General features: G+C 42.8%; 1 long non-coding RNA gene across 3 annotated transcripts; it reads right to left on the bottom strand.

Moving 5' to 3' along the window:
* Positions 1-9,043: 9,043 nt before the first annotated feature.
* Positions 9,044-49,401, bottom strand: LOC139077079 (uncharacterized). 3 transcript variants are annotated; one of them, XR_011529290.1, is made up of 5 exons: positions 49,236-49,401; positions 36,922-37,004; positions 29,929-30,085; positions 28,887-29,033; positions 9,044-10,253 (listed from the first exon to the last, which is right to left on the bottom strand). It is a non-coding gene; the product is annotated as an uncharacterized lncRNA (long non-coding RNA). The 3 variants fall into 3 exon arrangements; XR_011529291.1 differs by lacking the exon at positions 36,922-37,004; XR_011529289.1 differs by lacking the exons at positions 36,922-37,004; positions 49,236-49,401 and adding an exon at positions 30,669-33,176.
* Between the last annotated feature and the right edge of the window lie 17,126 nt (positions 49,402-66,527).

The following is a 66,527-nucleotide window of genomic DNA, read 5'->3' as shown; positions in this document are numbered from 1 at the left end:
TGTGACAAGAAAGAATGTTTTAAAGATTTGTTTTATTTCAGTGACTTTTAAGATAAAAATAAATTTCTTCCTCCTGAAGGCATCTATTGCCCCGTGAACATGCACGTACAATGGCCATGGACGCCATCGAGGAAGGATTTAGAAGTGTGCCCGATGTGGTTAGCTTCAAACACCATTGTGTCTGCTAGTCCAGCTTTCCAAATCTCAATGTCCACTTTAGTTTTTTATTTCTTAGTTGTTTATCGAGGGGAGTTTCAAACATAGACAAAAATAGCTAGAGCGGCATAAGGAACCTCCGCATGCTCCTCCACCCGCCTCCGTGACAGCCACTAGCGGCTAGTCCTGCCGTGGCCACGGGCCCACCGCCTCGCCCCTTCTTTATTAATTTGAAGCAGGTCCCGGACATCATAACGTTTCAGCCATAAACGTTTCAGGATGTATCTCTAAAAGATAAGGACTCCTTTTCTTAAACATAACCACATTACAATTATCACATCCGGCAAAAGAAATATTTCCTCAATATTGTCAAATATTCTATAAGTGGTCAAACTTCTAGTTGTCTCATAAATGTCATAACTTTTATGGCTTATTTTTTAAAAGCAAGTTTTAATAAAGGTACTTTTGTAATTGTTGCTTTGTCTTTTATGTCGTTTTATATTGATAGATTTCTCCTCCATCTCTTTTTTCTTGAAGTTCATTTCATAAAGAAAATGAGGTTTTAAAACAAAAAACTATAGAAAATACAATTCAGTTTTTGTCTTTCAAAAAATTAGCATCTGAGATTAAAATAGGAAAAAAGAGAAATGAATGTATGTCAGTATATGTGTGTAAATGAGTATGGGTAAGTGTGCTTCAGCATCTTTTTTAAGAATATTTAACAATGCGTCCCTCGTTTACGCTTGCATGCACGCGTTTCTTTGCTCTTCCACGCACGCGTCCGTCCGCCCACCCAACAGCGCTCTCTGAGCGTTCTGCACGGCGGCGCTCCTGCAGCCAGCGCGCCTGCCACGCGAAGCAGGGCGCTGCTCCCTGCCCTCAACCTGCTGCTCACTTAAGTCAGAACAGCTAGATCGACGCTGTGGCCTCCCGACGGCTCTTCCTGCTTCCACATCGGCCACATTCCCACCTCCAGACCTCTGCATTTGTGGTTCCCTCCACCTGGAAGTTCTTTGGTACTCACTCGCCACCTCCTTCAGGTGCTTCTTCAAATGTCACTTTGTTGGTGAAAACTTCCCTGATCCCCTTCTTAAAATTATGACACACACACGCTCACATCCGGTTCTCCCCGTGGAACTCCCTAGCTAAATTTTCTTCACTTTTTCACACGCTCTATCTTCCTTGTTTATTCCTTTATTGTCTATCTCCCTTCTCCTCACTAGAGAGTATGCTCTATGAGGACAAAGAGTTTGTCACTGCTGTATTCCTAGTTCCTAAAACAGTATCTGGCACATAGCAGGTGCTTGGTAAACCCTAAATGGATAGATGAAAGAATCAGTGACTCCCTCCCCTAGAGAATTAGGGAGCCCTCTGGATGATACCAGGTTAGGCATAAGTCTTGCCCTTGAGACACCAAAAGACACAATGATGCTTTAAAGATATGTCTAATAGAGTTATGAACTGAACTAGGAATGGTGGTGTGCAGTAAGGTGCTTGGTAAATTGAGACAGCAGTCAGCTAAATCACGGTGTGCCCAGGATGCTCAGACATGTGGTACGGAGAGGATGCCTGAGAGGAAAGAGGCATGGTTATATGTCGTTCGCAGTTTTCTTTGGTTTAAAATAAACACGGTGCCTTCCTGGACTGAGGTAGTGCTAGGACGTGGGGACAGCATCACCTGCAGGACCGCGCAGATTGCCTGTGGGCATGCCCAGGGTGAACGAGGACATGAGGGCAGCCTGGATGGGGTAGTGAGTGAATCTCCCATTAAATGGTTATTTTTCACATATTTGTCCAACATCCACTTAATGAGTATGTGAAAAAGTATTTTCTATTAACAAAAATTGCAAATCTTTTTGTATAACTCAGTGTAGGTATTTATTTCATTTCCCGATATACCACTATATTTTGACATATTTAGAATTGGTTCACATCACAGTTTTTGTACCACTCATAACTAGACAGTGTTAGTCATCAAACTCACTAAAAATAAACTTCACTTACATGGGCATGTTCAAAATATATTTAAATTTTCTTTTCTTTTGGACTTCATGTTGGCAAAATATTCCCCACTTTTCTCGCTTTGACTTTTATATATTTTTTTCAAATGAGACAACTTCTTGAGAGATGTGTTAAAGGATCTAAAGTTGAGTGAATTAAATACATAATTTGTTCCTAGGGAAGCCACCACTGTGTGCTTTTTCCAGTCTCTGAGTCAGCTGACGCACCGTCTGAGTCGGGGCTGTCAGCTGGCAGGTTGCGGGATGCTGGATGCAGGTCTGTGATTCCAACATCCACAGCAGACGTTGGTTGCATGGAGGGAAAGTGTCCTATTTTGCTTTTGAAGAGAGCAGTTTTCCAGCTGGTGCTGGACCGATTGACATCTTGCCATTTTGTAAGGTGTCACGTATGGAAACCTGAGTTATGTCTAACCACCTCATGGAGAGAACTGGGCATCTTGAGCAGTCCGGTCCTTCCCACCGCCACTGCTGTGCACACTGCTGTGCAGTGTAGACTGGCAGTCCGGGAGAAGTCCAATACTGTCCTTGTCTGCAGTTTGTTAGGGTAGAAGAAAGAGCAAAAGGAGGTCTCTTTACCAGTTTTAAACTCTGCCTTGATCACCTTATGTCACCACGCTCCTACGTCCAAGTATTATAGCTCCTCAGTTAATACACACCCCAACCCCCACCCATCACCCACCCCCACCCCCCCCCACACACACACACACAGCCATATGGTCCCATGCCAGGTTTCCAGCTTTGCCTAGAAAATATGCCTAGAACCAAACCTTTTGTTCACATGCCCTCATCCTTGGGGTAAATTTTCTTTTACAACTTTCTGGATCTTCTGTTGACAGTTGATCTCTATCAGGGCAACTTCCTCACAGGAGAAACAGTGAACCTCAGAACAGACAGCATCAAAATCTTAATCCCTCTCCCCCAAGGAGATCTGTGACCCCCATGCAAACGTCCCCCTCCTCCTCCTCACCAATATGTGTTTTTCACAACCAAGAAGCATGGGAAAACAGGGCCCCTGTCAAGCCAACAACTGTCCAGTACACGATTCCTCAGAGAAGTATCATTTGCCTTCCATGCCCAGAACTAAGAGGGCCACTTAAAGGGAGTCCCCACCCAGAGATCTCTGCCCCAAGATGAAGGTAGCGAACAATGACCGAGTAACCAATCGAACTCTGAGCTGTGAGCACTATGGGTTTAACGCTGGGCATTTGTGCTGAGTGAGACTCTTTAATCACTGCGTGCTCTTCGGTAAAACTATTTCATCAAACTGTTAGAGGCTTTGTTTTTTACTTAAAGTGTCAACCAGCTATTAATAAAGACTTTTTGACGGGGTGGGAAGAGCTGGAGTTTAGGTCTGGCCATTGTCGCCATCTTAAATGGCGCAGAGAATCGATTAGACTAATGTGCATTTGGAGCAGGCAGATTTTTTTTATAAACTGTTTGCTAATTAAGTGGGTTTTAATTGGGGAGGGTGAGTGATGTCCAGTGTGATTGATCTTGTTAAAAGGACATATCTTTCATGCATGAAGCTGCAATATTTCAGCCATGAGATTAGCACTGTTACATTGCAAATCTCATTTAAATTGTTTGCCAAAGGCTTGAATTAAAAACAATTTATGATAATATAAAGTCATCATGGCCACAAAGTGATGACAGATAACTTTTACTGGGTTTCAGAATAATTGTTCATCCAACAAAATGGTTTCCAAGTCAAATTTGATATATCTGTTAAAGAAAATGCTTAGTGATATGCTAATTACCTTCAGTAGTTTATTACTTTTAAGAAGCGTTAAAATTAGTCATATCTAAAGAGGGAACTCCAGTTCCTTTGTTGCAATGAATAATGCAAAGGTTCATTTAAATTCATGCAGACCTATTTATAAAAGAACACCTGGGTAGCTTTATTTTGAGCTTAGAACAAAACATAAAATTGTTGAGAACATGACATTTAAATGTACTCATTTACATTCTTAGGCAGAGCAGCAGTGGTAAAATAGCCTTGCTGAGGTTCCAGAAATCTAGATCCGTGATGCTCTAACAGCCAGTAGCCTTAAATGAGGGGGAAAGAGAACAAGGATAAGGTCATCCAGATCCTGGTACCCATCCTGTTCCCAGATGGAAGGCAAAGGGGCCAGGTGCTAATCTCCCTGTTAGTGATGCAGAGAGAGCTGCAGGTGGCAGGGACTCTGCTTTTTCTCTGCTCTTACTCTGTCGCCTTCCTTTCACCCACTCCTGGCTTAAATGTGTCCCTTCCCGCACTCCTTGCCTTACCACACACACTCGTGTGCACACACACACACACACACACCCAAACTTACCCTTGTTGAAATCTCCTCCCAAAGTTCTCTTCCCATGTTTCTGGGGACAGTTGTTTTCATGGGCCACACCAGCCTCAGAACACCCTGTCTCCTGAGCTGAATCAAGGGCAGGGAGCCTGGAGCACCAACTCGTAGTGGGAGCGAGCTGGATCACCAAGGGAATGAATCTGACATTTCCACACCCAACGCCTTAACCTGCTCCTGGGGAACAACAGGGTCCTCAGATGAAAAGTGGATATCAAAATAAAAATCCTCACCAGAACACTCCAACCTCTGTTAACTAACTTTTCTATGTGGACACAACAATTTCTATATTTGGAGCAGATTGCCAACTTGAGACTAGCTCCCTTACAACCTCTGGTGTCAGCTTTCAGAGTCAATTAAAACTCAGAAACTGAATCCTGCTATTTACCGATAGTAAGTCTTCGTACCCACATCCATGTACATCTCTGCCATTGTTACAGAGTGTGGATGCCAAACACGACCAGGTGTGCGTGATGGAAAAACTATAGAAGTGAAAAGAAATCCAAATGAGGGAACATTGTGGTTCTTTCAGGCACATCAATCCTTCCCTGCTTACATACTACTTTTATTAATAGAAAATCACTCTCTCCTCTCCTTAACTAAATAAAATTTGAACAAATATTGAATGAATATTAGATTCAAGGAAGACCAAATCACTAATCAGGGTGGAGGCCCAAGGTGTAAATTAGAAACTAGGCTGGAAGTAAGGATGTGACATCTGAGTATTTGAAAAAACCACCCACTTTTGCTCACTCCAACCTACTTTCTTGGTCTTCCAGCTGGCGGCCACTCACACATCATCTGAGGCTGCAGCAACCTTGCCTCCCCCTCAGCACTCTCTCCACAACACTTGGACCAGTAACCTCAAGTCTAAGCCCTGGAGAGAGCTGCTGAAGGAGCTCGTGCTGGCTTGACCGCCATCTTAGGCCTGGCACTGATGCCCTCATTCAAGGCTGGGTGTCGGCCCTCTTCCCTCGTCCCCAGACCCCAGCAGGTGGTCCACCTTTTCTCTACTCCTACAATCTCTCCCACCACTAGTCTTCCTGCTTCCTGGAAATGTTCATCTCCTCTCCTCACTCAGGATGCCTCTTCCCCATTGTGTGCCCTGAGCAGATTCACTGCTGGGTTTCACTTTGAACCTCTCTCCATTATGTGTCCTTGGAGGGCTGCCATGGAGGCCCCCCACGGAAGGAAAAGTAATGAGTTGGCAGCAGGCATTAACAGAAACTCTTTTCTTGCTTTCTGGAACACAGGCAGCCCAGACAGGGGACAGCACTTCACACGGCCCTCCACGTGTGCGCCCTGACAGAGGGGCCCTGACTGTCTCTGTCCTTGTCCCATGTGGACACTGCCCTGCCCGGAATATCAGATTCTGCTCACAAGAGACCAAGAGGTTGAAATTCACATGCAAAGGGTCGTGTCGCCCAGGGAGTAATAATTTTTAACGTGGTGACAACAGCCACATTTCTGCCTCTAAAATTCCCAAAAGTAAAACCCTCTTCTTAGAGCTCACTGCCCTCATCGAGGCCTCACAAAACTGAGCCTAGATACTGGTGATACACAGTACTTGGATTTATCTCAAGACATCCTAAAAGATTTCAAGATTATATTATAGTGAAGGTTGGATAATTTTTAATTAATAAAACCTTTATGGAATAATTTTTAACTAACGCTCATGAGAATCAGACACTACTTGTAATGACAAATCATCTTTTAAAATGCAAAGTGTGCAGACATACTGGGGAATAACCACATCAATTACTCCCTACAGCCGTTAAAATGTTTCCTAGAGATGCTTCATGCAGTCTGCACCACCTGGGATGCCCTTCTGCATTCTCCCTGATAATCTCAGCCCAGCATTCCCTTCAAGACCCAGCGTAAGTCCCAGCTTTCACGGCCCTTCTCTCTCCAGCCCTGCCAGCGCACACTTGCATGGAGGTTGCTTCATAATTGTTTAGTTCTTCTTGGGTTAACGCTGTCTCTTCTCTCCTTTGTTTTCTCACAGAGGTTAGTAAAACAGTTTAAGTACAAAAGACTAAATACCCACAGAATACAAAATAACATACATATAAAAACTGATAGGTTAACGGGTAAATGATCAAGAAGATCAATTCATCCATTAATCAGTCAATGCACAAATGCATAAATTTGGAAACCTGATCCAGAAGGTCATACACTGAAGCTAAAGTCTACCAGGTAGTGTTTTCCTCACCTGGAAGAACAGACTCGGATTTGGAGGAACGAGATAGGGGTCCACACTGTGCTGCGCCATTTAACCAACAGTAGACAAGTTCTTTTATATGTCTTGGAAATAATTTTCTCATCTTTTTTTAAGCACAATACTAAATCAAATGAGAGAATGAGTGAGCAAAGGCCTCGTAAATGATGTAAATGTTAGTAATCACCAGTATTATTTAAATGAAGAAGGAGGAAATTGGGCACAGGAAAATCTGTGCAGTAAGCTGGGAGTGGAGATTCTGCAATATGCACTTAGAAATATAGTATTTGAAACAAAGAAAGGTATTGTTTTTCCTTAATATGCAGCATGTTTGCATTCTCCAGCTTATTAATTTGTAATTGATAGCAAAGCTATAAGTGGCTCTGGGGCTCGTGGCAGATCTCACGCTATCGCCTTGCTGCGGAGCAGCATAATCAAGTGGGAGTGGAGAAGACTTTTTCTTTCTGTCTGCAAGATGCTGCTTTTTTCTGAGTATCTTTTAGCTGCTGCCTATTTTCTAATCATTGGCATAAATATAAAAAATGGTGAACAATGTTTATTGTTTGCACAGAAGTGAGTCTGAACCGGGGGCTTTTACTGCCAGTCGTTCCCAGTGCAATCTCAGGGAGGGAATAGGCAGTCAGACATGATTTATCTGACCCATTATTGAGAAAGAAACGAGAAAAATCTAAACACCATTTGGCTCACTCATGTGCACATTGCAATTGCAAAACAGTGAATTATCTGAATTTTGTCATGATTTTTTAGGCTACAAACATATTTAGTATCTGAAAATTTGTTTTTATTTTGCCTTTAATTTCTCATTGTTTAATCGTAGGAAGAATAAAGAAGCAAAATAAATGTAATGGCATTTCATAAAGGAAAGATATCTAAAAAGCAAGCTGATGGCTGTGCTAGAAAATTAATCCTCTAGGCTTTCTTGGGGTGAGGTGCATTGTGCCAAGTGTCATGACCAAACTCCAGCTAGGGTGGTTACTTCCGTCTACCCTGCCCACAGGAAGTCCTGGGCTGGCCCCTGGACTCCACCACGTCACTAGAACCATTGGGTAGGTGGTCTGCTAAGCCTCTGCCCCATGACTGCATTTCAAGTGAAGATGAAGCAGGCTTGTGGATTGAGTGAGTTTTAAGACCCTTAACAAACTCCAAATCACAAAATGTACTTTTAATTATTTTATGGCCAACAATTATGTTGTTCATTTGAAGAAACAATGCAGTGTTACACTACATAAAAAATTAGCCACAAATGAATTCCTTTCCTAGATAGTTTAGTAGCTAATCAGCTTCTGTGCCTGTCTCGTGGATTCACAGTCTGGTGAGCAAGATGGACGTATCCAAAAAATAGCCCAAATGAATGTCTAAATGATACCCTGAGAGGAGGGATGCAAAGGGAAAGAGCAGGGTTCAGTGAGAGCACATGGCCCAGGAAGTTGACGGGGGCGGGAGGGTCAGAAGAAGCTTCAGTTGAGACCGGAGGGTGAGAGGGCGTGTGGCCAAGGCGGGGGTCAGGAAGGGGACAGGGAACAGCAGGGGTGAAGTCTCTCCAGTGAGAGAGAACACAGTGCAATGAAGGACGCAGAGGAAGGCTCTGGGCCCCCAGGAGCAGGGGTGAGGGCAGGTGGAGGGAGGCAGGAGGAGAGCACCCCAAGCCTTGTAGGGCTGCCAGTGTTCCTGGAAGGCTTCACCCCTGAGTTTCAGTGGGAAAGATACATTACAAATAAAATTAATCTTGTAGAATTCAGATAAGGCTCCATTCCACTTTCACCATATTTCTTAGTTTATTTTTTAACACGAATAATGAAAGACTGGGCACTACGTTAGGTACTTTAATATATCATCTTGTTTTCTTCTCACAGCAACCAGTGAGGCAGGTATTTATCCAATTTGGGTGTTGAAGGAACAGACTCCGTAACCCGCCTGAGGTTTACAAGTAACATGTGGAAAGGGGGCAATTCACACCTTGGGGGGCCTCACTCCACAGCCTTTTTGTTGATCTGTCTGCCCACGTTTGTTCCCTGCCCCTGAATACTGAAGTCGCCTCTGGAAGCATTTGGTCATTGTTCCAAGGAAACATTCAAGAGGATCCCTTCAGGTCACTGACGGGCTGTTAATGCTGCAGTTTTAATCTTAGGGTTTTCAGTAAGCGTAGTTGAGGCCCTTAAAATATACCCCTGATTCTGGAGTTTTCTAGCTAAGCAGAGAAGAAAGGAGGCAACTTTCAGTGTTTAGCATCTTCTGTCACTCGAGAACTGGCCAGAGATATACGTACGTCAAATCACCACGATGCACACTTTAAATATATTACCATTTTATTTGTCAATTATACCTCAATAAAGCTAAACGAAGAAGAAGAAGAAGAATTGGCCAGAGAAAATAGATTGGAACAAAAATAGATTTGTAACAAAACACTGCAATTAGCAATAGTACTAAAGGTAGATTTGGGAAGTCCAGCCGCAGCTTCGTGCGCAGAGCCAGCCCCAAGCCTCTCTACAGCTCAGATGACGTGGTCATCTTCGTTCTTTGCAGACCACAGCCAATTGCAAGGCCCGTATGGTGAAAGAAAACTAGACAACAATCTAAAATATATTTTTTTGAAATAATGCCCATTATGTTTATTTCATTTAAAGATGATTTCCTTTTAATAGTTCACGTGTTCCAGAGGTCTCTGGATTATTATAGTTATTATATACAGTCAAGGGTCAGTTTCTGTCCAGGGCAAAGTGATCTGCTTCTACTTCTGAACTTTCTCTTAGATGAAAGAGCCACCCTTAGTCATGCCTGCAAATGAACTAAGCAAGCAGTGTGTTTGTGGTGTTGATGCCGAAGCAAAGTGGGTGAAAGTGGGGCGGGGATTTGTTAAAGTGTATTGACTGCTGTGACAGATAAAATCTGAAATCTCATTGTTTTGACCCAGTAGAAGTTAATTTCTTGCTCTCAACATCTCAACAGTGGCAGGGAGGGGGCTGTGTTCCGTGCATCCTTCAGAGATGCAGGCCGACGGAGGCTCTGCCCTCTTCAACCTGCGCTCCCCAAGGCTGTCCTGGGCGTAACCCCCAACCAGCAGGTGGGGAAAGAGAAAGTGGAGGATCGTGTGGGAGGTGTCTATGGGCCAGGCCTGCAGCCACATTCCGATGACCGATTAGTCACACAGCCCCACCTCATTGCAAGGGAGGACGGGAGATGTGGTCTAGCTGTGTGCCATGGAGGAAGGCAAATCGTTTGGGACACAAGCAGTCAGTCTCAGTCACAGGAAGGATTTAGGAGAATTTTTTGTTTTTAAAATTTATATTCATTCTGATAATTCAGGATATGAAGAAACATAATCCACACCTTGACATTAAAGCCAGTTTTACATCCTTACGAAGTCCTCTCTGCTCATCCAGCCCGCATCTCTGATGATCATTATGCAATTCTCCGTTCACAAGAAGCTTAACACATCCTCTTGGATGCAGACAGAAGCAAACATGATGATCTCCATTGTTCTGCTTCCAGTTTCCTCCACTATAAAACAAGCATTATATTTAATTTAACATTTATCGAGCATTTTTTATGTACCCTGATTCAGAGCTAAAGCAGCCACCATATTGTAAGAAAGACAATGACAACAGTATTATGATAGAAGCAAACAAAACTGCAGAATATAGTGTACACACCCACAGTAGGACTCAGCACGCATTATGACATCCAGTAATTCTTGGTAATTTCCCCACTTCCATCTCTCGGATCCTCGGCTCGTTCACCAGCCCATCACTCTTCCAAAGGCACATGTAGCTGTGCAGGAGGGTCCGTTGTTACCTTTAGAAAGACCTCTCAGGCCCCTATTCCTCCCCTGGAAGCAGGGCCAGCTGACCCCCTGCGGGGGCCCCAGCCTCGCCGCAGTTCTAGCCCAAGCTGGCTCCGGCGTGAGGCTCCCTCCCGGGTCTCTGCTGCTCTGGCTCTGCTAGCACGGGTCCTCTGGTCCCCGGTCAACAGGCCCCTGTCTCACACCTGCTTCTTCCTGCTCAGTTCCTGTCTGCATTATCAGCACTAGGACTCCCCTAAGTTAGCTGTGGCCCCCTTGGGGACCCCAGGGTAATAGAGAGAAGACATAGACTAGTCTGGATCGTAGAATCCTAGGAAAATGCAGTGACCTCATCACGCCCACTGTCATTAGAGAAGGAATGAATTGCAATATCTAGAAGAAAGGTCAGCAAACCTTTTCTATAAAGGGCCGCTTAGTCAACATTTTAGGCTTTGCACATCACTTAGTCTCTGTCTGGTAGTACTTGTTTTTTTGTTTTTCTCCAATAATTTAAAAACATAAAAGCCATTCTTAGCTCACAGGCCACACAAAACCAGGTGCGAGGATGAATGTGGCCTGCAGGCCGTGGCTTGCTGACCCCAGGTCTCGAGCGGCATTGTCCAGTTTGGTGGTCTTCAGCCACGTGTGACTATTTAAACTTAAGATCAAGTGGTTTTAAATTGTGTAACATCCTACTAGTCGTAATAGTCTGACGGTCATATTTCAAGGGCTCAAAACCCACACATAGCTGTTGGCTACCATGTTGGACAACAAACACAGAGAACACTTCCATCATCTCAGAAAATTCAGTTGGACAGCACTGGTCCAGAGCCTGGCTCAAACCAATAAGCTTTTTATCGTGTTTTGTTTAGACCCTTTCCACAGCTACTTCATTTCCTCCCAGTTAAATCCTCCACGTCACCATAAGAATCTACATGTTTCCCTCATAAGCAGTGGGGGCTGTTATCAAGAGAAATGAAGTAACAAGCTGGCAAACCTGACTTTCACCACAAGTTATTGTTTTTTAATGATCTGGGCTTTTAGTGGAAATTAGCCAATCAGCCCTTGAAACCTCCCTTCTAGGTCAGAGCCTGAACTTCATGCCACCCACACTCTTCCCAACTTCTAGCATCCATCTGTAAGGCCAACGCCACGATGCCCTGGGTTCCGCCAGCAAATAGAGGAAAAGTGAGGAACCCCAGCTCTGACTATCTACCTGCAGCCAATCACAAAAGAGAATGGAAACGGAAGACAGGACATTAGAGAAGACACTATCCCTACCAGAAGCAGCACGGAGAGGGCAAAGAGGGGAGGGAGGCAGTTCAAGGGCAACTGGAGCCGGCTCCTGCCAGCTCCTGAGAGCCAGTTGTCAAATTTTCGGGAATTCTGTGAGCCTTTTGTTAAACACAGCCATTGTTTAAAATAAATAATATAAACTGACAATGAAGTAAATTATATTAAAAACAAAGGTAATAAATGCATAACTCCACTCTTCCTAATTATTTTACTACATTTTACTATCATCTATGCACTTGAGGTTATTTATGCCTATTGCACGTTTGACGGAAATACCCCATGAAATTTGTGGCCGCACAGCTCTTCCCGAGCCCATGTCCCATGGCGTCGTGTTGCTAGTTTGAAACTGGCCTTGGTGGGAGTATTCATACCACAGACAAAGGCAAATACTGCAATCAGCGTTGTTTGGGTTTTTTTTCCTAACCCAGAGAGTCAGTTATTAAACATTTACCAGGACACCATGCTCCTGTGCAAGCCGATAAAAAAGGAAGGAGAAGAACTGAGGGATGTTAGAGTTGTCAGGCACCATCGAGGAAGGACCGGGGAGAGGAATTCAGACCAAGGGGGTATGAAATTTCCACTAACTACAGACCTCTGCTCCTGAAGCTGAGTGCCAGTTAGAATTCCCCCAATTCTGAAGGAGCATCGCCACAATGGAACTTCCTCTACACCTTGACACAGCCTGCCACAGTGCTTTTCAACCAGGACACCCGTCACCAGGCCTCCTTACTGCCAAACACCTGTCTTTTGGGGCCTCTGTCAATTGCTTGCCGTTTTGCGTAGCCCTGGCTCCCCACCTCATCACTGCTCAGACCTCACAGATTATGGACCCCGTTCAGTCACAGCTGATGATGTTTGCTTCCCTCCAGTCTTTTCCCCTCTGGATCAATCTCATTCTCTCAGATTTTCTTTCTGATCATAAATTCTTGCTGTTCCTAAACTAAGAGACACCTCATCGTGCTGTACCCACTGGCCCAAGGCTGACCTGACAGCCCGGTCATCTGACCCTAACCTTCCTGGTCTGGACAGTCCTGTTGAGGCCCTTTTCAAATCTCTTTCCATCACATGGGTGCGGCTACCAAACCATAAACATGGCGTCCGTGGAAGGTCAAGGAAGGCTGGCCTCAATAGAAGACTCATAACGACCTCTTAGCGCAAGATTAACTTTTATGGCTACATTTAAGTTTGCAAAAAGTATTTTTATAAAAATAGAATGACGTTTTCAAGGGGCTTAGAAGAAATTAACTGTTATAAGTTTAAAAAAAAACTAGTCTAAGTATAGTTATAAACAGCAGAAACAAATGTGTGTACTGTATGAGAGGTAATTCGCAGATGATTAAATTAAAGTGACGCATAATACAGAAGCCAACAGGCACAAACTCACTTAACTCTTGACACAAATTATTAAACATCATCCTTTTATTGTGACCTGGTCTGTACACTGTCATGGGTTGAGGGAGATTAGTCACGTTGCTGGAGGAACAGACGTTCTGTTCTGAGGGAAACCACGAGAGCAGAGCCCATCACTCATAGGTAACTATAATGATTGCAATGAGAAGCCCCGGGACTTCAGAAAGGAAGCCGTGTAACATAAGAAGATGTAAACGAGATAATCCAAGCGTTAGCCAAGAGTGTTGAGAAAAGGGAAGGAAATTTGAGAGTACACCATGAAAAATTCAAGTACAACAAATAATTCAAAAACAATTGCAGTAGCCGTTTTTGCTGATTAGAAGTAATATTGGACTAAAGTTTTATTATTTTTTCTCACTGGTGATGGAAAGAATTGACTTTTATCCCCCTTGTTATTTTCCTTACTTATAAATTATTTATAAAATAATAAATTAGCTAAATAAAAAGATATTTGAATGCCCTCTTTCAAATTCTTTGTATAGAACTAGGTCTTGGGACCTTTTTAAGGGGCCCTTTTTGTTTCTAAACACTTAATGCCGCCTCCTGTGTGACAGCGGCAATAATTTACTGTACATTATAGCTTGCATTAGCCGAGAAGCTAAAGAAATATTTCATAGCCTCAACCTTGACATAGTGGAAGTACAGCCATAAAAAGATAGAGAGGCAGTGCAGCAGCCTCAGGTATTTAGGTCTGAAACAGCGTTGGCTTCACATGTCTGTACCCACAGGTGCCACTGCTATCTTTAAAGATGGGTTTTAGCCATAGCATTGGAAGCGACCATTATCTGTAACTGGCTACAATTTTATTCACTGATGAGATTATTAAGTGAAAAGTCAACATTATTTTTATTCTTGTTGGGGTCCCTTTACCTAACTTGGAATGGCTTCCAATGAACAGATATTTGACGTTTTAGAACCTATTTGTCCTTACTTTAAAATAATCCTTTGCATATACGCTATCTGTGCCTCTGTAAGAATATGCTTATTCAAACAAAGTAACCTCATGGACAAGGCCTCCATCTGCCCTCAATCTGGTATATTCAGTAACACCCTTTTCCCATCTTCCCTGAATGCTTATATAAATGCACGTGCATCCCTCCAAGCAGTATATATCCCCATGAATACGTGACACTAAGAAAACCATCAAGATATAAGTCACTGGCCTATAAAGATGGCATATAAGAAAATGCAGTGCCCATTGGAAATTAAAATTTATGTGAATCTAGCTACACTCTAACGGGAACTTTTTTTCTAACTTTTTTTGGTAGTCAATAATACTAATCAATTTTCAAAGATCGGCAATCAACTTAGTGTTATTTCTTGTTTATAACATTCTTTGTTTCAAATGGGATCTAGAACACATACAAAGATGTGTATAAGGCAATAGTGCTATTAGAACAAAAGTAAAGCATGTTAACAAATAAGAAAAGGGGAAACAAGAGTAACAGAATGTAATACATGTGTCATAATTATTTTAGTACACCAGAGGTTAATAACCTGGAATGGACCTGCGATAGAGTTAAGGAAGAAAGGGTAAGAGATGGGATGAGTGATGAGCCACCGAATGTTTGTAAAATGTGGTGGTTATGCTTGGTGCACATTTTTCTGCCCCTTTCCCCTTCATAAATCTTCTCTACAATGACAGATCCTTGAGGCTATATACATAGTCCTGAGGTATCTACGGAATGTCTATACTGCGTCCTGGGACCATGTCAGAATGACTCAGTAAAGATATAACAACAGGATTTCACTTTCCATTCTGTTTCTGTTTTCTTTTGTACATTCTTTTCTCCTCTGGATGCTTTCTTTCCTTAATCATTACTATGTGAACTAGATAATAGAAGGGGAAAAAAACCACTACCGTCACAGCACGTACACTACAGCAGATGGGAAACAAAAATATGTTTGGTATAAATCTTACAGTGAGAACTGCAAAGACTCTGAAGAGATGGGTGCTCTCTGGGAGACACTGCCATTTCACGTCATTCTAAAGAAATGAGAGTTTCTTTAAAATTAGGAAAGACATGTAGATCCCTACTCTCCTTAAAGTTCAAAAGCTTAATTAAAATAAATATATAAAGTATACATATACACATAGATACCTTTATTTTCCTTTCTCTTCTCTCCTTTCCCCATCAGGATTTCTGAAGTATAGAAATAAAGTACTAGTTCAAAAGAGGAATTCTTAATAGCAACATATTCACTGCCTTTCTTAATGTCACCTCTGGTTTTTCCATTTCTTGAATTTTAATGGTGTCTCTGCTACAAAACAAGATATTTTTCAAAAGAGCAGAGAATAATGCCTTTCTTTCCAAGAATTGCCAGTGCCTTGGCCATTTTTCCTTCCTATCATCTTAGCAATGCATGAGAAGTCTTCCTACCCACAGGAATTTTCCTACCTGCTACCTGAAATAAGGTAATTAAGGGACGGGCTCTCCTAGGAGCACGTTGAAAAATTTTTTAACTCCCTGAAAATTGATTTCACACTCAGTTACCAAATTTAGTCCTTCTTCCATTTTGCCCCTTCGAGGCAGCTATCTTGAGTTCATCTCAGTGAGGTCCCCGAAATCCTGGGCCACTCTTAAAATGACATCTGGGGGAATTGGTCAGTGTCCCATTTTCAGAAACTTTTACAGGAGAAAAATCTGTATTATCTTTACCAAGGAGAGATTTAAATGTAGGTGAAAGAGATGCTTTTTCAATGAAATAATGGGGAGGAAGGCCAGAAATATAAAATGTCTTTGCTGCATTGCCTGGATGTAAATACCTTGAATGTCCAGTTCAAGTTTCGTTTGTCTGTTTTTAATGTCGTGAGCGGCCGGATGCATGAACATCCTTTAGCATTGATGGAAGCAGAATGAAGAAACTCATGACGCTATCTTCGCAGTTTTCTGGTGTTGGCTGAATAGATTCTCTAAGCTCAAACTAGAAAACCCAATTTGTTTGCCCCTTGTGCCTGAGAAAAGCTGTCCACAGACCTACCAGTGCCTCCAGCTCTGCCTGTGTCTGCAAACTGGTGTCATTGTCTTATCTCAATCTGCTTACTTTAAAAAAAAACAACTCAAAATCCTTTCTAAACTTTCCTGTTTGCTTTGCGCTGTTCATGGTTCGACGTAACGTCACACAAGGGCAGCCACTCCTTACCTCTAACTACGGAGCTTCTTCAACATGTACTCTTAGATAAAAACCAATTTTAAGCAGGGAATTGGAAAGTGAAAAAAAACCCACACTGTCAAACTATTTCTGTAGACCTGAAATATTTTTAAAAACTGCAAATATGCAAATAACCATATACGGCAGTTTCCATCAAATTAAATAGCTGTGTGTCAAAGGTCAGTCAATACACCAAACTGTAACCATTTCCAAGAGGACAATTTTCACTCAAAAACTGCTCAAACCTTCTTGCTACAGGTTTTATTAAGACACCTATAATATGTTTCATTTTGTAGAAACTGCTATGCATTGTATCTTTTAATAAATTCTTTTTGTCCCTGCTTGTCCTTTTCTTCCTCCCCTTTCCATCTCCTTTCTCCCTCTTTCCCTGCATGCCTTCCACCTTCTCTCCCTTTTACAGCTCTTTGACTGTTCCAATGCATTTGCGGGATTCCATCCCATGCTTCTTCAGAGAGGGAAGGAGTCCAGGTTTTGTACAGTGCGCAGGCATGATGTTTTAAGAAAAAGAGCCCAAACATTGGTGATGACCTAAAAATGTACTTTCTGTCCTCGGACTTGTGAATTTTCACTATAAGAACAGCTATTATATAGTGCACTTTTCCAGCAAAGTACCTGAAAGGAAGCCAATGCATTCTAACTGTCACCTGTATAAATGAGAAAAATTTTGAGCTGAAAACTGGTGATAGGATAAAAATATTTCCAACGTATTTACAATATACTTAACCCTAAATGGGTCCTTTGTCCCAAGGGGAAGCAGATTTTCTAAACGGCCTAGCTTATTTTCAGAACACACAGACAGCACTTAAGTAACTTAGCAAGACTCCCGTGGTGCCATTTTGGCCTCAGCTGTAGCTCCCGTCTGGAAGGGGAAAAAATGGCTCTCTTCATCTCTGGCAACATGACCCACAGAGGGTTGGAAAAGAATTTCACACTAACCTTTTCTTTTACTTACATATATGATGCAGGTGTAGATCACTCAATGAAAAGAAAAGGGAAATATGGTCTGGATAAACATTTACATTTTAATTTTCTCTTAATTTCTTGAGGCCCGTTATGTGTTTATCAAAGCGTATAACAGCTCTAAGTTAACAATGCAACAACGCGTCGTTAAATGTACACCAGATGTTCCTTTTCTGGCACCTATTACTGAGAGCCCTCAACTTGCCTGTCAAGGAGAGGAAAAAAAATGTGTATTCTCCTTTAATAACCAACACTAACCCATCAAACCTAGAAGCAATAACAGAAAGGCTCTGCCACATTGCTTTGATAAAATACTGCCTGGAAACTCATTAGTGTAACAGGCTGCAGATGGACCAGCATCTCCACTCCTCAGCCACATTCTGGAGGAGCTGAGTAATAAAGACGCTCGATGGAAGGTTAAACCCAAGGATTGAGCTGCTGATGCAGTTCCAAATGATGGGCACGTCAGCTGCCCTTGCGAATCACAAATACAGAGGATTTGCGAGTTAAAGGAAATTGACGGCAAAGAGTATCAGCAAGCCCATTCAGAAAACCGGTAATTTTTTTGGAGATCATAAACTAAAATGATACAAAGAATGTTGGAGCAGATGGCTACAGGGGCATAAACATTCTAAAATGTTTGAGTTTTTTTAAAGGAGCTTTTTATGGAAGATGTGCGTTGGATCTTGGAATGGATTAAAAGTAGGAAAGTTATAACTAGTTCTTCATTTTTCTCTTGTCTGATTAATTTACCTCCCAGAGAGAAGTTACTTAAATGGACTTTCACAGAGCCACTGCAGCAAATCCCGTGAAAAGATGACACGTTTCTCCTGTGGCTGATAGATTTATGGATAGTTCTCCAGATCAAATCTCAGCCTGGAAAACTGGTGATGGGGGCAGGTGAAGAACGGAAGTGAGTGGGAATGAATGTACGAGGAAAACTGGTGCTGTTCCTTAATTGAACCAAATTAATTGATTCAAATCTGCTTTCCTGTTTTTTTAGATTTTTTTTTGAAGATTGACACCTGAGCTAACATCTGTTGCCAATCTTCTTTTTTTTTTCCTTCTTCTTCTCCCCATAGCCCCCCAGTACATAGTTGTAATTCCAGTCGTGAGTGCCTCGGGTTGTGCTATGTGGGACGCCACCTCAGCATGGCCGGATGAGTGGTCCCATGTCCACGCCCAGGATCCGAACCCACGGAACCCCGGGCACCAAAGCCGAGTGCAAACTTAACCACTTGGCCATGGGGCCGGCCCCTCTGCTTCCCTGTTTTGTAGGCAATATTATGAATTTTAGATTGCGAATGTCTTCGACGTAAAGTAGAATCGAAACTCTTTAAATGTTGGAATGTTCCATGCAGTTGCCTTCTGTGAGGGGAAATGTTCTCTTTTACCCAAACTGACAAACTCACGGTTTATTCAGGGAAAAGAAATCAGAAATAATAAAGTTAAAAGGAGCTGTAAAATTGCTTTGAAATATGCAGAGCACACATTTTCAAGGCCAAACCTTTGCCCAGCCACAATTTATGGATGAAGTTCAGAGCGTGAAAGTGGCCTCCGAGAAGCTCTGGCCCTGGGGCGGGGTATTTGGCGTTTCATCTCTCTTCTCCTTTAATTCTCCTTTCCTCCTATTTTACCTTGTAAGTGAAAACAAAGTGCATTGAAGGTCTGTTAATGTAGTATTAGCGAATTGAAGCTCTGACTTCACCGATGAAATGCAGAAATCCTCTGTTGGGCAATTTCCAAAGGTCATTTATTCAGCCTTTCAAAGTGCTATTTAGATGGCTCAGGTGACACTGGGCCTTCTGTTGAAAGGAATCTGGGAACGGAGCTGATAGCAGGATCTGTGACACCCACAGGTCCATTCAGCATGAGGCAGGATAGGATGCTTAATGATCCATTATATCCTCCCACAAAGGAATTTCTGGACCTGCCATTTGAGAGCTATGCCACTGAGCTATGATTCCTGTAATGGGAAAATGAAGTTCTGCCTCCCACTGCGTGATCTGTTGAGTCTTTCAGTACTGAGACGAAAATAAAGAAATTAGCATAAATAGCACAGATTACAGACATGGTTGTTTCTGAAACAAAATTAATAAAAGCAACTGACCCGGATGTTTTGGGACATTTCCAAATTCTGTTGGTTTGAATATATTTAAAGGATTATTACTCTGAGCACTAGGAACTAGGGTACTAAAAGAATGGTTTTGAATAAAAATGTGTTCGAAGCTTTATATATACATAATACATACAAAAAATATATAACACATATATAATGACATATATAATACAGAAAAAGCATGAATCACAAGTTAACAACTGGACACAACCGTGCACCACCAATTATCCCTATAAACAGAACAGTATTGGGACTCAAGAAGCCCTACAGGGTCCCCTCCCAGTCATTGTGCCACCTTTCTCCTTGAAGATAATGATTAGTCTCACCTCTATCACAATAGACTAGTTTTGTTTCTAAGCTTTATATCACTACATCACACATTATATTTTGTATATTTATTTATATACATATCTGAAACCTTTCACTAGCTTTAAATAGCTTTATATAACTACCATCATGCATTATATTTTGTGTGTGTGTCTATATACATATATATGAACTCTGTCACTCCACGTTATGTTCATGAGATTCCTCCATGCAATAATTTTTCATTTTCACTGCTCTGTAGCTTCCATTGAATGAATATACTACAATTTATTTATTCTAATGGTTAAGGATATTTGTGCTGCTATCAGTTAGGTTATTATGAACAATGCTTCAAGGGCATTCTTACACATATTGGACAGATACCTGTCCAATTGGAAGATATTCAGCTTTGGTAGATAATGCCAGTTTTCCAGCATGGGTTGTACCATTTTCAGTTCCACCCTAAGTATGTGAATTCCTGCTTCTCAAATCATTGTGTGGTCAGTTTGCTTAAGTTTCAGCTATTGTGGTAGGTGTGTAGTGTATCTCATTGATTTATTTTCCCTGATGATTGATAGCTGAACGCTGTTTCACATATTTACTGGCAATTTGAATATCCTCTCTCTTATGTAGTCCCTATTTAACTTTCTTGTCAATTTTTTAAACTGCATTGTTTTTTTCTTACTGATGTGTGAGAGAATTCATTACGTATTCTATATATGTGTCCTTTGTTATCTTTATCACAAATACCTTCTTCCATTATGTAGATTGTCTTTCACTCTTTAAATGTGTCTTTGATGAAAAGAAGTTCTTAATTTTTTTTTTTTTTGAAGAAAGTTAGCCCTGAGGTAACATCTGCTGCCAGTCCTCCTCTTTTTGTTGAGGAAGACTGGCCCTGAGCTAACATCCATGCCCATCTTCCTCTACTGTATATGTGGGACACCTGCCACAGCATGGCTTGATGAGCTGTGTGTATGTCCACACCCGGGATCGGAACCTGCAAACCCCAGGCCGCCCAAGCAGAATGTGTGCACTTAACCGCTGGACCACCGGGTCAGCCCCAGTTTCTTAATTTTAATTTAGTCAATGTTTCTTTCATATATCATTAGTGTCTTTTGTGTCCTTTTTAAGAAATCTTTGCCTCCCCAGCATGATAAAGATATTCCCCTGTGTTATGTCTAGAAGCTCTATCATTTTATTTTCACATTTAAACCTGTAATCCATCTGGAATTGATATTTGTGAATGATCAAGAGGCATTTTTTCCCCATATGGATATTCAATTTGCCCAATACTAGGTGTCAAAAAGATTGCCTTTTACAGACAGCTGGGCAGTGCCTCCTTTGTCACAGATGTGTAGATATATGTATGTGTAGATGCTGTCGGGAAGAAAGACGCTTTCCCTCCTCCCTTTCTAAGTTCTTCTGACTGGTCTAGGAATTAAATTGACATGAGACAGATTTAATTATGCACTTATGGAACCCCAAAGATATAAGGTTCCCAGACATTCAGGAAATTGAGGCTTACACGCAGTCCTGAGCTGAGGAGAAGGTGCGCAGGGGTCTGAGACTTCAAAGGGGAGGAAGACAATTTACAGGAAGATGGGAAAAGCAAATGTTTGGTAAACCAATGATTGCGACGCCATGCAGAGACGAAAGGACACAGAGAGGACTTTGACCAAACAGGCCTTCCTAAGTTTCCCCCACCTGGCTTATATTCTCTGCAGATGTCTCTGATGACAGCTCTTCTTCCTGGAAGGGGCCCTTAGTCTAATTCTTGAAGGCAATTAAAGGGAAGGTAAAAAGCAAAACTTCCTGAGTCTTTTTGTTTCTTAAATATAATTTGAATAATCCTTAAAATAATCTTCATGCCAAAGAGACACATTTTGGGGTGGCAAATGTTGCTGCCCTGTAATCTGTTGGCACATTGGAGTTATCTTAGATCTATGTATCACTTTGGGAACGATTAGCATCTTTATAATATTGAAACATCCAATCAGTGAACTGAGGGGGTCCCTCCATTTCTGCAGGTCTTTTTTATTTTTCTCAAAAATATTTTTTGATTTTTTTGTGTAGAGGCCGTACACATTATTATAAGATTTACTCATAGGTATTTGATGTTTGTGATGCAATTGTAAAAGATATTTTTGTTTGTTTCATCTTATGTTTGTTGCTTATATAGAAACATACAAGGCAACCTTGATAAAATAACTTTCTAATTCTAGTGGTTAATGAGTCCTTTGTGTTTTCTACATATACCACCATATTGTCCATGAATAACAATTTTCTTCCTTCCTTTCCATACCTTGTCCATTTCGTTTATTTTTCCTGCCTAATTCTACCTCCAGTAAAAGTTTGAGTAGAAGCGGTAACGGTGGGCATACTTGTCTCGATCCAGCCCTGGAGGAGGGGAAGGGGACGAGATTTACAGTATTTTACTACTAAATATGATATTTTCTGTATGTTTTTGTAGGTGCCCTTTATTAAAGAAGTCGTTTTTATTTAGTTTGCTAAAAAAAAATTTAGCTTGAATGTATAGCAAATTTAACAAATGCTCTTCTGTCTATTGAGATAATCCTACGATTTTCTCAATTATTCTGTCAAAGGGATCAATTATGTTGATTGATTGAGTGTTAAACTAATCTTGTATTCCTTGAATAAACCCATCTTTGCCACGATGTATCATGATCCCTTTTATATATTCTATGTTATTTCCTAATATTTTGTTTGGGATTTTTCACAATTATGTTCATAAGTGAGACTGACCAGAATTTTTTTTTTTGTAATATTCTTGTAAGGTGTTAATGTTAAAGTTATGCTGGGCTCAAAAAAACCAAACCAAAAAAACAAAACTAGGAAGTGTTCCCTCTTTCTCCATGCTCTAAAAGAGTTTGTGAAAAATTGGTTTTGTTTCTCCCTTAAATGTTTGAAAGAATGTTAGAGAAGCCATCTTCTCCTGAAGTTTTCTAAAGGTTTTTATTTACATATTTTATCATTTAATGTCTTTAGTACTTAGAGTATTAAACATATTTGGAATTTCTTCTTGGCTTAGTTTTAGTAAGTTTTTTTAAAGAATTTACTTATTTCTTTTAAATTTTCAAAATTATTGTCATGCAGTTGCTTATACCATCTGCTCATTCTGTTTTTGAGGACAACAGAATCTATATTAACAACCCACTATTCATGCTTATATTGATTCTCTCTCTCTCTGCCCCACCAGAGATCAAATATTTTTCCAGCCCATTCTCTCCCCTATCTCTTTCTGGCATATCTCCAATGATATACGTTAAACCTTCCGATATTCACTCACAGGTGTCAGAAGCTGTTTATGTTTTTTCCATTTCTTTCTAGCTTCTTCATATCGGGTTATTTCTATTGATCTCTCTTTCAGTTCACCTCCACTTTCATCAGTCATCTCCCTTCCGCTAATTACATCCATTTTTAAAATTTTCGATGTTGTATATTTTTGAAGTTCTAGAATTCCATTTGATTATTTCTAGTGTCAATTTCTCTGCTGAGATGTCCTATCTTTTCGTTCATCATGAGCCTATTTCCTTTTCATCCTTGAGCGCAGATACATGGCTGCTGTAAAATTAGATGGTGCTGATTCCCACACCTGGGAAGTGAGTGTGCCCACTTTCAGCCTCCACTGACTGTTCTTCTCTTGAGAATAGGTCAGATTCTCCTGCTTCTTCATGTGTTGAGGAATCTTGAATTACATGCTGGACATTGTCGTTGTTATGTTGTGAGACTCTGGATTCTGTGTAGCCCCTCAGAGGAGCACTGATGTTTTCATTTCAGTAGGCCTTTAGACTGGTGGGAGTGAGACTGCACACTCTATCTCCTGGGTGGCAGCTCAAAGCTCTGTCCCATTCTTTTCTCCTTGGCTGGAGTCTGCCCCACGCGTGCCTGGCTCAGGGCTCAGCGAGAGATTTGGGCAAAGATTATACATAGAATTTGAAGCTCCCCCCTCAGGTCTTCTCCAGGATTCTCCACTCAATTTCTAGTGACTGTGGTTGTCCTTAACTCCATTCCCCAAATCTTTAGGCAAAAAGATTATGGGTTTTCTATTACAGTTATAGCTGCCCCATTGGTATAAACTGAATGTTTGTGTTCCCCACCACCACCAAATTCATATGTTGAAAGTCTAACCCCTAGTGTGTCTGGAGTTAGACATGGGGCCTCTGTGGAAGTAATTAAGGTTAAATGAGGTAATAAGAGTAGGGTCCTGATTCAACAGGATTAGTGTCCTTATAAAAAGACACGCCAGAGAGCTCTTTCTTTCTCCACACACATACAAAGAAGAGGTCATGTGAGATGGCGGCCATCAGCAACCCAACCAGACACCAACCCCACTGGCGCGTTGCTCCCAGAATTCCAGTCTCCAGACCTGTGTGAAAACAAACTTCTGTTTCAGTCCCCCAGTCTGTGGTACTTTGTTACGGCAGGCCAAGCAGACTAGTACATCTATGGAATCCTGATTTCACCTCTTCTCAGGGTAAAAGCCATAAAACTAGGCAAATTCCCTTCTCCCAGAAGTTGACTTCCTTCCAGAATCTATCTATCTGCTTTTGTTCACTCTCTAATGACCTCAGTTGTTGGTTTTCATATTTTATCCAAAGTTTATACATGTTATCTGAAGAAGAGTCAGGTCTGCTATGAGGATAATATCTTAATTATCCTTCTTTTTGTGTCTGTTTGGGAGGCCTAATTTACTAAGTTCTTTTTTCCAATCTGCTGAAATGGACTTAGATCACTGGTTTTTTGTACACTTCTTGTTTAACATGGATAATGTGGTTAGTGTGCTCTTCTCATCTTTTGTATTGCTTATTAAACTTTTCAACTGCTTGTTCTATTATTTACTGAATGAGGTTATTAAAATCTCACACTAAGCTTATGGAAACAACTATTTCTTCTTTTAGTTCTGATTTTTTGCTTTATATATTTTCAGTGTATGTTATTAGATTTAATTTTTCTGGATTTTAATTATTCTATATTTTGGAGAATTATCCTTTTTAATAGTATAAAACATACTTTTTTATCTCTACTAATACTTCTTTCTTTAAAGACTATATGTCTGATATTGTCTGATATTCTTATAAATAACCCAACTTCGTTTTGCTTAGTGTTTGCGTGAAATTTTTCCATTCCATTTCCATATAGAAAGGAAAATCTTTCAGTTTTCTTATATTTAAGTCCTTTTAAAATGAGCAGCATAAGGTTAGATTCTGTATTTGTCTTTCACCTGGCTATCTGCACCTCATAAGTGGAATACTGAGGTATTTTGTCTATTTACATTTAATATTTTTACTGACATTTTTTGGTTTAAATCTATCATCTTACTATCTGCTTTCTATTTGCCCATCCATTCCATATTTTGTTTTTACCTCCTTTCTTACCTTTTATTGAGTTAATTAATCACATATTTTAAAAAATCTATTCCATTCTGCCGGCTGGTTATTTATAACATTCTGTTTAATATTTCTAATAGTTTGACTTGAGGTTTGCACTTGCATTCTTGGCCAGTTGGAGCTAATAAAAGGTCGTTCATAGACCACTGCCCAGACAGTGCAGGGACCTTAAAACAATTGAAATCCTCCTCCCACCTCGTACCTCATGTCCTGTTGTTATTATGACTTTAATTCCACATATATTTAAAAGCTCACAACACACTATTATTATTATTTTATAGTGCCAAAATTCATTCGATTTACTCACATATTTACCCTTTCTGTTGCTCTTTAGTCCTTCTGTACTTCCCTGCTTCCATCTGGGGTCATTTTCCTTCTGCCTAAAGAAATCCCATTAGTGTTTCTTTTAGTGTAGATCTACTGGTAACAGATTCATCTAGTTTTGTTCTTTGTTTGTTTTATTATATTTTTGCCCCCAAAAAATCTTTGTAATGTCTTTATTTTTGCAGGATATTTTTGCTTCATACAGAATTCTAGATGGGCATTTTTTTCTTCTGGTTTTTGAAGCTATTCCAATCACCTGGCTTCTATTGTTTCTTTGAAAACTTTGCTGCCATTGTGATTGCTGCTCCTTTGAAGTAATATGACTCATTTCTCTAGAGTCTTAGGATTTGTTCTCAACTTCTGTTTCAGCAATAGTCTGTGATGTGCTTAGATATGATTTTCTTTGTATTTCCCACCTTACTTTTAGTAGCATCTTGAATCTAATGCTTGATCTTTTGTCAGTAGGGGGAAATTCTTAACCATTGTCTCTTGAAATAATACTTCTTCCCTGTTGGCACACCAATTACATGTATCTTGAACCATTTTACCACATCCTATATGTCACTTATGCTCTTTTCTGTATTTTCCATTCTTTCATATCTCTATAGCTTATTTTAGATATTTTTGTCTGACCTATCTTTTAGTTCATGCATCCTTTCTCTATCTGTGTCTTATCTGCTGCTAAATCCATCTAGGAATTCCTAATTTTGTTTTTATCTTTCAGTATTAGAGTTTCTATTTGATCTTTTTAAAAGATAATTTCCAATTCTCTACTAAAATTTTCCATCATGCCATTTAATTTCTAACTCCTTTTCTAATATCCACAATATAAGATCCCCTGAATCTATTTTTCTGGTGCCTATTTTTCCTCTTTCTTTTTATTTTTCAATTCTTATTTTTCATATGCCTGCTTGTGTTTGATTAATTACTAGATGTTGTACATAATCGAGGTCAGTCAAGGCTCTGGTGATGACGTTGTCCTTCAGTGAGGATTTGCTTTTGTTCCGGCGGGTATTTGAAGAGGAGTCACTCACTTCTCAATCGAGAACTGAACTTGTTTAAAGCTGAGCTCCAGCCTTTGTGAGGCCTGGTGCATTTCTACTTTGCCCTCCATCATGAGGCACAGCCCTTCAGGAGTGCAACCAAACATCTGGAGTAGTGAGCCCTGCGCTCCGCTATTCGTCCTTCAGTCCCATGGGACTGCCAAGATTCTGCCTGCCTTCTCAGCCTCTCGGCTTCACATTAAAACTCCCAAAGGCTTTGCCCGATGGCAGCCTCCTCTCTCTAGGTTCTCCTTCTCTCTGGGGTCTTAGCCCCTCAAAGTTTTCTTTCCAAATCAGTTTTTCGATTTATTTTTTCTTCCAGCTTTTCTCCTTTATCTCAGGGATAGGGCTCAACTAATGACAATTAGTCCACCACAGCCAGAAGTCTCCAATATATTGTGATGAAGAAATGTTTTTAAACCTTAAGATTTTATCCAGCCTAACAGAACCACAAGCTAAAAATTGTACTTTGACATATGTTAAAGAACCAAAGGTTAATCTCTCTCTGAATTTTGACCCAATTTGTTTAAATATACCAGTAACAAAGTTAAAGCAATTACTTTCACTTTATTTTTCAATAACTTTAGCAAATGTTAGTTTTTTCATATTATGGGATGAGCACTCTTAGGAATCACAGGTCCACAGCGCATGAGACAGACAGGGTCCCCACTCTCATACAGCTTACGATGTCCTACACTTACAGAGCTGTAAATCCAATATGGTTTTAGCAGCTACGTAGCTGTTACAAAGACGAACGTATAGTGGAATCCTTCCTTCCTTGCATTGTGTGAGTCAGCTTCAGCTTGGGGTCAGCTACCAAAAGACTAACTATAAAACCACCCTCCCATCTTTGCAGAACAGGCATCACATGGAGGTGCCCGAGTAGGTGACATACGGGCCCAAAGCAAAGAGGCAGACCCCATACCAAGCGAAAAGCAGCTACTTGATGAAAAAAAAATAAAGACAAAAAACAGAGCAAGCGTTTGTTTGACCCTACTGTAAGGGAGAAAAATCAACTGAATCCAATTCTGTACTTAGGCTGAACTATACAACTCAGTCATGGAGGCAGACAGTTAACTATTGCAAGAAAAACTACGCTACAAGGAAATGGCGCCCTGACCAACATGAGCGTATAGCAGGACTAGCATGTGGTCCACAACAAAAATTAAGCCAAATCTTAGTAGTCAAAGAAGAGTAACCTGGCCCAGACCAGTAAATCATTAGAGATTGATATCACTCCCACCATATGTGATATTTCTGCTTATTCCAGATGATACTAAGTGTTGGGAGTTAACTTTATATTCTTTTATTCCATAAATTATTTAGTTATTCTCAATGAGATCTTTCTACTGTGTTCATAAAGTCTCAAATTAAAGAACCACCAAGTTATCCAATACATCAGGGGTTGTTAACACGAAGACCTGCTTAGGAGCTATCAGTGAGTTGAAATTTTATACCAAATTTTGTGTGGATGTGTGACTAAGCATTTTTCTGGGGAGAGGGTTTAAAGCCTTCTTCTGTTTCTTGAAAGAGTCCATAACTCCAAAAAAGTTTCAGGACCACTGCTGTCCCATGAGGATCTGGAGTCAGGTGCCCAGAGTGAATGAAAGAGGGAAAGTAACCCCGCAGAGTCCTGTCTCCACAAGGTTTCCTTTCACAGAGTATGCCGGGCTTCACGATGGAAAGCGACAATCAGCACCGCTCTCCGGTTCCTCCGAGTTATTGTTTCAACCCAGCCACCTCAAATAGTCTGCTGTTATAGCAGTTTTTTGTAAACTTGGGGTCTTTTTCTGCCTTATGTCACTAGCTTTAGTTTACTGGAAAAAAATCAAGATTGGGAGACTGTTATTATGAAGGAAAACAGACTTCTTCCAGTAGAATCAATATCTACAAAAATTGTTCTCCCACTACCAATTTTTAAAATAGCAATGAACTATAGAATAGTTTCATTTTAAAGCCTATAGGTTGCTCCATACAAGTTTTTAAAGCTCATATTTTTTTCAAATATGGCATTTGTTAAATGTTACCACATTGAGATTTTTATCAGTATACTGCTATTAAAATGTAGTTTGTAGTTTTCTAACTCAGAAAGATTTAACAAATTTGAATCAAACTTGCTAGAAAGTAATCATGAAGTCAAGTTGATTTGCAATATGCTGGTACGTGAAACCACACCAGGTCTGTCAGGGCTGCGGGAATTCAGATTGGAGTTATACCCACTTGACATCACTATAATCCGGCATTGCATTATTTACAAAATAGCTTTTGGCTAGACGTTTTGTGGTACTTACAAAAGGAGAAATGTGAAATTACCTAATTTGCGCTGGCTTCTGGTATAGTAATTTCACGTGAACCGATATTCCTTTAGGCTGCCACGTTGCATTTTAATTAGAATCCTTCATTTTTGGACAATGACTGGAGAATAACTCAGCCGACCTTGAGTTTCTTAATCGTCACTCCCTGGTAATGAATGAATCAACAAAGGGAGTAGTTTTAGTTTCCAAGTCTGAATCTAAATGTGACATTCCTCCACGTTTAATTGCAGTCCATTCAGTTTTAAAAGACCATTTTGCAGAATAGCTAGGGCTAAATGGAGGCAATTTCTAGAAACATTCTTTACATATAGTCAACATGTCCCTGAAAACAAATGCTAGGGCATAGGATTATGTGATTAGTATTTTTTAAAGCACTTAATCCATCCTTCTTGAATTTTAGTTATTTTTTTTAAAGGAAAATCACTTTCCTAAATATAAGCAAATGCAGGTCTAGAAATAGTTGAGACAAAATTATCAAATAGCATTAACGTTATACCTGTAATCAAACCCCAGCCCCATATGTAGCCTTACCATTGATTTGAAGAACTTCCTTTATTACCTGACAAGCTTGCTCATTCTGTCCATTCATTTCGATTTTGTTGGGCTTTCAGCCATGCCTGTAATGTTGCTGAGGAGTAAAATATCTTTCATAACCAGAATCATAAATCTTTCTTATAACCATGAGACTATATCTTTATGGCCATAGATCATTTTAGTTACTGTCAAAAAGTGCCATCATATCACGTTACAAATTAGAAAACCGAAAGACAGTGCATGGTGGCAATACCTATTATGTGTGGGCAGGAAAATGATTTTCCTTTCTCATAAGCCAACATTTCTAATTACAAATACTTTTTAGACACATAGAAATGATGTGGATATGTGTTTGGCCAAATTGTGAAAGCACAACTAGGTTAATGTGAGGAAATAAAACTGATATTTATGAAAAAGTACTCTTTCAAATGGAGACGGTAAAAAACAGACAAGGAAAAGAAGGAAATTGACCCTTTCAATTAATACGGATGAGAGAAAAAGATTACCTTTCTGATCTCAATCTCCCACACAAAGGTTGGGCATAGATTCACTAACGAGACAACTCTTGAGTTTCTTCTTGGCCAGAACTGACGGTCGTCCAGACGTTCAACGGATGCCCCTTATCGATGTTCTGAATGTATGGTCATTATTAAGTTACTCATCCTACGAAAAGAAAATAGAAATTTTGATTAATAGATGTTAAACCTTTTTGTTGTTTTATTTAAACCCTCTTCTTGCTTTCAATCTAACGTAACAGTAGTTGCATATTTTTTTTCTCTGCTTTATCTCCCCAAACCCCCCCTGTACACAGTTGTATATCTTAGTTGCAGGTCCTTCTAGGTGTGTGTAGTTATATTTTTAAAGCACTTTCTTTCCTTAGAATTCATAGTATCTGCTGTGTCCTGGACGTCACAAAACCTTGGAAGAGAGTTGGCTGTGGCCCTCATTTCCCATGCCTGTCCCCTAACACAGCTGTGCATGGAAGGGCTTTTACGTGATTGGGCGTCGAGGGAGGGCGGTGGAAAGAGAAAGGGAACTCAGGCAAGCTTTTGTGCCCCTCTTTGTCTCTTTGTCCTTAAATGCATTTCCCAGCTTCCCCTGTACCGCAGGGGTGCTGATCCTGGGAACTCAGGCTTACCAGGCTCCTTTGCCACCTGGCTGCCAGGCAGCTTTAGCAACGGGAAATACGAGAAGGAGACAGGAAGCAGAAGAAAGTGAGAAGCCAGGTTATTTCTCCTCCTCTCACCAGCTTTCGTGGCTACTCCAGCAGCAGCAGCTCTGCTCCATGCCTCCAGCTTTCTCTAGGCATGTCCACTGCAGTTCCAGCTTCCTGGGTGGCCCCTGCTCCAGGCTTTGATGCTCCACCCCTTTCCTCTGTCTCTTCAGCCCCATGAGAGGTGGTCATCCGGAGGCTGCTCATCTCTGGGCTGCCTTGCTGTTCCCTGCTTGCTCTTCTAGTGCTTCCAACCTTCGTAACCAGGGCAACTAGGGCATCCCAAGTTACTGTTACAGATACGAGGTCCACTTCCCTCTATATGCCCTGACCTGTAGTTTCTTTATTGAATAAAAAGGAGTCTGCAATCCTCGGGGAGGGAGAGGAAATGCAGTGACCCAAGTTGACATGGATAAATAAAAGTTTTAAGGAAAAGGAGAATACAGGTAAAACTGACACTTGCCAGCACTACATACACACATGCACACGGATACACATACACATACAAATGCTAATTGAAAAAATAGGCAGTTAACTTTCTCTGCATAACTGGTCCTTCCTGACCTCCGCTGTCTTTTAATCAAAAGCTCAGAGAGATGGATTCGGAATAGTACTGTATCACCATTTTTCCATGTAGGTCCCCAAGGTCCACGCGTAGAGTTAATTCCCCTCTCTGGCTACCAAAGATGCGAGGAAGAGCAGTGTTGATAGTGACTCTGGCCCTGGTTGTAGCAGGAGGTTAATGAAGCCAAAGACATGTGCTTGGAGAGCCTGAAACTCCCACCGAGAGTTAATTTTGTTTGCCCATTTCCTAATGGTCTGTGTAGTCATTAGGCTTACTGCTGTTTAGCACTTGATGCATTTTCTTTTTACTTTTGGCTTTTGTTATCCAGGGGTCAGAGCTGAAAGCATCTAGTACTTAAAATTACTGAGTGGTTTTCTAATGGTCACAGTATGTGGGAACTGTACACTCTGCAAAGCTAAGTGTCATTTGGCACAAATTATCCCAGGTAATTTATAACCAATCTAGCTGCCCTTTCTTGATAAGCAAATTCCATGTATGTGTGTGTGTGTGTGTGTGTGTGTATGCACACAGGAGTCAGAGTCAGCCTTTGTGTTTTAAATTAGACTTTCATTCCCTATTGAAAGGCATGAATTGACCTGAAATTTATAACCATCTTTATGACACAAAATAAGTGTAATTATTGTAATTCAAATTAGAAAACCAAGAACATGCTGCAGTCTGGGCCACATGTTTCTATCCCTTGGTGACTGCGTTTCCCAAACCAAGATCCAGGACACGTGTTCTGGTAAAGAACTCCCTTTAAAAATGTTCTTAACTCTTACTTATATAATCATTCTTATAAAGGTATAAAAATTCAATCACATTTTATGCACACTTCCTAATTTTTAAAGAGAATAAAATTTTTGTAAATGAGGATTAGTCTAGAAGTTCCCAGCGTTGACACCTGTGCCATCTCCTCTTCTTTCCTCTGAGGGAGGCTTCTATCCATTGGCCTTGTTTGATCTGTCGATGGTCACTGCTTCCTCCAGAAAACAATAAAAATTCTTTGCTCTTAACACTGGGATGACAAGCATTTAAGAATCTAAATTCACATGCAATCAAACTGGAAGTTGGGGATTGGATCACTTAAAATATCCCCTTCGTTCCGAACTACAGTAGTATGCTCCCGAGAGTAAGAGGAAAAATCACAGTACATAATCTTTCCCCCATGGAAAAGATTTAAACTAGCCTTTCCCAAAACCAGATTAAAATCGGTCTAGTGAAAATAAGGCGAGTCCAAGCCACATCTTTTGTGCAGCAAGTTTTCTAAGTGAGTAAAGGTTTGAGGAGGCAGTTCCCGGGTGGGACCTGAGGCTGCTGAGAAGGGCGTCACTGGCCAGGGGATCCCCGAGACATAAGCATCCAGTTGATAACAATGTGAGCCTGAACGGGATGTGCCTTGTGAGCTCCCTCTGCAGCTTCATCTGGGATGCTCATGTAGGAACGAGCCTGCGAAACCAGCTAGCAAGGACCAGAAAGAGACAAACATCAACAACCATAGGGAGGTTTCAGGAAATCTCGAGAAACAAAATTCAAAGGCAGTTCTCCACGGTTCTAGAAAGAAAAACAGAAAATATGCATCTGAACTTTCACCTTGAGAAGTTGTGTGACTTCTTAAATTTTTGTAGCTTGTCCGTGTCTATTACTTATTAATCTGCTTTTCTGACAGTAAATAAGAGCAAATCCCTTAAAAAAAAAATCCTGCTTCTTCTTGTTTGTAGGACAATAGGAAAGAGAATTTGGGGAGACCACATCTAACTTGGTATCCCAGTTTGGGGGTGAAGAATTCTGAGGATAAGAGAGGAAAGGAGGAGAGTAAATCCTTAGAGTTTGAGGAAAGGTGCTAAGGAGGGCACTTCCGGCTGAGGACGTGGGAGGAGAAGGAGCCGGGAGTTTAAGACCTTTTCTCACACAGGGCTCTCCTCAGGAGCCCTCTGGAGCTCACTTTCCAAGCTCTCTGACTCCACAAATGCAACAGTGCCAACACGGCCTACATGAGAACAGGTTTTCTATGAGCGATTTGGTTATGAGGTCTTTCAATCGTATCTTCCAATCCACCTCCCTTGTCCCATTACAATCCCATTAAGAGCCAAGCCTGCCCCATTCCTTTCCTACACAGCTCTGTATCGTCTCTAACTATGGCACCCACACCCTTTTCATAAATAGAGTAGCAGTACTTCTCATGCCGCCCTTCAGCTCAACGCCATTCCCAAAAGTAGTGGACAAAGGAATGGGCCCAAAGGACAAAGGAATGGAATGAGAGCAAGATGGGTTTGGAGAGCAAGTGTTTGGTACCTGTTTTCAAAAGGAACTTCTCTCTCAGAACTGCAAGTGACTTCTCAAGAGTTGGAGACCCAGCTCTGCTCAGACGGAGAGCTCCCGCTTGGGTCTCTAATTATACCCAAGGCCCGGGTCTCAGTTCCAAATCCTTTCACCTTAGAGGATGGAGTTGTCTTCAGTAGAGAGTCATTTTCAAGGATAGAAGATTTTTCTCTTTTTTTACCCCAATATTTTATTATGAAATTTTTCAAACATACAACAAACAGAAAAATTTTAGCGTGAACACCCGTATACTCACCACCCGGATTATACTGGTACTATATTACTGTACTGGCTTTGTTGCATTTCTAGCCATCAATAAACCTACTGTTTTATGCATTTCAAAGTACAGACATCAAAACACTTCTTCCTAAATACTTCAGCATGTATATCAGTAGCTAAAATGTAATAATTGTTTACAGATTTTAATGTAAAATTTATGTATGATAAAATTTACAAATCTTAAGTGTATATCTGCTGAGTATTCTTTAATCTGCTGTTTTCACAAATGTACACATCTGTACGATGCTAACTGCTGGTAAGGTGTAGTATTCTGTATTAAGCTCTGTCCCGCATTGCCATTGTCCCAGAGGGTTCTTTCACGCCCTTCCCGGTCACTCTCAACCCTCCAAGCCCCCCTAGGGTCATCAGGTCTACTGATGCTTCTTCTTAGACAAGAGTATTTCTCATGCTTGCTAAAGAGTCATGCAAATAATGGTTTTAGTGATGAACCTTTGCCGTCAGTCAAACTTCAGGGACATTTGGCTTCAACACAAGAAAAATTTACCATTTATGAATGACTGATTATTGTAGATAAATGAGTAAAAGGAGGATCATTCTATTACATAAGTCAGCCTCACCTCCTGCCCATTGATAACAGATAGCCTGGCTAAGAAATAAAGTACACCTGGTCTCAGCTTGATAAATCAGCAGTTTCATTTGTCTCACGATGGAGGGTCAAAGGAAAAGATCTTCAGTTTCTGAATATGGTCCCCATGTGATTTCTGGTCTGAGAATACAGGACAAAAGAGAACAGCTTTTGATATTACCAATGAGCTCTTTTGGTCCGAGTCACTCATACTCATTTATTAATAGTATTACGGGGTCCTAGAAAAAATGTAAATACAAGAACTCATCTTGCCAAATGATTAACCACTCCTGGGCGGAAGTTAAGAACCATGAAAGGCACATTTCTTCTTCCAGGCTGGGTAGGAAGTTACTGTTGCCCTGTGCTCGGTAGTGGTACCCTAGTGGCTTATGAGAGCGAATTCTACTCCTGAAGTATCAACTGCGGATAGGAGGTAGCTCTCTGGCACGTTGTTTTTCACATTAAATGGAAAGTTTCTGACTCCTGTGCCATCTTTCCATCCACGGTGTGGTCTTTTCTCTGATGTTCGTTGGTTTTGTTTTCTGATAGCTGATATCATTCCTCCTCTTTATCCTATTGAGTCACTTTTCTTTTACTGTCTCTTTACCAAGTCCTTCCACAACCCCCCCCCCCACCCCATGTTTCCTTTGCCTCACATCATTGCGTGTTTTATTCCCATGGTGGAACTTGCTGCTGCTTCATATAAATTCCCACTCCTCCCATTCTCCCCGTCTCTCTCCAGTCACCCCCCTTCACCTGTTATCCTTTTTGTTTCTCTTTCCGGCTGCTTAATGACTTCTCCTGCTGATGAGCTGTGCTCAACATCCTGAGCAGCCTGAAGCACCTGCGAGCCCCTCCCTGGGCACACTGCTCGCCACGTGCTCCAGCGCGGACGGGGGCCGGGCTCCAGGTGTGTGCACTGCAGGGGGGCTCTGTCGTGACACGCACATCTCAAACGTTCCATCAGTTTTTTGGTTAATGAACCTCTGTGCTTCCCATTTTTATTTCGTTTCTTTTTTTAAGTTGAAGTTTGATACTTTGGAAAATATTTTTCTGCTGGAGACATTTTCAGTGCCATCTTTTGGAAGCAGAAGCCGACCCAGTGTTTGTTCACGTAACACACCAGAATCAAGTTTTTTTGTTACGACTAACAGTTGGGAGGGTGGAATAATACGAATCACTGATGTTTGTCTAGCACTGTCCTTGTCAATACGTTCTCAGGCATCAATCGTCCCATTTGAGTCTAAGAGCAACCCTAGCCATTATTCTCATGTTTCTCACTTTAAGTCAAAAACATCTGCGGGCGTTACTGAGGGAGTGCCTCAGAACAACTGTATGTCAGCTAGATGGCAGCTGAGCCGGAGAACACCTCCATAACACGGCTAATGCGAAATTTCCCTTGCTCTTTCCCCACTGGGTTTTCCTCCCCTGGATCAGCAGTTAGAATACAAAGTTTCTAGGAGGCTGGTATCTTTCTTAAACACCCTGCGGTGGTCAGGAAGTTGTTCCTACAATAATTCATCAGACGCCCATACATTGTGTGCTGGGACATTTAGACACATCAATGCCGTCATGAATATACAGGCAATCCACTCTTGACCCTGAAGATGTGCGCCTAGAAAAATTGTATGTAGATCAAATTACTGCACATGAAACCACACTGTAAAACACACCAGGGTAATACGCTATTTAAAGAAATACTGAAGTTTACCTTTGTAAAGAATTCTTTCATGATGCAAATAATCCACATTTTATTTGTAAATTTAGGACTTTAGGCATGAGTTTGTGTGAAGTGAAGGACACATCAATTTTAATGGACTTAAGTAGATGGAGGTCCAAGACACACTTTTCTGAACCACCCAGGGGACGCCAGCAGCTGTTCAGTGAAACAAAGGGACAAATTAGTCCCTCTGGAACAATGGAACTCTGCCATTATTCTTAATATGAGTTGATATGACTATAGGAGGTCTTTTCGCCTCTCCCATAGTGGTTTTCCCTTTCCCAGTAATTGTTTCCTCAGAGTAAACTTGAGCTTTATATTTGTGAAAAGTGCAAGGCATTCTTTTCTAACAAACCACACGAGCATCAGATACCCTTGAACTAAGTATACAAGCGTACACAAGTGCTCTCTTGCATTTCCTGAGATGAGGTTCAAAATGTTACCTCTAGTCTCTGAACGCTCCTTAAGCAGGCTTTGCAGTTCTTAACTTACGACCTTGGAATCAACTCTAAATTCCCTCAATTCTTTGCTCCCATTTTCAGTTCATGGACAAACAACCACAATGCCCTTGGATTATTTACGTACTCTCTGTTTTCATCCCCTATGCCACATTCCACTTTCAGTAAATAATTTTCTATCTAAATAATAAATAATCACCATCCTTGCTCAGAAAGGTATTTCTAAAACGCTCACTGCTGAGGAAAGTTACACAGGGTTGTCCCCTCTCCAGTGCAGGCGAATGTCCTTCCCAAGGAGCCAACCTCAAGAACTTTAGAGCTACGGTCCTTGAGGAAGTGAGGAACCCACTCATTACCCATAGCTGTGCGCAGAAACGACTGCGGAGAGAGTAAATTTGTCTCGGCTGCCAGGATCCTTTGGAGCGATGCTCTCTGATTCCTGTGGAAAATAGATCAAGACAGAGACCTTGAGTGCCCAGATATGAGGAGAGTTTGCTGACTTCATAGAGTTCTAGACCAAGCCTGGAGAGTTCAGTATTGCCTTCGTCCATGCCCGGGATGGACTTCCATGGGGATTTTATAAGCTCCCAACTTGGGGTAACTTCACAAGTTTGCCCCCAATGTCTCCCCTACAAAACGAAACCACGTGGAAGAAGATACGGAAATTATACTAAGAGAGACAAAATTAGTGAACTTGATGCTACAATTGTTGCAATTTATTTATTTATTTTTGAGGAAGATTAGCCCTGAACTAACATCTGCTGCCAATCCTCCTATTTTTGCTGAGGAAGACTGGCCCTGAGCTAACATCTTCCTCCATTTTATATGTGGGATGCCTGCTACAGTGTGGCTTGACAGTGATGCTTAGGTCCACGCCAGGGATCTGAACTGGCGAGCCCCAGGCCACTGAGGCAGAGTGTGGGAACTTAACCACTATGCCACAGGGCAGGCCCCCAATTCCTGCAATTTTTACCTTTTTTCCTAGGACATCTCTCCTCCTCTCTTATTCTGTGACCTCAACCCATCCTTTGGTATTGTAGTTAGACCATGGCCAAAATCCTTCGCTCCCCATGCCACACTTCTAAAATCCTGAATTTTAGATTTGATCAAATGCATCGGAAAAGACAAATATTCTTCACCTCTCCCACAGACAGCTGTCTTTGGGAGGGGTGTTGTTTCTACTTGTGTTAGAGATCTTTAGACATGTTTGCTTTAACAAAAAGATTGTAACTCAGTTAGCTGGGAAAGAAAAGGAAAAAGGGATTGCAGCATGCAGATGCTGTTCTGAAGGTAGCGTCGGCCCCCGGCAGCGGGCTGGGGGCGGGGAGCACGCAAGGCTTGAAGGGCCGCTGACGCACCTGCGTTGATCGCTAAATTCCTTTACTGTTCAACTTCCATCTGATTAATATTAATGCTCAAATTATATCTCCACAATTTTCAATATAGAAACTTAGAGGCTACCACAATGTTACTTCAGGAGAACGAGTTATAAGCAATTTTTTTCTTTATTTTTCTCTATTTTTTAAATGTTCCACAAGTAGCATATGCTACCTAGATAACTATATATATAATTATACTTATATTTATTTATATTTATATAAAATACTTATATTTATATAGAAATATAGGTAGCATATGCTACCTATATAATTATTTTTTAAAAATTAAAACCTGTGAGAGGAAAAGCAGTAGATCTATATTGCATATCAAAATCTGAATTTCCTCCTTGTCGTATCTCGTCATATACACTTCTCTTTAAGTATCATTATTGGATTTCTGCCTCAACAAAGCATCTTCTGCCCCCTGCCTTCCACATCTTCCCCACTCCTTGATATATAACACGCTTATTCTGAACTCCTTTAAGCCACCTGCATTTCTCAGCTGAATCTCAAAATTCACCTTCTTCAAACAATCTTTCTTTATCAGCCCCATCTCAACTCAAAATTCACTTTGCCAAACTTCTGTACTCTGCGCTTACACGTATTTACCCATATGTTGCTTAATAAAATATGAAAATGTTATGAAAGTATAACGCACAAACCAACAAGTGCATGAATCCTAAGTGTACACTAAGAAGACTCTTTACGAAGTGAAATCCAGATCAGGGAACAGAACACCATTAGCAGCCCAGAAGCTCTCATCGTGCCCCATCCAGTTACTTCCACCTCACCTCCACCAAGAGGAGCCACCATCCTGAATTTTCACACCATAGATTATTTTCACTTGTACAGTGTATACTCCTTTATGTCTTGCTTCTTGCATCCAACATTATAATTTTAAGATTACTCCATGTTGTTCCATATAGCAATACTTTGTTCATTTTCATTGCTATATAGTATTTCATTGAACAATTATTCCTATCTGTTTGAATTTTGATGGACATTTGGTTTACTCCCAGTTTGGAGCTATTATGAATAGTGCTGATGGAAGTACTCTCATACATGCCTTTTGCAGAACATAAGAGCATTTTACTCAGGTATTTCTAGGAGTCAAATTGCTGGATTGTATACGTACATAGGCTCAGCTTTAATAGATAATTCCAAATAATTTTCCAAACATACTATGTTGCTTTCAAACTGTCTCAAGCTGGAGCTCCCCGCTGGTCAGTCCTGATTAGGCAGTCAGTGTTGACACCCAGCCTGGTGGACGGCCATGTCACGCCTGACTCCAGTGCTCAGCCTGGGGGTAGTAGCCACCCACTCCTGTCTCTGTGAGTGTGTGTGGGAGTTTCTTCAGGGTGCCTGACTCCCACATCTGAAGGGCTACAAAGCTTACTTCATCTCATCAACCCCGGCTAGTGAAAAGGCGAGTCGTTTTTGTCCTTGTGATGTACTCATAACCAGCCATAAACCCACTGAGAGCAAGAACTTTACACTATTGAAGTTTTCAGAAGTTCTCCTCAACTCATCCACGCCACTTTCCATCTCCCTTAAAGAATCCAGCTTCAGACAGTGATAATATGACAGTGACACCCAACTCAGGACTTCTGCCTCGGGCCTCGGGGCTTCCCTTCCCAGCAGCTCATTTCCCCAGTTCCTGCCATAGTAGCAACATGGCGGCTCTCCCCTCTCTGCTTCTCCAGGAGAAGGAGAGACAAGTGTGGATACGGATACTGTATTTGTTAACCGTTTTACACTGAGGGGCTTCTCCATCTTTTTTGGGTTCATAAGTTCTGTTGACACTAATAGCCATCAGATGTTTTTATGGAGGACGCAAGTCTCTATATTTTGTAAGGAAAAGCTAATAAAATGCATTTTTTCTTTCCTTCATTTTAAGCTTTAAACAAAGTGGACTAGAAAGTTCCGTTTGATGAAATGACACCATATAATGTGGTTCCAGTAGATGCACGTAACGTACGTTTACCCTCCTCGCACCCTTCATCTGCCTCATGTAATGAGCATCTTACTGTTGGACTGCTCACCAGTGACCTTCACAGCAGGGGAGCCACTTCCCTCATCCGCATCAGGGCCAGCATGGCTCAGAGCTTGCACATCCTATTCTGGTGAAGGAATTCTTATTTACGAAACAAATAGGAAATTTCTCTCCAAAGTCGTACATTTCCGAAAGATTACACGGTATTTAAGGAATAAACCAATTTGCTGTCCTAATACTTTCCTGACTAGAACATGCTGGAATGTGGAATTTATTCAGGTGGGAGGTAGGGCAGCCTTATGGAACTGACACTCTGCTGGACACTGGTCTTGTGACTTCGGACAAGCGCCTTAGCCCCTCAGCATCTCAGTTTCCTCTCAGCGCACAAATGGAATGCTATTTGTCCTACTCTACTTCACACAATGTTTGAAGAAATACAAACAGTTCTGTAATAAACATTTCATGCACATCTGTTTGTATAATAACTATTTATTGAGCCCTAATATGGAGCAGATATTGTTCTAGGTACTAGGGACACTGCAGTAAACAAAACAAACCCAAGTCCTACCTTTACGAACTTCCACCCCACAGATACGCAAATACATACAACGTGTGCTACTGAGAAACACCAGGGTGAAAAAAATTAAGTGGAGGAAGGGGATAGAGACTAGAAGAGCTAGGAAGACCTCAGTGAGAAGTTGACATTCAAGTGAAAACTGGAAGGAAATAAAGAAGGAACCGTGGCGACACCTTGAGGAAGAGCATTCCAGGCAGCCTTCCAGTGTAAAGGCCCTGAGGTGCAATGTGCCTGGTGTGTTCCAGGAAAAAGGAGGCCAGCGTGGCTGAAGCAGACTGAGTGAGAGGAAGAACGGTAGCCAATAGCTTCAGAGAGGCAAGCAGGAGCGAGCCCAGAGGGCCGTGTCTCCACGAGCGCAGTGCGAGAGCGTCTTCAGGGCCTGCGCCTCAGGAGTTGTATCACTGGGTTGTAAGACGTGAGCATCACAATCCTGCTAGGGATTGCCAAGTTGCTCCTAAGTGTACACTTTTACACTTTCATGAGCTTTTATTTGAATTCCTGTTGTTCTACAGCCTTCCAATTCTTGGTATTTTCAGCCTTAGATTTTGGCCATCTGTCAGACACGAAATGCTAGGTATCATAGTCTCAGTGGGTATTTCCTTAACTACTGGTGGGTTTGAAGCTCTTTTGCTCAGTGTATTGGTCGCTCCAGTTCTCCCCTTTTATAATCTGTTCATATTCTGATTGTTTACTAAGCCGTTGTTGGTTTCCTGTGGTCGTGGGCTGCGTCACACGTTCTGATGCTGAGCCCCTGTCAGTTGCACACGCCGCTGCTGTGCCTGTGGCTTCTCTACTCTGCTGGGCTCAGTGGTGCTCACTGAGGCCTAGAGGCTCTAAATTTTAATATGTTCAAATTGTTAATCTTTTCCTGTGTGGTTTATGCTTTTTGTCTTGTTAAGAAATTATTTCCTATACACAAGATATTTCCTACCTCTACGGTTTCTTTTAATGATCTAAGATTTTAGGTCTTATGTTTAGGAATTGTATTTCCCTGGAATGGAGTAAGGTAAAGAATTTTTTTTGCTACTCGTGACTAACCAACTGTCCCAGTTCCACTTTCTTGGGGTTTTTTTTTTTTTTTTTGGTAAGGAAGATTGGCCCTGAGCTAACATCTGTGCCAATCTTGCTCTACTTTGTATGTGGGGTGCTGCCACAGTATGCCTTGATGAGTGGTGTGTAGGTCCATGCCAGGGATCCGAATCCACAAACCCCGGCTCTCAAAGCAATGCGTGTGAACTTAACCACTCAGCTATAGGCTGGCCCCTCCTACTTTCTCTTTAGAAATGGCAGTTTTCTAGTTTATTGACTTTCCATATATGTAGGTACCTCTCTGGCTTCTTTAACCCCTCCCACTGGTCAAGTTTCCTTCCCCACAACAGTACCACATTATCTTAGTTGCTACAGCTTTACAATAAACCTTGAGATATTTATTTGGGGAAATGGCCAACTGCTCTCACCTTATTCTTCTTCAAAATGGTCTTGGCTATTCTTGACCTTTTGCTCTTCCATACAAGCCTTTAAATCATCTTGCCAAGTTCCGCGGGAGAGCCTCTCGGAGATGTCATTAGGTTGCATTGCATTCAGAGTATTCACATATTTATGAGACTGACTTACTTATTACAAGCGCAGCATACCTTTTCGTTTTCTAGGGGTTTTTTTTTAATGTCATTCATTAAGGTTCGTAACTTTTGCCGTATACTTTGCGCACATCTTTTGTTAGATTTATTCTTCGGAGCCATTTTTGCTGTTGATTATAAATGGTGCTTCTTTTCGTATTTTTGTATTTTGTCACTGTTTGTTCCTGGTGAATAAGAAATGCAACTTTTTTACATTGGTCTAATATCCAGTAAGCCTGCTAAACTCTCTTATTAATTCTAATAATTTTACTAAGATGCTGTTGGGTTTTCTATGTAGAAAATTGTATCACTTGAGAATAAGAACAACTTTATTTCTTCCTTTGTGGTTCATGTACATTCTGTTTCTTCATCTCATTCTAATCCATTAACTGGGTCCTCAGAACAATCTTGAAGTGGAGATAGAGGATCTTTTGTTTCCTTGTTAATTTTTTTTCCTTTTTTTTTTTGTTCTGAGGAAGATTAGCCCTGAGCTAACTGCTGCCAATCCTCCTCCTTTTGCTGAGGAAGACTGGCCCTGAGCTAATATCCGTGCCCATCTTCCTCTACTTTATACGCGGGATGCCTACCACAGCATGGCGTGCCAAGGGGTGCCATGTCCCCACCCGGGATCCAAACTGGTGAGCCCCAGGCCACCAAAACGGAACATGTGAACTTAACCACTGAGCCAGTGGGCTGGCCCCAGTATTTGCTTATATTTAACCTCATGTTTTCCAATTCCTCTGTTCATTAGTCCTCCCTATGCCTCTGTTTGTTCTTCTAGAATCAATGTAATTTTTCAGAGAGTACATTCTTCGTGAGTTCATTCAGTGATTGCCTCACAGACTTTTTCACCACAAAGCGACTATCACATTGTCTCTCTTGAATGACAGGTTGACAGGTGCTTTCTCAGCACTCAGCTCCCGTGTCTGCTGTGGAGGGTTCTGCTGTTAATCTAACTGCTGTCCTTTGAAACAACCCGTCTTTGCTCCCGCTGTTCCTGTGATCTTTCCGTTTGTCTTTTACGTTCTGCAGACGCACAGTAACGTGTCCACACGTGGACTCGGTGCTATTTATCTGCTTGGGGTTTGTAGTGGTTCCTGATTCTGACTGTCCAGTTTGTCTGTCAGTTCTGCAAAATATCAGTCAGTATCTTTTTGAGTTTTCATTCTCCTCCCTTCTGTTTTCTCCACCTGACATTCCAGTTAGAGACTTTGTTACCTCCTTTTGCCTGGAGACAGGGTTTTTTAGTCTACTCTTTTGCTGAAGTGTGATCCTTCTGTGATCCTGGCTGTGTGAAAGGGCCTCAGTGTCATCTCCTCATTTCAGGTGGGCCCCAGGCTGTGCCTCCGTCTCCCTGCCTACCCCTCTCTGCGTCCACCTGTCGGAGCACACGCGCTCACTGACTGGCAGCGGCGAGTCCTCTGGGAGCAGCTGCAGCCCCCACCACTTCCTGCTCTATCTCTGGCTGTGCCCGGGGCTCCCCTCACATTCCCGAGACCTCGGGTGCACATCTGAGAAGAGATCTCTTGCATTTTATCCATCCTGTCTAGGTGTTTTGTAGTTGAAACATACACATGCAAAATCTAGACTACTGCATCACCAAAAACAAAACTCTAGCTTGTTTTTTGCTCTTCGTGTTTTTTTTGTGAGGAAGGTTCTCCCTGAGCTAACATCTTCTTCTGTTAGTATGTGGGACGCTGCCACAGCGTGGCTTGATGAGCAGAGTGTAGGCCCAGGCCCAGGATCTGAACCTGCAAACCCCAGGCCACCCAAGCATGGCACACAGTCTTAACCACTATGTCACCGGGCCGGCCCCTAATTTTTTCATTATAATTTTAAAATTCCTCAGCCCTTTCAATTGCCTTGGTCACATGATTAAATAACAAAACTGTCATGATTCCAAAGCACTTCTCAGGCATTACAAAATGTTACAGAACTTGTTCGCCCTACTGTCAGCTAAGGATTTATTTCCCAAGTCCTTCTCCCATCAACCAAGGGAGAAAAAACAGATGCATTAGCAGGCATAGGGTGAAGTGTGAGCCCTGTCGGTTTACACTCTGCTCCTTCTCTTACCCAGTTGCTGACATTTCCCTGAAGGTTTAAATGATGTTCATTTTGTCAAATAATTTCACTAACATTTCTGAGCGCCCAAGTTCACTGTGCTCAGTTTGCCGGGGAAGCACCCATCTCAAAGTATGAAAGTCATCAAATTCCTGAGAAAAGACACTGGTTGCTCTAAGGAGCTTGGAAAGAGTACAACTCCCTGAGCCTTCACCGTGTTGACACTTCCCTTTCTCGTGTGTGAATGGGCAGTCTGGCTGGCACGAGGAGCCTCTCCCCCAGGCTCCTGGGAGCACCCACCGCCCCATCCTGGGAGACCGCGGGATGCGCCCCGCTGCGTTCTCACCCGCGGCTGCAGGTGTCCTCAGGGTGTCAAACCACTTTCCGAACAGACTCACTCGCTCTTCCACCTCGAAGGCAGCTGGCGGGGAGGCCAGACCTCCCCCTGTGCAGGTGATCACCCTGATAGTGGGGCTTCACTGTGAAGGACGGAGGGTCAGCAGCATCGCCACAGAAAACCCTCGGTTTGCCCAACAACAGTTAAAATTTTGCAAAACTATCGCCAGAACATACTGATCGTTTGAGAAAGAGGTGATTAAAACAAAATATTTAAGCAACTTTTCACATGGATAATTCCAAAAAAAAAAGTTTTAGCCAATGTCTAGAGCAGCGCCTCTCAAAATTTACTGAGCACAGAAATCACCCAGGGTTCTTGTTCAAAATGAACCTTCTGCCTCCGTAGATGGGTTGGGGGAGGGGCAGCTGAGATTTTTATCTACAGACTCGTGAGCGAGCCGCACTTTGAGAGACAAGGCCCTAAAGGACGGAGGCCAATGGCACTATCCACTAGCCGCCAGCCGCAGGTGCTGACTGAGCACTTGAAATGCGGCTAATCCAAATCCAGATGCGCTATAACTATACACACACGCTGAATTCTGATGGCTTAGTAAGCAAAAAGTATACAAAGTGTCAGTAATTTTTTATTTTGATTACATATTGAAATAATATTTTGGACCTATTGAGTGAACTAAAATATATTATTAAAACTAATCTCACCTTTTCTTTTTTACTTTATTTAATATGACTACTAGAAAATTCTGAATGTCACATGTGGCTCACGTTTGTGGCTCACATCATTTCTGTATTCGTTTCCTGTTGCTGCTTTAACAAATTATCACAAATTTAGTGTCTTAAAACAGAACGGCGGCGCCAGCGCGCAGTTCTGGAGGCCGTGGTCCTGGGCGTGGCGCCAGCCTAGGCCCGAGGAAGGGTTCACGTCCTCGCCTTTTCCAGCTTCGAAGGCCACATGCACTCTTGGCTGATGGCCCGTTCTTCAGAGCCAGCGGCACGGCACCTTCAAATATCTTTCTCCGTGTCCCTCCCTTCTCCCCGCCACCCCACACACAGCTTCTGATTCTGTGGTCGCATCGCTTCTCATTTCTGGTTCCCCTACCTCCTGGGTGTAAGGACCCTCGTGACGACATTGGGCCCACCTAGATAATCCAGGATAATCTCCCATCTCGAGATCCTTAACTTTAACGTCTCTGCAAAGTTCCTTTTGCCACATAAAATGACCCATTGACACGTTCCAGGGATAAGGACGAGCGGCATCTTGTGGGGAGCGGGGCTGGGGAGACATCATTTAGTCTACCACATTTCCATGGACAGCACTGACTCACACAATTCATCAGTTTTACATTAAATGATAGCCAATTATGTGCCTTAATCACTAGACAAATGGAGTCAGGAATATAAAATAAAGCATTTTATTATTTCGGTGTCACAATGCTAAACATTAGTTTAACACACCTAAATTTGTTTTTAAGTAGAGTACTTCTGATTTCAGCATAAATTCAGTGTCATCTAAGCAGGTATTGTGGTTGTAAATATTGGCAAAAAATCCAGATTCCTGGATTCTCCTTGTAATTCAAGCTATTTTCTTGGCCCTCAGTTAATTCCCTGTTAACTGACACTTAAGGAGTAATGAATATAAAGAATTAATGAATGTAAAGGATAAAGTCTGGGTCGATGAGTTAAAATCCAGTTATAGCATAATATGTCTGAAAGACTTAGAGTATCTTTGGGGCCTGATTCACCTGGTAAATTATTCATAACTGTATCAGCAAGCATGGGGGCCGGGGCACTGCGACATGCAGAGCATCACGGGAAGACTCTGATGTGTGTGGACCCTAGGAGCTCCCATCATGCAGGGAAACGGACAAGAGCGCCAATGGCAGACATTCCGAAGAGGAAACGAAACACGTCAGCTGCATGGTGGTGATCACAAGGATGGCAGAGGAAGGAAGAGGCGCGGCCTGGTGAGGTCCTCTCAGATCAACACGATCAGGGAAAGCTCCCTGGAAGAAAGAGAACTTGACCCGGGTCTTTGAGAATAGACACAAATCCGGATCCCTTAAGTGTTGGTTCCAAACAATTATTACTCTTCTATTTTGTTTGAGGCACATTTTTAAATACTAGGATTGATCACTTTGAGTTTTTCCCTTTTTTTCCCCCCTCATTTCTTAAACATTAATCTTGGAGGTTAGATCAATGGAGGAAATGAAGGACACAGAAAATGAGGGCAAGAGAAAAAAAGAAGAAATGGAAATTATTGCAGTTTTTCTCCCACACACAACACAATTAACATGTGCTTAGATTTGAGGAATACAACCATAAACTAGCTTCTCAAAATCACAGAAACTGGCTGATGTTCAGTATATTGAAGGCACATAGTCTAACTTGCCATCCATTTCAAAACATTTAAGATTCTGCTGTTGCCTAAAAACACACCACTCTTGCAACAAATTCCCATATTCATAAATTTTGCATAGATCCAAATTACCCTCCTATCTATGTGCTCATCCATCCATCTATAAATAGCAGCTTTATCCCAAGGGCTGTATCAGGATTCCCATCTAAGGACCTGGGCCTCCAAGGGCCCATTTTGTCACGCTTACCCTTTCCTCTAATTGCAACTGGAAATCCTGGACATTGTAGATGCGAACATCAGAGGACACAAAAAGTGGAGTAAAGAAGGCAGAATGCTGGGGACCTCGGGACCCACTCAACAACAGTGCTGAGTTTCTTGGGGTTTCTTTTCACTTCATATGTCCCAGTCTGGGAGCTGAAGAAGCCAGCAACCCGGAAACACCAACAGGTGAGGCAAATAAGAAAGCCCTCACCAAAGGCTTGCTCTCTCAGCCAAAGGGACAGCAAGAGAAGCCTAGTGAGGCAGGAAGCTTTCGGATGACAGCTCTACTCCAGCTGGACACTACTGAAAACACTGTGACCCCAGGCCCACCCTCCCAGCACAGACTGAGGGCGGAGCCCGGACGGCACCCTCTCAAGGCTGTACCAGGAGCCCTGTACGCTGAGCCCAGTGCAGAAGAGGAGGCCCAGGCAGGTGCTGGGCTTCTGTCCCTGCTCTCGAGCTACGGTGATGAAGACTGTGGAACTGGCAGAGGGACAGACACGTAACTCAGTGAATGTGAATCGACAATTCCCGCAAAACGAAAGGTTTAACTTTAACAAAATTATTGTGCTACGACCAACTTACTCAGATAGTGTTTATTTATTCTTTCCTTCTTATGAACTTTTGTTTATATTAAAAATATTACTGAGGAGCTGAGGCGTTTTCTCCCTATATACAATCTTCACACGTTGAGAAATCATTGTTTTATATATGTAAATTAAAACTGAATTGTGGGTCATATTTATGTAACACTTAGCCTTATGTTTTCAAATATTTTGAGTATGATTTGTGAAGTCGAAATCCAGATGCAAAGCCAAAATTCAGTCAACGGTCTAGATAGTTTTAATTAGACTAGATTATCTAGATAATTTTGCAATACGACCAAATAAGGACAATTTGTAAGTTCAGAAATAAGGGTTTTATTTATTTGTAGTTGTTTTCTGAAAAGTAATCACGGAGTAGCTTAAGTGAGACCCTGAGTCTGAATTATCTGTGTCAACAAATAATAAGATTGAGATGGTCAGGGCTACAGTTGAAAGTATACATATAAGATATATGGCACACTCTTTTATTTTCTTTTAAGAAAAAAATCATACTCTCAAAACTCAGCCATTATTCTTAACTCTTGGGAACTTTAATCCAAGACAGCTCCCTAAATGCAAATTAGCATTAATTGCTGGTAATCGTTCTTCTCTGATACAGGGGCCTATGTTCAGTTTTAATCAGTAAGCACGCCATCCAACTGGTTAACTTAGTTTTTGCTTTTAACACAATATTTCATGGATATGTAAATAGTTAATTCATTTAAAAGTTGTGCATCCTTCAGCGACATTTCTACAACCGTGTAACTTTTGACCTTCATTTATAGATATTACTAATACCAGACAAGTGTGCAGTCAGATTAAAAACACACTTACAGGAGCCAGCACTTACCCTCCAGCAACCCCTTAACTGAATCGCTGTGCAGGTTTTCCGGGAGTGTGGTGACTTACTCAAGGTCACCGGGCAATGAAACTCAGCCAGACTCTAACCCACGTATCGCAGCCCCCAGCCAAGCAAATTTTCCGTCACCAAACTGACATCTTGCAGGTGAATATTTCAAACCCATAAAGTAGATCCATTGATTGAATAATGCTTTCATCAGGAATTGATACTCCTCTGGCAATACCTTCTCAAAAGATGAATTTTTTTTTTTTTGAGGAAGACTGGCCCTGAGCTCACATCTGTGCCCATCTTCCTCTACTTTATATGTGGGACGCCTGTCACAGCATGGCTTGCCAAGCAGTGCATAGGTCCGTGGCTGGGATCTGAACTGGTGAACCCCAGGCTGCCAAAGTGGAGCATGTAAACCTAACTGCTATGCCACCAGGCCAGCCCCAAAAGATGAATGTTCTTAAAAGCACTGCTCCAGTATTGAGGAGCACAACATTAGGGGAACATTATGGACGTTCATCTGAGAGGCGGGCTTCGCTGAATGAATGGTATACAGTTGCTTTGACTTCGCCTGGAAAAGGAGAGCTATCTCCGAACCCAAAGCTCAAGAGACCAGGGAAGATGCAGAGGAATGCATACCTGGAAATGGCCTGGTAACTCTCCAGACTGTGGGACGCTGCTGTGTAATGCAGTGTGATCTCCCAAAGGCCTGGTGCTCCTCGTCAGCCACACTCAGAAATCAGCGTCTCCAAGGTGACCACCACTTCCAGCTGCAGAGGCTTGTCCAGGGCAGGAACACAAGCGTCTGCCAGAAGGAGATTATGACGTTCGTTTTGTGCGTGTTTTAATCATTCCCCAGTTGTCCTCTCGCCCATTGGAGCACAGCTACGTCCTCATTACTTGCATTCTCAACATGCCAATTACCTCTTTACTCCCCTCCTGAGTACCTCTTCTCTAAGGCGTCCCAATAATGCATAATTGCCCAGGTCCAGCCTGCAGATCAAACTCCAGTGTAATCTGCAAACCCAAGTAAATACAAAGCAGCTTGCACAGAATTCAGACCTCACCTGGTGACTAAGTTATCTGGTTCTAGCTTTCACATTTTCCCATTTTCCACCTAATGTTCTCCCCACTGTCTCTTCACAACAAATACTTGCCACGTCATTTTGTTTTTTCGAGTGCTACTTCAGCTTCTCTTTAAAAACAGTCACAAAAATCTTTTGTTATTTAGAAATCTAGGGGATGTGTCGCCTCCTTGTCCTTAACTTCTGAGTACCATGCTGGCGAGCAGACGCCATGGCACTCTAGGTCTTTACTCTGCCCCTCCCGAGACACAAGCAGCCAGGTGCCGTTCCAGAAGGCAATGAGTCGAGCCAATTCTGTACCCTATGGAAAGGCTTTTAGTACTTCTTAACATTATCTTTGTAAGAGGCTCAAATTTATGTTTGTAACAAAGTATTCCACAAATTCTTATTCAGTGACTAGAATAAAATGTGAGTATAGCAAGGCTAAAGAGCCACCACGTGTCTGAGAAGCTAAATCAGAAACATTACCAGAAGTTTTTCTAGCCTAACCCGAGTCGGAGGCCAGACGTCACGCCCTGCACCTGGCTGGAAAGGCGGGGTGACTGCAGGGCCCGCAGGCGGGTCAGCCGGTGGGCCATCCAGGCCAGGCTTCCGGAGGGCCAGGCCTCCTCAAGCATGATCCCCTACAGACTTTAGGAGCCCAGGAACACCATTAAACATGTGGAAAATAGGGGAACTATGTTCTAGGGGAGAAGTTCTCCAAGTGTGGGCCCCGGACCAGCAGCATCAGCGTCACCTGGGAATTGATTAGAATGTTGGAAACCCTGCAGGTGGGCCCCCACCACCTGTCCTCAAGAGCCTTGGATGTGCTCTGAAGTTTGGGAACCGCCACTCCAGAGAAGCTCTCCTCAGCTGGTCTGACCTTGTCTCCTGCCACTCCCTGCCCGGCTCCAGCCACACTGACCTCCTTGCCACGCCCCAGCCATGCTCTGCCTTGGGACTTTGCACTAGCTGTTCCCTCTGCTTCAAACACTGTTCCCTCGTAGAGCTGTGCAGCCAGCTCCCTGACCTTCTGCACAGCCTTGCTCAAGTTCTGCCTTCTCCCTGAGGGCTGCTCCGATGATGCCCCTAGGTTAAGTTGTCTTGTCCCTTCCCCGGCCCCGCCAGCACTCGTAACCCCGCCTCCTGCTCTGAATCACCGCTTACACAGTGATAACTCACGTGCCCATCGTGCTTCTTGCTTACTGTCTCCCCTACCCAGAATACAAGCCCCACTATGGCAGCAGTCTTTGCTCATCCCCATTAGTCTGAGTGCGCGGGATAATGTGCAGCACATAGCAGGTACTCACCGAGCGATTATTAAATCAATGAACTCAAAGGAACCCAGGATCCTTAGAAGGGAGGAAAACACTGTTCCAGAGGCAATTTGGTAGTCTCTTCACAGAGGAATCCTTTCTCATAAGCTGTGTAGTTGCCACCAGCTCCATGCTGTCACGCGCATCTGGGTGGGTGCTGTGTGGGAAGGTTGGTGGCAGAAGACGTAGAAGAGGTCCAAGAATGAGGCTGGGCAGGAGTTAGGAATATCTGTGCAAACTCCCTCTTTGAGTATATTTTTGCCTTTCAGTTTATGATATCTGAGTTTTTGAAATAAATATATATTAACTCATTTAATCCTCCTAAGAGGATTATAAGGTAGATGCCTCACTTATCCTCCTTGCATAGATGAGAAACTGGGCCACTCTTTCGCCCAGGAAATGTCACTCTTTTGCCCAGGCTCACACAGAGGTACATGGAAGAGCTGGGATCGGACCCAGCAGCCTGGCTCTCCGTGCGGCTCCTTCAGCCGTCCTGTATCAACGTAACTGCCAATGTTCATGGCTACACCCTGTGTTAGCATGTAACTGTTTTGTCTGCATTTTTTATAGTTCTATCCTCCCTGATAGGCTGAAAAATCTGAAAAGGGGCAGCATCTCTTATTCATCATCTCTACTTACCCAGTGCTCAGCATAATCTTATTGGATGATGGACGGATGGATGGACAGATGGACGAATAGACAGGATTTAAGTTTCAGGCCAGTTACTGCATTCAGCTCTAAGATACACTTCAAAACCTGAAACTCCAGAAATTAATTAATCAGCTTTGGTTTTTCCTCAATTTAAATTTGTCAAATAAGCCTGAGGTTTTGTAATTGAAAAAATGTGTAGGTGATCAGATAAGAGAAACTGAATGACAAGGACAGTTGTCTCCAGGGACTTTTGGCCTCAGGAACGTCTATCCCCCAACCATCCTGCTTCCTCCTCCAGAAGATAATAGGCAGCATCAGCGAGAGCACAGGTGCTGGGCTGGGCTCTGCCTGTCCGCATGAGCTCGGAAGGATGAGCCGGCTCAGCCTCAGTGACTGCACCCTAATTTCCACAGGTAATCAGGACCCAATGATGGAAGCAAATTTAAAAGAACTAAGCCCAGAATTGATAGCATGCAGAAGGAATGCAAATGGCATGTGGCTGCCTGACCGTCCCAGGGAGTCCTTTACCCCCATTCTTCCTTCCTGCCTCTGTCTCAATGTATTCAATGCTATTTTCAGAAGACATTTATTAACCTTTAAACCTGAGTTCTTAGAGATGGATGGCATCTCAGCAGTGGCCCTGAGGATGCTGTAAGGCCCAGTCTTCTTCTCACCCAGGATGGCTCCATCTGGCTGGCCTCATCTCCAGCCTCTGCTCTTGAGTTGGCCGGAACGAGGACTGCTCCCATCACCACACAGGGCCCGCGGCTGGTCCTTCTTCTGCACCCTCTATGGCTGCTGCCCTCAACTGCGATGATGAGACTGGAAGCTCCTCCATCACAGATTCCAAATATCCTTTCTAACAGATGTCAGTAACTTATCCTGAAATAAGCAGAGTGGCACGACGAAAGGTGCCAGCGTTTAGGAAGTGTACTGGGCAGCCGCTGACTTTAGGAAGGTGGTTATTGATCCTCATTAGACTTACTGCCTGAGTGTCAACAGAGAAAGCATCTCTCCACACCTGGGTAATCTGAGCCTGCACCTGCTGATCCTAAGTTACCGGCTCCCGAATGCAGTCCAAGGGCAAATGCCACTCACCGCCCCCAGAACCACTTAGGAAGCTTTTCAAAAATACCGATTCCTGGGCCTGGCTCTGGAGATCCTGCTTCATCAGGTTGGAGGTGAAACTCAGGAAGTTCTCTGCATTTTTTAAGAGCTTCCCCGGGGATCCTGACGAACAACCAAGTTTAGGAACTACTAGCAAGACTTTGAGGCCTGTGTCATCTTCAACTGTAATAGACTTTTTAAATGAAACTATCTTTATTTTTATTACGAAATGTTACATTCTCATGTTAACACTTAAAAATCTAGAAAAACATAAATAAGAAACTAAATATCACCTCAACATTTTATACCCAGAGGTAATCACTGTTAAGATTTTGGACAGCATCTTTCCACACAGCTCAACATGCAAATATATATTTTAAATGCGTGAGTTTTCTTAGATAAGCTTTACGCATGTATAATAATCGTTCTATTAACCAAAAGTATGTATTCTAGTGACAGGATTTGGCAAAACTTTCATAGCAGAATTAGTAATAATGTCGGAGGAGCTCAGACAGAAGAGAGCAGCCTGTGACAAACTGCTGGATGAGTGATGTTCCCCCTTGTTCCGTGCTAGGATTTTTCAAGTAAGCGCTGCCGGAAGTATCAGCAACGAGCCACAAGGCTTCAAACAAGTGTTCAGGAGTCGGAGGCAGAGGGAAGAGACACGAGTGTCAGGGAAAATGGAGGGCAGGTGAAGGAGGCATAGCTGCCAGACAAAACACAGGAGTTCACTTTTGAGTTCCAGATAAAGAAATAATTGAATTCCAGATACACAAATGATTTTTAGTGTAAGTCTGTTCCAATTTGTTTATCTGAAACTCAAGTTTAATCGTGTGCCTTTGTTTGCTAAATCCGGCAGCCCTAGGAGGAGGGGCCCCACGCTTTGCTGGCCCAGGGTACAGGCAGAGGGCAGGCAGATGTGCAGCGAGACTCCAGGCCCAAGATCAAGGTCACGGCAGAGGCCCATGGGCTCCGGCGTGTCTCAGAGTCTGGCATAGCTCCGCCACATCGAGAAGTCAGACCCCAACCCACCACCAGCCTCACGCCCCAGCTCAGCGCGGGAAGGACCCACCGCTCAGCTAACGCAGCCAGCTTCTACCTGCGCCCACTCCATCTCTTTTCACTGTGTGAGTTCTCCCTCTCCCCGGGCACCCTCTAAGCCTAAATAACTGTTTACCTCAGAAAAGTTTCCCTTAATGATGACTTTGATTATTCCTTTAGTTAAAACTAAACTTTCCCAGGAAAATATAAATTTTAAGTGGGCGCTCCATTTATTGTCCTCCACACTTATCATTGTCTCTCTCACCATTTCTATCTCTGTTTTCCTTCCCTCTGCATCCTTGGGAAGCTTCCCGAATTGCGGAGGACTTGATTTTATCACTTCAGTTCTGACTGTACCGTCTCCAGGACGGAGCCCCTCCTGCCGCTGTGTTCTTGGCAACCCTGCGATCGTGACTCTGGTACCCGAGCCCTTCTCATCTCGTCCTGTTCGCTTTTTACCTCTCCTTATGGTTTCTGCTCTTGTTTCTTAGAGGCTATATCTTTTTGCACTCTGCTAAAGACACAAAATGGTATTCTAAAACTTTCCTCTGGTTCCTAAAGCCTGATCAAATATTTGCTATTATAAATTGAGTGTAGACTAGCCTTGGCCCAGCTCTCCGTCTGCTGGGGGCTGGTCAGATCCCTTTCTCACATCTACAGCAAAAGCAGGTCCGTGTGCCTAGCTGCTGTCCACTTATCCACCACAGCGAAGCTTTCCCTTTGTACGGGTCCTGCTGGGCTGAAGTGGGACCGTCTCATCTCTCTACTTCCTGCTCCTCTGACTTGTCGCAGAGAAGCGATTCCTGAAAGCGTACAGTCTCCGGCGTGCGCTGCCACCCCGCCCCTTCCTTCCCCGCCTCCCTTGGGGAGAGCATGTCCCAACTTACACCCACCACCCTCTCCTCCTCACCCCTGTTCTCTGTCCTATGTGCCACCCATGGGTGTTCTAATTCGGTAGGTCGAAGTACAGCTACCCAGTTATTGGTACAGAGATTGGTATAGACCCTTTGTATCTAAAACGGAAGACCCTGAATACAAGTGGGTTGAAGGGACTTCCTGCCACCTTTCAGCTGAGCAAGTTGTGAGTGAGACCCCAGGTGAATTCCTCAGTCTGGTTCTCCGGGCCTAATGGTTAGATTCTGGTTGTCTAACTAATCCTGGCTTTTGATAATGGGGTGAGTTTCCATCTTTTGATGAGTTTTCTGTCTTCGTGGGCATTTTAGATCAGGGGAGGCTACCCACATTCCATTTGAAAGCAGAACTCTGAGAATATTTTTAGCTTGTTTCATTTTAATGCAGCCAACTTCATATGAGGAAATTTTGCTGGTTGGAGTCACATTAATTTGCCTGTCTCCAGGAACCACAAAAGTGTCCCGAGGCCTGACAGGCGGATATCAGTCAGAGAGATAATGGAGACAAAGGTGCTCGTCTGCGTCCGGCAGATAGCGTAAAACCTGTAGACTAGCCCTACCCTAGGCGTACCATAAAACCCAGGGTACAGTAGAAAAAGATAACTGGGGAACCCCAGGGTACAGAAGGCAGTTATCAACGTCAAAATATCTTGGTTTCAGTGGTTTTGTGCTAGATGCAAATGCCCTCAAGTTACAAGGTTTTTAAAAATTCCTCAAATAATTAGTAATTCTATCGTGCACTATAAATTATAGCTTAGATAAGCCTTCCAAGCTTCTTTATACAGTTTCAGGCCCTTTCACAACTGGATTTTTCCCTCTCTCCCACTCCTTCTTCTCCAATCCCTGCCACACACCCCCCGCCCGGCGGTAACACGAAACCTCTCCTTCCTGTGGCCGCGGCGGGCCACTCCTTCCACCGTGTCCTCGCACATGCTGTTCCTCTCTGTGCATGCCCTCCGCCGTCCTGCACCTGGAGGACCCCTGCACATCCTTCAGGACTCGAGTTCAAAGTCTTTCTCTCTGTGCAATCTCTCGTGCTCCCCGGGCGGTTTGCGGCTCCCTCACGTTGTCTACCTCACACTTTGTACAAGCCTTCCCTCACAGCACCCGCGTGGGGTCGGACGCACGCTGGGCTGAATGAACAGGGGACATAATAGGAGGCGCATGCCGTGCTCACCTGAGCAGGAGGAACAGTCTGCGCGGCCCCTGCTCTTCCTGATCTTGCCTGACCTTGTTTAACAAAACGGGAGGAAACCAACTAACACTTGTTGAGTGTCAGCTCTGCCAGAAGGCTGCCCTGGAGGGGACGGAGGGCCAGGCTCTGCCACCGCTCAGCCATCGCCCTGAGCGAGGTTCCCACCTTTGCGAGCCCCGCTCCTCCTTCTGTGGAGTGAAAGTAATAACAGAGTTCTCCTTAGAGGAGGGCTGTGAAGAGTGAAGGAGACGGAGTTTTAGAGCGCTCAGAAGAGCTCCCAGCGCATAGTCAATATTCAGTGAGAATTAGCCAGTCATATTGATCAGTTGGAGGAGAGAGATAAGCTGACTATAGCAGGGTGGTGCCTGAGTGGAACCACAGAGAGACACTTAGTCCAACTCTGGAGTTGAGGGACGACAGGTCAGAGGAGCTGACCCTTGAAGAATGCCTCTGCGAGGAAGCGCCCCTCCTGGACAAGCAGGCTGGCCTCTGTATGAGGCACCTCCCCCAGCCCAGCACGCCTGGAGGACTGATCTGATTTAAGACCCCACTCTCCAGGAGTCTACCGCTCCAGCCCAGAATATCACAGTCCCTGGGCAAGAGTAGGGATCCTGGAGGAAGCCACCACTGTCACCAACCAGCTGTGTGAGCCTGGGAAAGCAGCTCAACCTCTCTGGGCCTCCAGGGCCTCATCTGTGATGCTCCCTTCAGTAAGAGATAGTGGAGTGATGAGAAGTCCCCGAGGAGCCACCCTCAGCAGATCAGATGACCCAATGCAAAGCAAAGATAGATGAGGGTCGTCTTGGACAGATGGACACTCACTCTCCCCCACCTCTCTCTCTGGATGAAGAGATCTGAAGAAGAACGGGCCTGTTTGGAAGTGCTGTGCCCTTCTCACCAGGAGTCACAATGAAAAGGCGGGGGTTGTACTGTGGGAGAATCTGCATAGATCATGTTTCTGGGTACCCTGTTTATCTGTTTCCAGGATGTTTGCCTCTGAAGTCACGGAGGGCAGAAGCCATAGGGGGGCTGCATCCAGAGCTGCCGGCTCAACCTGGAGATGGACTCTTTCCTGATGGCCTCTGCGGCCAGCTCCCCCACGAGCTGCAGCCCTCGCCTGCACAGCATGGAAAACGCCAAGATGACTCACAAACCCACTCTGGAAGTGCTCAAGGAATGTGCTCCACTGATCCCTGGCTGCTCCCTCTGTGGGGAAAGGAGCCCTGACACATTTCTAGAAAGCGACAGAAGCCCAGGATGTGGCTGTCTCTGCATCTTTGTCAAAGTATGGGTTAGATTAATTCATTGGCTTCCTGTGTTTATAGGGCTGAAGAAATGATAACTTTGTAAAAAAGGAAAGCGGCCAAACAAAAGAAGCTGGAGGCAGGCTCTGATGGCCAAGAGATAAATCAGGAAGAGAAAATCACCAAGTAATTTTTCCAAGGGGGTGTTTACTTTGTCTTTGAACATTTTTTTCTCGTGTTGTGTCCATGGGTTAATTGCCTTCTGACACTGAGTGACAATAAGACACGTCTGCCTGCTAAGACAAAGCAAAGTTAATTGAACAAGTTAGTAATGGAAATATTGGACTCAGTCCATTCCAGGTAAAATATGACACTTAAAATTTAGCCAAAGTGACTGTACACTCCTACGTAGTGTTTCTAAGAGCTTGGCTTCCAAGAAATCAGCCGTCAGTCACCCAGAGTTCTGTGTCCATCACAAACGAGGGACAAGGGAATCTATAAACCCTGAGTCCTGAGCATCACTGGAGTACAGAAGGTTATGGCGCTCATCTCTAGAAAATTCACTATCAATCTCGAGCATAGAGGGAAGCTAATTGTTTCTATATCTAACCACAATTTTATTTCTGAATATAAACTCAGATGGCTGAGAGCATTCATTTCTGAAATATGTTTACCCCAAACACACAAATTGTTCAGTCTGCTCAGTCCTTCAGTAATGGAAACAGTGCCTGGTAAAGCAGGAAGCCTGGTTGTCCACTTAATCGGCTGTTATGATGTTGGATCTGCAGAGATGAAAAATGGGGAGAATGTCAGGTGTCCAACCCTATGGGTACTAAGGAGACCCAGAGCATAACTCTCTTAAAATGCCAAAAATTTCCTGATTCTGAAGGGCTCTTTGGCTGGTATATGTCATAAATTAAAGGCAAAGTACTACAATCACCCAGTCGTGCCAAAGCGAATGAGATTCAATTAGTCACTGGCTAGGGCATCATCTGCTGGTGGTGAGAATTGCGTGCATGAAGAGCATCTATAAACGCTGGTCCAGGGCAAGCAGTCCTACACTGCTGACCCAGTGTGGCTCTGCTGGCACAGATGGAGCAATTCTCCAGCCTACTGACCTTCTCCTCCAACTGTCCTCAAAATGGAGGGACAGGTGTCCATGGCTCTTTCATCAAGGAATTCGGTGGGGGGGAGGGTCTGTATTGACTGTCTAGGGCTGTTCTTTCATTACTTGGTGAGTTTTATTCATGGCAAAGCCGACTACAGACTAAGTAGACAACCCCACATGAGTGACATCGGGGCATTCTTTAAGGGTCTTCAGCTTCAAAGGGATCCGCCAACCTACTCCAATAAACCTGAAATTTACATGAGACGAAAGCTTTCGTTCCATAATCAGAGACAAGACTTAAAAGAGTGAAAGATTCAAAGGTGGGTAGGCTAGCAAGGGAAATGGCATCTACGGAATATATACTAAGCATTCTGTCATCTGTCTTACAAATATATTCTCATGTGATTGTCACAGTTGTACTTCCTAGTAGGAAAGAGAAGACGCATTTAAACTAGTAATGAAGAGACTAATAAAGATATTATTTACAAATATGTGTAGCAAAACTTAGGAAAACTGAAAATTGCAGTATCCTGAGGCTAGCAAAAGCGAGGAGAGTCCTGAGTCGTAGGCCTACAGGGGCAGGAGTTCAGCCAGAATCCAAAGAGAGTACATGTACCAAAAGGGATCCCTGGCAGCAGATACAGCCTGGTGTGGAGTTGGGCAGTCAACCAGGAGTGACCCAGAGTGGGAGCGAGAGGAATAAACACTGCGCCCCCCTCCTCCCATCCTCCAGACTCCTGCTGGTGCTCTCCACTGGCCAAACCAAACCAGAATCCAGAGGAGAGGGAGATACTGATGTGTCTCCTACAAGCAGACTTGGCAAGGCGAGAAGCGGATCTGAAGGAGCACATGGATGACACCCAGCACTGCAGATATAGAATTACCCTTGTTTCACAGAGGAAGACCCGAGGCTCAGAGAGGGTAAGGTCTAGTCAAACGACCAGGATTCAGACTCACCGCTCCAAGACTCCAAAGATCTCTCTGCCACCCTGAGTATAATGGATGCATTCTGAGTGGAATGCAGGACAGACACGAATTCACGCCGGAGCTTTAAATGCCTGATGGTGGCCAGGGGGCAGGGGAAGATAAGCAGGTTCTCAGAAATGCCAGGATGGAGGGAGTGCGAGCCACAGAAGGTGAGGAAGGATATAAAAGGGGAGATCAGCGACACAGGGAGGCAGACTGCCAATGCCTGGCCCTGAAGTGGTCCCCCTCCCTTGAAGAGTCATGCAAGGCTGGTCCCCAGACACTGGACCACGGTCAGAGCTCAGCATCAGACACACAGTCAGCAGATCCCTTCAGATGAAATTTTAAGCTTTTAAGCCTAGATTTTATTCCCCCAAAGCACCACTACTTGAAGAAAGAATACCAGAAGTCTGATGTGAAAAGATAAACTGCTTTGGTCCTAACCTAAAAGGAACACTAATGAGTAACTTTATAGTAAGGTCAGTATCTGCCATGAAAATGCCTGGCACTCAGTTGTCCTTAGGACAAACTAAACACCACACAACACGGAAGCCAGAAACCCAGTCAGGCTTCAGGGCGGAGTGGAAAGAGCCCTAGGTTCATTTGAATTCATCTTGAATTCGAGAACCTGTGTTGAAATCTCCATAAGTAACTTCCTAACTTACCTTGACTTCTGCCCACCGTCAGCTGTTTCCTGCTCTGCAAAATGAGGGAAACATCACCAGCTCGGTGCACCCCATATGCATTCATCGTGGAAATCCAGTGGCACAAGATACAGTTGTAAACTATAAAATACGTAAAATGTAAACTATCTTTATATTATGCAGACCTTATTTAAAATTTCAAAAAAAAAACTTCAGTCCCAAAACAAAAACCAGAGATTGGGTTAGGAGAAGTCTCCATTGTGTTTTAAGAAATTACTGATTACTAAACTATTTCCAGCCCCACTCAATACCTATAGCCCCCAACCTAACCCAGGCTTGAAAGAGAAAAATTCACCTAAAATCTAAGTGTAACTATGACTCAGTTTTTGGCCGTTTTCCCGATATAGCTATGTGAAACGAAAAAATAAGCTAACATCTGTCTGTCTTTCCTCCGCTTTGTGCCTTTCCCTGTCCCCACGTTCTTAATGAAGTGCTACACAGCATGTGAATTTCTAGTGGCGATTGTAGCATCTTCTTTTGAGTAAATGTAGTCTGGGGACCCAAGAAAATCATTTAGATAAGCTGGGCTCACATCTCCCTCTCCCCACCATCCCCTCACGTCAAGACTTAGTCATAAGTGGAGGACAGCATGATGTAAGTGGCAACAGCGAGATGCCATTTAACCAGCATCGCTGAGTGCCTCCCCCGTGCCACACAGCCCCAGGGGCTAGGAATGCCAGGTAAGTGAAGGCAGATGACAGTGCCAGGCTCAGGAAGCTCACTCACAGCCTGGGGGAGAAGTTAGTCAAGTGAAGCAGCGGCTGAGGTCCACTGTGATCTTTCCAGGACAGCAGTGAAAACAGGCATATGACTTAGATCCACATTTGAAGGTGTTTCAGCACCTAAATGTAATTTAAAGGTAAAAATTTCAAACTCTGTCAGCATGTTTTGCCTACGTGTTATTGACAACCCAGATGTTTCTCGTCATCAGAGTATTCGACGTGACACGGATTCAGATCCAGATCATCAGGTCTTACATCAAAATGTTCCAGGAAGTGATTTGAACGTGATATCGACACAACCCAAGGGAGTGAAGTTCTCGTAGATGATGGACAGTAACCTCAAACAGTTAGATGATCAGATTGTGAAAGAACAAGCTACGACTGGACATGAGAAATTTCCAGGGATATTTGGTGACAGAGTGACTGATTCAATTTAAAAATTTTTGTTGCCTCTACCAGAGAAAAACCATCAACAGACACAGGGTGAACGAAACACGCACCCAACAGGGCTGCTCCAAAATGGCAAGCAGGGTGGCCCAGGCTGGGGGAGCCGAGATTTAGGTGAGGCTGAAACCTTTAGTTCCACGGTCGGAGACAAGACCTGCCCTGAGGCCTGAGAAGGAGGGTGGGCTGGGGAACAATGAGCATAAGCCTTCGGGACACACCATCCTTTTTGACAAGGATTTTAATCAGGTACGTTACTAATCTGCCAAATTAAATTTCACAGTGACACATACGCAGGCATTAAAATGCTGGCAAAAAATGAATTAAAATCCCAGTGATTAATTCAAGGTTTTGAACTGGTTTTGAACTCCTGCATGAACTCAGAGCTGGGAGTAATTGAGGCTTTTAGAATAGGAAGAAAATTCAGAGGTCTTTCTGATCAACCTCATCCTCCTCTAAGATGGGAAAACTGAGAATCTGAGGGGCTGATGGACTTGGTCCAGCTCACCAGAGAGTTAACGGCAGCGGCAGGCCTAGAAACAGTCTACACTGGAGGGTTAGTACAAAAGCTTGATAAGTCGGGACGTGAAATGACAGCCAACTCAATAATGTGAAAAAAAAAACAATAACACAGAAAAGGAACAGCTATGTTAAAGTTTGAGGAAGCAGAGTCATCAAACTGATGAATTATAGTTAAGGCTTGTTGTAATAATTAATAAGAATTCTTTAATTGAGGACGACTGTCGTTGTCCACTCTGCTCACATAATTATCTTCATGCGAGTGGGTAGCTGCAGGATCCTGGAGGGGACACCTGGGGCAGCCTCCTTCCTGAGACCTTGGAGACTCACTCTCCAGAAAAATAGCAAGGCCCATGTCCCTACCCCAGGTTTGTGGGATACTCGTCTGCAAGCCCCACCATTCAGGGCTCTTCTCTGGGAATCCCAAATCTCAGCTTTTGGCGAAGAAACCACTGAGCTGCGAGGCGGCACCCTGTCCAGGGCAGAGCTAGCCCTGTGCTGCCTGGCAGCGCCCTCTCCCAGAGCTTCCCCAGGCGGTTCCATCCACGATGTGCTGCAGGGTCGGCAGTCAGGAAATGTCTTTCTGGGGGGTCTGACTCTCAAACACTGCAGATGGCATAGAGTCCGGGGGTCCCTCGATTTCTGGATTCTACAGACAAGTACATCTTCAAATGAATTCAAGGCACTCACTGAGAACATTCTACTTTGCCAAGTAAGGACATTTTTAAAACATACATTCATATCATACAATAAGGATGATTTTAACTCCCGGAAAGTATAAAGGAGATGTATAATGAAAAAAATATAGTACTCTAAGTGGAACAGGTTCAACTTTATGAAAATCTATATTGCCCTTCTTTTTAAAATTTCACACTGGACTAGTGAAGACTTTGTCATGGTTATCCCCAACCAGTCCATTTGGGAACCATCAGCTTATTCTGTTAGAAAATAGCCTTACCACCACATATATTTATTCAGAATATCTACTGGCTGCTTTAAGAAGAAACAGATTCCAAATAAGATGTGTTGAGAGACTTTCCCGAAGACACTACTTAGGGAGATGTGGGCAGAGTTAAGGAAACAAGGGACTATGACAAGCATTAGCAGGAAGCTGTTACCGCCCAGAGGCCTGAGAACCACGGTCATGTTTCCAGGACCCAGGACAGCCAGAGCCATAGAGGAGGGGCCAGGCAGATTTGGAATCCTGCAGTAGTAACACAGCCACTTCCAGAAAATCCTGCAAAGCTTGGGAAGGAGTGGCAAAGGTTGTTGACCTCTTCATCCTCTTATCCTCCAGACTCTTGCCGGGCCTTCCATTGGCCAAACCCATCCGGAAGCCAGGAGGCAAGAGAGCCCAAATGATGTGATCTCCAGGGGTCAGCCTCTTGGGCCTAAAGCAGAGAAACAAGAATGAAGAATGGATCTGGTGCCAGGGGAAAAGGGGTAAATAGAAAATAGCCCACACAAAATAAATAATTCCAGAATTGCAATGTGACCATTCTACTTTTGAGCTCCTTCAGTTGTGAGAAACCTAAAATGCTTTTTTTTTTTTTGAGGAAGATTGGTCCTGAGATAACATCTGTGCCCATTTCCTCTATTTTGTATGTGGGACACCACCACAGCATGGCTTAAGGAGTGGTGTATAGGTCCACACCCAGGATCCGAACCTGTGAACCCTGAGCTGCTGAAGCAGAGTGTGTGAATGTAACCACTGTGCCACCGGGCTGGCCCCTCAAAACTCTTTTTATGGACTAAACAGCAGAAGAACAGGTGTGAAAATGTTCTCGTGTTTCCCTTTCTTAGACCACTGTTTTCTTTCTAGTGCCATTTTCCTGCTGAAGATTTCAGTGCTGATGTGTGAATCAAATTCTAGACACACATAAACTTTGTTCTGTAAAACTTTTTGTCCCAAATGTGTTTGGGATTTATAATCAATAGTCATTCAGACCTGAGTGAAAGAGGCTCTCAGCAACATGGCAGAGAGCTGGAGCCCTTGGAGAAGAGGAGCCACCCATGGTGGGAGGGAAAAGGGCTCTGAAGAGCAGGGATGAGTGCTCCCCAATTCTAAGAGGGTTTGTACTCCATAATATAATGCTTCCTCCATTGACTCAGACTTCAGTAAAGTCTGACATACATGTTGATGTCTTCTAGGGATGGTCCGAGGGAAAACCGAAAATCGTTGAGTTCTACTTGTGGTTTAGAGTGAAGCAAAGGAAGACAGCGGTTGTAGGAGGAGAGACCCTAGCATGGCTGAGAACCTAGAGCAGCAGACACTATGAGCTGTGAGGGACCAAGAGAAGAGAAGCCTCAGGAGTTCATAGGACTCTTGAGGAAGCCATTGGACTGCCCTCAGAAAGTCAGATAGGGCTCGAGCCAATGCTATCAAAATCTCAGCAAGACAGAATGATCATGCAGGACAACTGAGGGAAACACTAAATTCCAGAAAGCCGAGAAGATGGATCTGCTACTGGTCAATGAGACCCGAGTGAGTCTGTTACTGAACCTGAAGTGAGTTCGCTCACCCATTGCACAGCAAGCCAATCTCTGACACCACGTGTGGTGGAAGAAAGTAGGAATTTTATTTTTGCACAGCTCTGAGCAAGGAGAGAGGGCAACTAATGCTGAAATTCCGAGCTCCCTGAAAGCTAAAAGGAAGGGATTTTACTTGGGGTTTTAGGTAGGGGAGGGGGAGCATATGGCCTTGCTGGTCAGAGCTTTCCCACCAGCCTGTCTTTGGCCTTGAGACTACTTGCAGAGAGGCAGAAGCCCGTGACCTTGCTGGTCAGCAGCTTTCCCACCAGCCCGTATCTCTTTGCGGGAGGAGATAATCCAGGTTCTTGTCCTTGGCGGTGTCTGTCTCCATGAAGGATAGTAGATTCCGGAGCCAGGAAGCCAGAGAGTAAGCAGGGAAGGAGTGTTTTGGTTTTAACCCCATATATGCTGGGTTTAATGTGGGGAAACTGATATTAGGGTCAGTATCAACTCCCTCCTATTTTATGTCCATCCCTCAATCTTGAGGGATTTGGGGCGATGACCAATCTAGCTAGTTCCTGCTGAAATGGGGCGTAGGTTGTTTCATCTCATTGAACCAATATTTTAATAAGGTAGTGATGCAGATGGGCTCCCAAAGTTCGGCCTGTATCATGTGAGTAAGTAACCAGGTATTTAATAAGAAGTTTTTCTAGAGAAAAACAGGGTTAATGGTTGGAGCAAATTATAAACCAGTTTCTGAGCCCAGGGGGCAGTGAATCAAGATTCCTAGAAGTCAGGGTCGAAGCATCTTTTGCAGTTTGAAATGTCTCTGATGGTGTCATCGGGCACTCAGGTAGCTTTTTTGAGTGGCTTACACAGTAGTAGACATGAATCTCTCTTAAGTTTGTACTAGGTCCTCCAGCTTCAGTTTGTAAGGCTTTAGGGAAAAGGGCAGATTTAGTTTTCAAAGACTCCAAGTGAAAATAATGGGAAAAAACCCTGAAAATGTTAGTTTGGAGGTTTTTAGCCAGATATTTCAGGAGACAAAGAATTCAAGATCCAGTCCAGTTAACAGAAGTAAAACAAAAATTTCAAAGACAATTGAAAAAACTAAAATACAATATTCATAAACATCTATTAGAGTTTCTATTGAAATATAATCTTCCTCCCTAAAATCACCCTCTATTTCACTAGGCATAGCCAAATTAAGACTAACTGCTTTGCAAAATAAGTCTAGTTTTAATAAATTTGGCATAATTATTTACATAGGTACAGCAAGAATAGTAATTGATTATACAGGCTCTTTTAAATCTGCTTTGCTGGAACCTTATAAGGAATCTCAGGTTGAACTTTAAAGGCCTCTCAAGGAAAGCCAAGCAAAGGACTGGTTATCACATTCTGCCTGCACTACCTACAGATTTGAGTGAATCCCTCTCTTCGTGAGGTTCCCCAAAATATTGAGGTTCCTTGTACCTGCCAGAGGGAGCAACATTCTTTGCTCAACATTACCAGGTCACTGAACCCATAAGCACAGTATCAGACCAATGTTTCCAAGTGGCTTCATTCCAGAATGTCAACCTCTGTTCCTCAAAAGCTGTTTTATTATATCCAAGCCTATATGTTTTTTCAAATATGATGTTCCAGTCAAAGCCTTGGTAATATAACCAGTGTTTCTAATTGTGTCCTGTTATAAGAACAGATTCTTATTGGACTTATGCAAACAACTATATTGCCTTAAGAAAAAGAATACTTACTCCTCAGGGGTTTTTATGTTTTGGAGGGTTCAGATAGGGAGGAAAAGACAAATGTTTCCATTTTGTTTACAAATTTCTATAAGTCATAGTTCTTTAAGAGAATAGAGAAAAAGATTTTCTTAAATCTGAAAAAAGCAAAACATCAAAAATCAGCACTATCTCAATCAAAAAGTCATAAAAGTTATAATCATCCCTATCGGTTTATTCTGTCCTGTGTAATTGGTTCTTGATCTTAATCTTCTGTCAGCAGTTTGTGAGGTCATCAGTTGCTCTGTTGGAGTTCTGTAATTTTTACCTACTTTAGTTTTACAGTCTGAATGTTTATTGGAAACCTGTATTCTAGAGTGTCAGAGTCCTTTCCATGAATTTCTCTGAAGATGAAACATATTTGCAGAAACACCAAAGTAGAACAGCCACTGTTTATAAATAACAAAACATTCAAAAATGGTAATTGACAAAGGCATTTGACCATGTCTGTGATATGCAACATTTCAAGATAATAACCAGGATTATAGCTGACAATCAGAATAGATCAGATAATTTTTAAAATATTTATATCAATAACACTCATTTACATAACACCATTTAAGAAAGTTTATCATTATTTATTTGACAACACTTCTTATGTAATTTAACATAAAAAAATAAGCCTTATTAGTTTAGCATTTTTTTCTTATAGGAAGAGAGCAAATCTCTCCTAGAAGTCCCAGGGG

Source organism: Equus przewalskii, chromosome 18 (genome assembly GCF_037783145.1).
Source record: "Equus przewalskii isolate Varuska chromosome 18, EquPr2, whole genome shotgun sequence".
Lineage (NCBI taxonomy): Eukaryota > Metazoa > Chordata > Mammalia > Perissodactyla > Equidae > Equus > Equus przewalskii.
Note: the sequence above shows the minus strand (reverse complement) of the source record. Positions and strands in the feature narration are given on the sequence as shown.